This window comes from Sander vitreus, chromosome 10 (assembly GCF_031162955.1).
Source record: "Sander vitreus isolate 19-12246 chromosome 10, sanVit1, whole genome shotgun sequence".
In the NCBI taxonomy this organism is placed as follows: domain Eukaryota; kingdom Metazoa; phylum Chordata; class Actinopteri; order Perciformes; family Percidae; genus Sander; species Sander vitreus.
Genome location: NC_135864.1, coordinates 27,695,304 through 27,756,251, shown reverse-complemented (window position 1 = coordinate 27,756,251; position 60,948 = coordinate 27,695,304). Strand labels below are relative to the sequence as shown.

The following is a 60,948-nucleotide window of genomic DNA, read 5'->3' as shown; positions in this document are numbered from 1 at the left end:
ATTAACTTTTAATGGTGCTTAACCGTAATATTCCAGCTCATACCTGTCCTCTTTCTGTGTGTTAAGGGCAAGAAAAGAAAAAGTTATATGTAGAGCAGTAAGACTTATCCAAAATAAAAGTGTTTCAGAGCTTTATGTTGGGAGTTGTTTTTTTTGTTTTTTTTCAAAAAACAAACTATCAAAATGTACAAGGACCGTCATACGCCAGCAAGTGGCGCAGCTGACTCTTTTCTGTAACTTTAAGGGTAATCTTTTTCTCTTTGAGTAGTGGATAATATATCTATCTATCTAAAACGGATACGCTCTCGTAAAAACCATGGCTCGTGATTGGGCTGCTCTAAAGAGATGTCATGTAGAAGTCTGTGTGTGTGTGTGTGTGTGTGTGTGTGTGTGTGTGTGTGTGTGTGTGTGTGTGTGTGTGTGTGTGTGTGTGTGTGTGTGTGTGTGCGTGCGTGCGTGCGTGCGTGTGGCTCTAGACAGCTCCAGCCAGTCAGACGCCAGCAGAGACGAGCGCTAGCCCTCTTTGCTTTGTAATCTGTCCGGTCCTCTACGGTAGGCTGAACGCTGCACGCGCTGTGTTTCCAGGCAAGCAAGGAATCAGGATCCCGAGAGACACGGAGAGGACCACCGAACTACCGGTGTAAACTCAGAAGATACAGCTAGTGGACTAATTAACTATGGTTAATATCTGGACAACTTGTAACTTACTGTAGCAAACGAGTCCCAAGGAGCCAGCTCACTGAATGACAAATATCGCGTTTTACATCTTGAAGTGGAAGCGCGATATCGGAGCTTTCTTCAAGAAGGGACCCTGGTTTGATATAGGGATGTATCGGTCCTGGGATAGCATGTAGGGGACATTATCATCTTGGAGAAGTAGAGGCTATAGCGCCACTTCTCACTTTAATGCTGACTGCCGAACCCCGGCCGGCTGCTGTGACGCTTTTTGGTTTGGTTGAGTTTAGAGACTCAAACTCGACAATATTACTCTGTGGGCAGACAAACTTTGTCTGTGTTTGGAACATGTTGACAGATCATGCCAAGTTATTTTTTGATCAACTCTGTAACTAATCCAATACGATTGACCCTTATGGTTGCTTTGAAAAAGTGACTGCCAGAGCTGTTCAAATTTACATTACTGGTCAGTGTGACTGCATTTGGAATTGTGATTTTGCTCCTGAAGAGCTGCCATCCTGTTTAAGTGCTGTTCCCATTATTTTGTACAGCAGCTGCAGCTCCACTGCAGCCTATCTGTGCTCAGTGTGTGTATCAGTGTGGGTTATTCACAGTGCTGCTATGTAGACTGACTGGAGCCACGCTCAGACAGCTCGACTGTAACCCCAATTCAAAGGCACAGGCCTGGACTGCTTGCACAGAAAGAAACCTTTACAGCTGAGGAAAGCTTCCTGCAAATCTTGATCCAGAGGGACGACTTGTGAGGAATAGCAGATGTTACACAGCTTTGTGTACTAATATGGATTATTCAGGATGCTGCTCTGCAGACAGAGTGGAGCCACAGAAAATCTGCTGGTGAAGTTAGAGTAACTCACATGGTTGTGCAGCTTAGTGCAGTTAAACAGATTGTGTTACACTGTTGGCAGCTGGAGGTTTGTCAGAAAAAGCTTTGTGTATTACAACAAAACTCATACTGGTAAATATGTGTACATTATGAGTTGGAAAGTTTAACAGACTGGGACCAAAATTTGTATCTGAAAAACAAAAGTCCCCTTTGACTTTTTTTTATTTTTTACAGTAATTAAGAAAATGTTTTCAGCAGGTGAAAGTTTTGAAAGATGACACTCCCAAAGTGGGGACAGTTTTGAAAGCTTTGCTTGACTTGCATTTTGTGTAGTTGAAATTAGATTTGTTTTTAATATATTTTCACTAGCTTTTTAGTTAAACTAGGCTAATTGTCAGAAAATGAAGAACCCTCATCCACTAAGTAATACCTGGAATAGATCCATTAACAAAGAACCGGTACTGATCTCTGTGCCAGGTACTAACAAGAAGTTCAAGAGGAAGTCTCGGGAGCCTAAAAGGCTTTTCAGCGGCCCTGAGCCTGAGAGGATGAAAACCTACCCAGCGAACATGTCGGATGTAGACTCAGTAGATGACACCCAGACAGAGGCATGTAATGTCAATAGCTTGTCTACACTACAGAGACAGCTGATGATGTCACAGGAAGGGATGGCCAGTACTACAGGGATTCTGTCAGAACTACCAGAAGGCAACATAGCTCCAGCTCAGAGTGATGCCATAGACATGAGAATTGGCATTAACGTGCCTGCCATCACTTCCAAACTGTCCCAGTTACCCGCCTCTCAATTTTCTAACTCTGAGATCTCCCATTGGCCCACAGCCATCTCCCAGCCTCTTTCCAACAGACTCAAACTGGGCCTCCGCTCCACATTCCCTCTGTCAACATCAACCAGCAGCAGCCACAGCCATTCACCCAGCCACCAAGCCTTCTCCATGGAGCCCTCTTTGTCAGGCCAAACTGCAGTTCTGACTGTCCCCAGAGCCTCCCAGACCTCCCAGTGTCACGAACACGTGGAGCCCCAGGTCCAGTCACCCAAGGTGAATGTGTGGAGTGTCGTGAAAAATTAAAACGTGTCGTGATAAATATTACCAATGTATCTATGTATAGAAATTAGAGTTGACACGAATCATTGGTTGATTAATTAGTTAATTGACAGAAAATTAGCAACTATTTTGATAATTGATTAATCGTTTAAGCTTAATTTATTTAGTCACAGACATTGACTCCAACTGCAGTTGACAGTTTCTCCAATGGGAGGATTTACTGATTTTTTCAATTGTAAACTGAATACCTTTGGGTTTTGAACTGTTGGTCAGTCAAAACAAGACATTTGAAAAACATCCCCTCTGGGAATCTGCCCACTATTTTCGCACATTTAGTGACACATGGCACATGGATTAATTGAAAAACTTGAGAAATAATTAATAGATTCAACAGTGATAAAAAAAAAGTAGTTACATAGAAGTTTGTTATTGCTGTGATGCAGTGCAGTGAAGTGCAATGTTTTTTTCGAGATAATGTATCTAATGTGTTGTGCTAATTAGGGATGGGCAATACTCGTCAGCGATTATTAATCAATACTTTTCAATGTGAAATGTATTGATACCAAATTAATAGCTTTTGAGTTTCAACATGTCACTGCCCATCCTAATACTAATAGTTCATTCTGTAATAGAAATATAAAGACTGTCTTTGCTGGCTATTAGTACAGGCCTAAGAGTAAATGAGCTTATCTATCTAATTTGGCTTTTTATTTTGATCTATCTATCTATCCATCTATCCATCTATCTATCTATCTATCTTCATATGCTGAATGTCTCATTCTGGTGACGTATTAAAAACATAGCACTCAATATAATGGAAAATCCAAGACTTGTGTATCCATAGTCACTCCAGCATCTGTATTCATGTCTTGAATCCTGGTTCCAGTGAACTGGAATTATCTAACATTGTGTTGGAACCGTCCTCATACTGGTTTCCATTTTGAACTCATTTCAAAACATCTGGTTTAACCAGTTATTTCTACAGGCCAACCTGTGACGTTCTCCTCCCTGTCTGTACACACTCATGTTCCAGTGACTAGAAAGAAATCTTTCTTATGAAAACTCTCAATTTTTTGTAGCTGTTAAGTGAATGTTTGTGTTTTGGAGTTTAGTTTCACTGCTGTGTTTCTGTGTATAATATCAGATATTAGTCCTATTTTACTGTTTACCCATCACTTTCAGCTATGTTGAGTTACTGCTGATGCAAACCTAACCTTTCCTTGTGTTGCTGTTCACATAAGATAAACTGGCTGGTTCCTTTTTTGCGAAGAAGGTATAGGAAAAGCATTGTGTTGTCATAAAGCAACAACCACAGTGAGATGAAAAGAACTGCAGGTGACAGGCTGCACTGTGATTTGTGACTAGCACATATCATCAAGGTAAACAACTTTGCTTTGTGGTGCAGTGGGAAAAATACTTGCACCATGCCAGTGCAGCTTAACTGCTCATGGCTGTTCACAGCATGGCTTGACACAGTTAACCCCCCCCCCCCAGTGGGAAAAAAACTATGATTTTAATAATACTGTGCTGTTGTTTGGTTCAGTGAAATAAAACAAATGTCTTTCTGTGCTCAGGAGTCTCCCAAAAAGCGGATTGTGGTGAGTGCTGATGGACCTGGGCATCTCCCAGAGGTCAAAGCCATCCAGCAGACCAGGAGGCTTCTAGCCAATGCCAGAGAGAGGACCCGTGTCCACACCATCAGTGCTGCATTCGAGGCCCTAAGGAAGCAGGTGAGACTCCACACTAAAAACACACACAACATCAGGATAGCCGCATCAAGAGCAGCAGTATGGAACAGAGCAAATGATAGCTTCTGTTCAGATCAGATACAAAAATAAAAAATAAGGCTGTTATGTTGTTGGCTGATTGCACCAGTTTACTGCTGTGGGCAGTCTAAGCAGTTTTGCAAAAAATCTCAACCAAAACTGATTTGAACAAAAAACTTTGTTGCATTGGGTAACATATGTTTCTTCATTGTGATGAAAACAGCAGAGAGTTTATTCCTTGCAGCTTCTCAAACTAGCAAAGAAGTGTAAATACAATATTGAGCATGCTCAGTGACCTCTGGCTAATCTCTGGATAATCTTAAAGAAAATGCAGTGGTGAAGTGGATACTACATTCGCGGTGGGCAATAACCATTTATAGCTGTCCCAGATTTTGCCATACTGAGGTTCAATCACTCTGACACGTGCACTTTAATATCTGTTTTATGACATGTTTTATGACTCTATTCAAATTGTTATTTCTTTTTTTAAAGATTTTTTTTGGGCCCTTCTAGGCCCCGATGCGACAGGACAGCTGAAGAAATGAAAGGGGATAGAGAGGGGGAATGACATGCAGCAAAGGGCCACAGGTCGGAGCCGAACCTGGGCCCGCTGCGCTGAGGAGCAAACCTCCACATATGGGCGCCCGCTCCACCAATTGAGCTATCCGGGCGCCTTAGTCAAATTGTTTTTGAGGGGCGCTCTGGTAGCTTACCTAGTTTAGCCTGCGCCTCATGTAACCAAGGCTCAGTCCTTACGGCAGCGGCTGGGGTTCCAACCTGCAGCCCTTTGCTGCATGTCACCCTGATTCAATTCAATTCAATTCAATTTTATTTATAGTATCAAATCATAACAAGAGTTATCTTAAGACATGTTACAGATAGAGTATGTCTAGACCTCACTCTATAATTTACAAAGACCCAACAATTCCAGTAATTGCCAGAAGAGGAAACATTTAGTGCGACAGTGGCGAGGAGGAGGTTTCTGCCCTTTTAGGCAGAAACCTCAAGTGGTAAGGAAAGCTTCCTTTTAGGGAGAATCCTCTGACTAAAGTCTACTACTACTAGTCACAATAAAGATAATGGAACTATGACTAGAAATAGTAGTTGTAGTAGTTCATGGCGTAGCAGGGCACTGCAGGGCGTTACAGGGTGTAGCAGGGCACTGCAGGACAGAGCAGGACGTAGCAGGGCACTGCAGGGCATAGCAGGACGTAGCATGGCGTAGCAGGGCACTGCAGGGTGTAGCAGGGCATAGCAGGAGCAGGACCATGGCGACAGCTGCAACCATGATTTAGGTGCCACCCTAATCAAAGGAAAACTGTGGGTCAAAAAACATAAGGACTCCGGAGAATAAGCTCCTCCAGCTAAGTTGCTGGGACATAGATGCACACAGATGGAAAGAGAGAGGAGAGGAGCTCAGTGTGTCAAAGAAAGTCCCCATCTGATGACTAGGAAGAGAAGCAGAGAAGAGAAGGGGGGGATATATCATGTATCCGTAGTTATTATATTACATTCATTTGGCAATCACATCTGTTTAAAGTGACTTATAATCTCCCAGAACTTTACAAACAATATCAGGAGCAGAGCTACTAGCAAGCAGCCTAAACACAAACAGCGGCAGCTGCAGCCCACACATTCGCGAGTGTGCGGTGGAGAGATAGAAAATAACAGAGATGTGGGGGGGGTTGTGTCGTGAGTATGAAGTTAGCACTAACGCTATAGAGTCTGAACAGTTTATCTCAGTGAATAAATGCTACAACTCTTTAGAACCCAAGCCAATTTCCAGTGTCCAGTGAAGTGGGTTAGCCGCAAGGGGGTAAGCTTCGCCTCAGAACTCGAACCTCCTATGGCGCCATTTTGATGCTACAAAACGATCACCTGACATTAGCATTCCATTGACTGCCATTCATTTTGACGTCACTTTGACAGCGAATAACTTTACATCTGAAGCGTTTAAAGACTTTATTTCCATTGTTTATTTCTAAAGAAACACGACAATGTATAAAAACCTTGCACCTCAGTTATGGCTCCGTAGCAGACGTTTTTGTAAAAATAGGCTAACGATTGTGTCATAACCACCCGACTTACTGTCGCATAGTAGAAGAATTACCGTATAGTACAGGAGAAGCTCGCAGGCAGCTAACACACACATTCACGTGATAATGCAAACCGGTTTCACTACCCACCATCTTTAAATAGCCATATTGTGCCTTTTGTCCACAAACATTTGGGCCATGAGTAGTCATTTTGTGCCTTTGTACTAGTAGTGCATTCCATTTGTACTTGGAAGTCGAATTTTCCGAGGTCAAAGTTGGAATCACGCCCCCCCCTCGGAACTTGGACAACTTCACAGTACCCCGAACTAAAAATCCAACATGGCTGCCCCATGCATCAACAGTAGTCAAAGCTGTAGTAACATACAGTTATTAGCACTTCTGTCTTATGTGTGTCTCACTAAATCAGTCGTACACACGGTCCTGTCCATTTTCTGTGGACATGTTGTTACGCTGTTTGTATGCACATAAATCAGCGTAATCTGTTGTTATCAACTGGTATTGCTAACAACGGCTGACCTAGCTAGAGCTAATGAAAACAATGAAAGTCCGATTTGTAAATGGAACGCAATCAACTTCGGGTGTGACGTCAGTCCCAGCTCCGGCATCCAAGTTACGAGTATGCACTATAAAACTACAAAGAGCCCCAAACCACATGGTTTTTCGACCGCCATCTTGGATCTCGCTTGGTTAGACCAACCACATGATCCTGCTACTCCTTTCTTTCTTACTCACACACACACACACACACACACACACACACACACACACACACACACGGTTGTTTTGCCAAAGTTAAATTGCATGTTTCCAATATGAGGAAGTCAAACTTGTCATGGTGGTTATAAAGTTACCAGCCATGGCGTGCTTGCCCGGTCTTCCTGTAACGTTAGCAATTAGTGTGTGTTAGCATGTGGGCATAGCCAGCACCAGTCGGGATCACTTTTCTGGCTGTGTCTCAGTTTTTTTACTTAGTTTTTTTAAGTAACTAAGTTGAGTACTCTATATAACGTGAATTTAATGCAACTACACAAATGTTGAAATGACTGAAAATGCCCATCCCTAATAGTAGTTAATAGATAACTACTATTATAATAAATAAATTAGTGTAAAGCCCAATGCTTACCTGTTCAGGAGGAAATTAGCCAACTCAGCGTCCTTTTGGGCTCTAAACTGTCTGTTGTGTATAATAAGAACGCTGGATGAGAGGTTTAAGCACGCAGCTCATTTTACTTTCAGAAAACCAGAACTCACAATTTCAGACCAAAACAACTGCATACTTAGCATGCGCCGAGGTGTTACCAAACGAACACAGATTAAGGCGTTCTGAACGGACATAATGAAAAGGTAGACACAAAATCCTTCAGGTAATCAGGGCACAAAGTCCTTCAGGTAATCAGGCCATGCCCTTGTGCGCATTGGCCGTGGAGAACACACAGCTGAAGGTGTGGCGAACCGTGGTGTGGAGGCCGGAGGGAGCGGCGATGGTGATGGGGGCACTGGGTGTGACAACAAGGGAGTATCTTCAGGCTGTGCGGCTGATTGAGGTATGGAGTCCTCCTGCTCTTCTCTGGGTGGCATTATGTCCCCATTGCTCTGAGTTGACGTTGCAGGAGGTGCTGGCACCTTCATCTAGGAGGTATGTGGCTGGTCCCAGTCGACGGGCCACTTGCTGTGGAGTGGACCAAAATGACGCCATCTTGTTCTCCACGTGCAGTCGGCGAGCTCTCACCCAGTCTGCCACAGTGATATCTGGTATCTTGACGCTCTTTTTCTTGTCAAATCTGCTTCTGACGCCAGGTGACTGAGGTTTCAACTCCAGTGGTAGGTGTAACTCGCTACCTAGCATGAGTGAGGCTGGAGAGACCTCCGTGGTTGAGTGCTGGGTAGCACGGTAGTGTAGCAGTGTTAGACGTATGGCTTGTTTAAAGGAGCAGCCCTGGCCCTGATGTGCTCTGATGCCATTTTTCAGGGCTTGATGGAAGCGTTCCACCCCGCCGTTTGCCTGTGGGTGATACAGGGCTGTGCGGATGTGTTGAATGCCCCTGTTCTTCAGGTATGAAGTAAACTCCACAGAAATAAACTGGACCATTGTCGGTGGTAATGGTCTGTGGAAGGCCCCAGCAGGAAAAGAGGGACTCCAGAAAGTCCACAATGACCTGGGAGGTGACGGAGCCAGTAGTGGTCAGCTCAGGCCATTTGGAGTAGTTGTAGTGTAAATCATACACCACGACCAAGAACCGCTGATAGTGGATCTCGCCACATATGTCTAACTGCAGATGCTCCCATGGCTTTGAGGGCCAGGCCAGAGGTTGCAGGGGTGGTGGGGGTCGGCGGGCGGTTTTCCCACTCACAAGGCATGCTGGGCATTCTTTAACGAGGGCCTCAATGTCTTTGTCTGTGCCCGGCCACCACATCAGGTCGCGGCATCTCTGTTTAAGCTTCACTATGCCCAGGTGGCCCTCATGTGCCATGGCCAGCACACGGGCACAAAGGGCCCCTGGACTCACAATGCAAAGCCACACGTGTCATTCCAACAAGAGAGCTCCTGCTTGACCCGAGAGAAGGCTAACAGCTCCTCTGGTAACTCCCTTGGCCGTCCCTGACAAATGTAGGTGCAGAGCTGGGAGATGACTGGATCCTGTTCAGAGGCTGCCTTCAGTTCCTGCAGAGTGACCGTGGACTCGAATGTAGCATGTGACATCATCAGAACATCATCAGAATAACCTCACTTTCGATGTGGTTGACGCTGTCGGGCGGGGGCCTGGACAGGAACTGACTGAGAGAGAAGGTCTGCAATGACATTATCCCAGCCCGGGGTGAACTGTAGAGTGTAGTTGTATTGGTGAAGGCAGTCATACCAACGATGCAATCTCAGCGGCTTGTGACCGGTGCCAGTAGAGGAGAGCAGAGCTGTCAAGTCCTGGTGGTCAGTTCTCAACGTAAACTGGCGGCCGTAAAGGTAGAGGTGCCATCTCTCGCAAGCGAGTGCCTCCCACCCCCGAAATGAGTATCCTTGTTCGGTTTGGTTCAGAGTCCGGGAAGCAAATGCAACAGGCCTCTCCACGCTGTTCTGTACTTGTGATAGTACAGCTCCTATTGCCATGGCCGAGGCATCACAGGTGACCAGGGTGTGACTGGATATGTCAAAGTGTGCCAACATTGGAGGTGAGGTAAGTTGAGCTTTGAGAGTTTGCACGGCGCAGTGGCTGGACGACTGGAGTCACCGAGGAGTCAATGCCCTCGCCTTGATGGGCGAAGGCAGACAGACAGCCCAGCCCTTCGAACAGTGATGACCACTTCCGATGCGGTCCGGCAGCGACAGTCATGATGGCAGCCCCCCCTGTGCCAATGCCGTGAACACTAAACACAATTTAATTAGTAACTTATGTAAACAATTAGTAAAAAATACAATATTTGCCTCTGAATTGTAATGCAGTAAAATCACTTTTAAAGACTGCACAGAAGTGAATAGATAGGATAAGGGTGTGGTGGCTGAAAATAGATTAATCTTGTATACTATCCAGCCCCATTAAATTCGCCCCTCGTCGGGCCACATTGAAGACAGAAGGCGGGCAAGATCTTAGTGCCATAGCTGACAGTCACCATGATGGACCCCAACAGGTCAATTTTTGAGTCACCATACCCGTGTAGGACAGCAGTGGGCGCGGCTAGTGGACTGGAAAGGAAAAACTGACGGTATGTATATAATTACCGTTTGAATAATTTCCAATCCCGTAATTGTCTCCATTTGTTGAAAGCCCGACTGAGATAGAATCAGATTTTTGCCCGTCGTTAATTGTTTAATTTCCTTTTTTTCTTCCACTAGTTTGTATCTCTTTAAACTAGTGCTGTCAGTTAAACGCGTTATTAATGGCGTTAACGCAAACCCATTTTAACGCCGTCAATTTTTTTATCGCAAGATTAACGTTCTTTTTGGAAAAACTGACGGTATGTACTGGCATTCAGGAGGGAGACACTTGCGCCTGTGTCTAGCAGCAAGGGAGTACACACTGTGTCTATTTTCACTGTACATGACTTGAACTGCATGGGCCCCGATGTTACATGGCAAATGATGGTGGGTGAACCATGGGGAGTGTGTCCATCCGACCTGGAGGGGGCAGAGCGGCACATTTTTGCAAAGTGTTTTTTTCTTCCACAGTTACGACATGTTTGGCCATTAGCTGGGCAGTTCTGGGCTCTGGTGGCATGAGTGTTTGATCCACAGTTACCGCAGGAAAGCTGCCTTTGACGCTGACGTGGCCCTTGTTGTCTTGTGAGATGCATGACTGGGTCTGGGGCTGTGTCTGGTACATCCAAACCAGTGCTAGATGGCTGCTGCTGTTGCTGCTGCTGCTGCTGCTGCTGCTCCTGCGACGGCGCACTTAGGCATACTGCTTGGCCGTGTTAATTTAAGCTGCACATTCCGCTGCACTTTCAATTTGGAATGCAATGGCAACAGCCTTAGCTAGTGTCAAATCGTCTGATTTGAGTAGCAACGTCTCCCTGATTTTAGACTGTGTAGTGTGTTCAATCAGTTGAGAACATATTTGTCCCGTTGCCGGTTAGTGTCTCCAGTACATGTTGTCCCTCGACTCCCAAACAGTGCCTCAGCAATGCCGTTTTCCGAGCTGTTTATGGCTAGTCCCATAGCTTGAATGTACGTTTCAAAAAACGTATGCCAGCGATTCCACGGTATTGTCGGCTCACCGGGAAGTGCGAGGAAAGGAGGTGAAGGAGGAAGAGAAAATTCAGCCGTCCTTGTCGCCAAATGTTGTGTGGATGAGAGGTTTAAGCACGCAGCTCACTTTACTTTCAGAAAACCAGAACTCACAATTTCAGACCAAAACAACTGCATACTAAGCATGCGCCGAGGCGTTACCAAACGAACACAGATTAAGGCGTTCTGAATGGACATAACCGTCTTCAGCTTTTAAATGCATTTCCAATACCTGTGTTTTGCCAGGTCTCTGGTCATGCAACTCTTTGGAAAGATGCTGAGTTTTTCTTTTAGCTCAGGTAGAATGAATCTCTGTTAATCCAGTTTGTTTGGTTGCTGCTATCATGGCTGCAGCACATTGCGTGTTTGTGTTTCATGTCTGGCAACCCAGGTGCCAAAATGGGCAGTTGACAACACACTCCAAAACAAAGAAAAACATACTGTACATAATACATTGTTGTCAGAAAAGATAGTATTTCAACTTAGGATGTTTCAGTTTTAGTAACGGCTTCGCTGCATCTCCATATTTTAGAGGGCCAAATAACCAATCAGATAATAGTACATTATTTTGTTGTGGCATTTTATGGTTAAGTAAAGTGGCTATTTTCAGTTTGTATTGATTCTAGCGGCCCCTTTGGACAATAGCGGTAGTGTTTTTACCACACATGCTGTCGTAAAGGTCTTTTCTTTACGATGCAGTATTACCCACTCAGTGGGCCCACTGTATTACCGAGTTATCGTTACCGGGAGGTTATATAGTTGCGATGAATGTTTTGCTCAGACAGAAAATCATTCATTTACAATGAGAGAATACGTTAACAGATACATCGTGCAAGTGTTTCATTCGGTAACTTTGACTACTTTGAATGTATCATGAGCTAAACCGGGTTTCACTGTGTCAAGAGCCAGAGCATTAAGAGTTTGTTGTAGCAACCAACGTAATAATGACTTAATATAGCGCATTTAATGAAACCCAAGGACGCTTTACACAAGTACAAGGGGGACAAGGGAAAAGAGTAGTAGTAAGAGTAAGAGTAGTAGGCCAACACAAACATGGACTGAAAATAAATAAAAACCGGGACATAATTTAATATAGGTTACTGACATACAACCACATTGTGCATTAAGTTATTTTATGAATGATATAGACATATTAAATATCTGAGGGCCAATTCGGGGTCGTTTTTGAATAATTTCCAATCCCGTAATTGTCTCCATTTGTTGAAAGCCCGACTGAGATAGAATCAGATTTTTGCCCGTCGTCTTTCTCTTTACCTTTTAGCTTTTAGTTGTTCATTGTTTAATTTCCTTTTTTTCTTTGATGGTCCTATCCTAGTATCAGCCATAACTACAACAGATAACTTCTCAAATAAAATTTAAATACAATATGGCCTATATAAAGAAATCCCGCTACCTTTTACCTGGCTTTTCCGGTGTTAAAAAGAAATCTGTGACCCATCAGAATGTGTTGTTTCTATTCTAGTTAACAGACAGCAAGCCAGTAAACAAACTTTCTCTGCCCATCTCCCTCCATTTCATTCTTTCCCCAGGTGCCATGTTACTCCTATGGGCAGAAGCTATCCAAGCTGGCAATATTACGTATAGCCTGCAACTACATCCTGTCTCTTGCTCAATTGGCTGAACTGGACTACAGTTCAGACCACAGCAGTCTGAGCTTCTCTCAGTGTGTGGAGCAGTGTACCAGGACCCTGCAGGCTGAGGGTAGGAGCAAGAAGAGGAAGGTGAGGCTGCATTCATTCCTTTATATAAAATACATTATCAAGTAGTGGTTGCGGCCCCAACTACAGTAAGAAACAAATTAACCAGGCCTTTATTTCTAATTTCCCTTGCTTTATAATTATACTAGTGCAGTGCCCTTACCAAACGGGCCGATCGCTTGGCCTCCTGTATTGCTGCTTGCAGCTTTCTCCAGAACTATCGTACCCCAAAATAACTCACAGAAGGCCCTCAAAGCACTCAACCATATACTACTGACTGACATAATGTCTACTTCTACTTGATCATATTTTAGTAAGAAGCCTCCCTGTTTTCATTGTCCTGTTTTAATTGGTTGTCAATACAAACTTAACACATTCCCCATGTTTAACTGTCTTGATGAATTACAGTGTCCACAGCACCAAATCCATCAATTACAATGTCCACAGCACCAAATCCCTCAATACAACAAGAGTCATGTCATACTCAGCAACCTAATTCCAATCATTTTTACTTTGCCATCCTTTTGTTTGCAGATAGCTACTGTCAATGAAACTCAGTACTCAGTGCTGTGGAAATGTACATTGTACTAAATGTACCTCTTGAACCGTTATAGTACAGCTAGACTCCCAAAGGAAAAATAACGCTCTGCGTTGTTTGTATCTCTTTAAACTAGTGCTGTCAGTTAAACGCGTTATTAATGGCGTTAACGCAAATCCATTTTAACGCCGTCAATTTTTTTATCGCAAGATTAACGTTCTTTTTGGCCTACAAACTTTGTAGTTTTTTTCACATGCTGTTGCAACAACTAGTAACGTTAGAAAAACTACAACACCACACTGGATCTAGCTAGACCGGAAACAAAACAACAGACACACTTGTTTGGGCTTGCGAGCCGGCCAAAGAGTGGTGCATACCTGCAAACTAGTCGCTTTTCGGCGAAAATCGCCGTTTGGAATGGGAAAATGTCATCCACGTGAATCGTGTAGATCCAAAGAGTTTTTATTTGGGGGGGGGGGAGTCCTGAGACCCGGTGCTAATGCGGCCAGTGCCTTAACGACCGTTATCTACCGGACCGAATAGCAACACGGATTTTGGTGCCTTATTTAGGTGCCACTTAAATGCCTGCGCTTCTCTCTGATGCTCCGAAAACGGACGTTAGAGGGAACTGAAACATTAACGGCACGCTAGTCAACACTATACTTAGCAGCAGCTAACGTTAACCTACTGTTAGCTAGCAGCTGGAGTAAACACGGTTATAATGCTGACAGCTAAACGGTGTAAAGTGCGTCTGTATTTCACTGTAGAGGATTCTTACACCAGACTGTAGCTGCTGTTGTCTGAAAAACACAGACTCAGCCTCGTGGTGCATTCAACGTTATTGTAAAATACCCTTTTCCCATTCAGTAGTTGTTTTCGCCGTTTTGTGCTCCTTTTTTTTTTAGATCAATTTATTGTTTTATATTTTTGAACATACAGAACAGACAAATACAATTGAACAAGGTGCTTGTTTTTTATATGTATATATGTATATATATATATATATATATATTTCGGTTCAGGCACCGTTTTATCATGTTGATTCCGCATTAAAATGAGGAAAAATAATGGGACAAAAAGAAATCAAGGGATATTTAGAATAGAGAAAAATGTGCGATTAATTGCGATTAAATGCGAGTTAACTTATGACATTGATGCGATTAATCGTGATTAAATATTTTAATCGTTTGACAGCACTACTTTAAACCAATCACAACCATTTAAGGTGGCGCTAAGCTATGCCAGCAACGATAACCTTGCAAATAGAAAACAGGCTTTATATCGGCACTGCACAATCGACATTCGTCATTGACAATTGATCTTAGAAGTAAAAGTAACTTTGCATATATAATTAGTTAGCAGGCTAACTAGCTTGCTAACTAGCTTGCTAATTCCACTGGTTACAGAAAATCATTAGAACAATCTGGCGATAACAATGTGCTTTCCTATGCTGTGACTGAGTGTGTGTGTGAATAAAACATTAACTTATTTAATTCTACCCATCTAGCGGACAGTGGCAGGGCTAGAAGGGGGGCACGGGGTTGCACCAGCCCCCCCTGAAATATGATTGGCCCCCCCTTGGTGCCCCCCCACAATCCAATTGTGATTTGTATTGGATCAGAGTACTGTCACTTGGCTGCCTGTTCTGCCAATTTTCCTAGCCCTTGTCACGTGACCAATTAATGTTTCCATGATAACTATCCAAAATTCTGATACCATGGAACCAGCACTGGAATTGACTGGCAGACTGAGCCTATAGAAAATGTGTATTGAATTCAGACATACAATTTGTTTAAAATGAAAACGAGTGAATTTAATAATGAATGTGGGCTAATCTGAAAGCCCCATGCACAAATGCCCCATGAGAGGGGCATTTGTGCATTTTCCTCAAAGACTTTCTTTTCCTTTTAACAATACAAAACTATTTTCAATACACTTGAAAACATGATATATTACTGTTATTACTATTATTATTATTTTTTTCACTACAAAAAGGGATGAGTAAATGTGAGTGTTCAGTTGCACTTTAATATTTTTGACAAGACAATACAGGAGAATGAGCCTAAGGGTCCACTGAACACAGTTGGTGGTTATAAAATAAATAAATTTCAAAGGGAGTGAGCTTAGATGAAAAGGTTTTCATTAATGAGACACAGTCGAAGTGTATAGCTTTCATATCCAGCTTCACACTAATGCAGTCATGTTGCTCTTTTAGACGTAAACTGGCTGAGGGCTTTTTCTCTGCTTGCTGGCTGTTTCTCTCTGTGTGTATGATTGTGTGTGTGTGTGTGTGTGTGTGTGTGTGTGTGTGTGTGTGTGTGTGTGTGTGTGTGTGTGTGTGTGTTCGTGTTCTCAAAGTCCCAGACACCAGATGTTTAGAGTGGAGGGGAAGTGGAGCTGGCGCCATGAAGGGCAGAGGGCAGCAAGAAGGCACGCGAACTGAAACCACACAAATGCACACACACACACACACACACACACACACACACACACACACACACACACACTTGGCACATTCCCCAGCAGTCTTTCCAACACATTCCCCCACTTTGCTTCTCCAGGCCATCTGCTCCAACATACTTTGAAACAAGAAGGGGAAAAAACACAGTCATCAGCCTGTCAGACATCAGCAGCTGGTGGAAAGAGAGAGAGAGAGAGGGGGGGGGGGGGGCATGTGTATGCGGTTTTTGGTGGTGGGGGTGAAATACTTTTTGAGTCTGTGTGCACACAGTTAGCAGGAAGAAATACATTTTTCACTTCTTTGTGATTTTGATGTTTGCACCACCATATGCCTGAGGTCACAAATATCAAAACTGGAACCTGACTGGGCAAAAAAACACAGTTACATGGCAAATCTTTGAGCTCAGCTGCTGAACATGTTTAATCTCAACAATCTACCAATCATATTACTGTAATACTAAGAGTTTCTACTACTTACATTGTAGTTGTAGTAGCAGTGATGGAAGAATATTGTACTTAAAGGACAATTCCGGTGCAAAACGAACCTAGGGGTTAATAACAGATGTGTGCGCACTTGATCGTTCTCTGGGACATGTTTTCATGCTAATCGAATGTGTTTGTAGCTTGACCGCGGATTAGCTTACAACGCTAGTATTCGGGGCACGGGGAAAGTAAAAACAAATCACTATTTTATACCACTAAAAAGGCTCAAAATATCACCACACTTCAACGGTAGCATAATGAGGGTCCCTAAATGTTAACCGAAGCATTGAGAACATTGTAAGTGTACAGAAAGGTTTATTATAAAGATAGTTTAGAAAAACAGTAGCTCCCAAGACGGAGGCCGCCTGTATATGAGAACGCGACTGTCTTTATAATCTTGTGAAGAAGAGTGAAGCCCACAGGCACACAGACAGAGAGCAGCACAACAGCAGCAGCTCCAGCAGCACACCGCCCATTGCAAGTCCTCTGCGCCGCCGTGTTAGATCCACAACTCCCACTCCATTGCCCGCGGCCGGGCAGCCCACGTCCGGGCAGTCCGCTGCCAGCAGCCGCACGTTTGGAAGTCTATCTGTAACTAACAGTATGTGACAGTGTGTGAGTCTAATGATGCCGTACGGGTTGAACAGAGGCTGCACAGTTTGGCCAGCGGGCAGCGGCCGCACACCAGGCTGCCGGATGGTGTTGCTAAGAACTTGCAATGTATAACTATTGTCAGGCCGGCCCTTACGTCCTGACTTTCCCAATTGCCACTCCGCTACTGATTAAGTGTATTATTTACATTGCAATATAAATGAAAACATAACTTAATTTATTAATATCAGGGAACATGCCTGCCACACTCGCAGTTACCCGGTAACTAGACCACCAACTACCGCTGACCTGACGGAGCTCCACGACCGGCAGCATGGTGCTCTGTACCCAGCGCACAGTCATCTTTTCTGGGGTAACTGAACCACTAACTACCGCTTACCTGGAGCAGCACGACCGGCAGCCCGCGATGAAATGTGAAAAGTTTTCACAGCATTACCTGTACAACCTGGAACACTGCATTTACGACCGTGGTTCATTTTCAATATCCTTGAAAAACTTCCAAACTTTCTTCTTTGTAATTCCCCTGAAGTGCAACGCTCGCAGCTAAACTAGTGTCTGAGATCTACATTCAGAACACCAGCTGGTCTCAGACCAGTGGTCTGGTTGTAAATTTTGGGGAGTGACAAAGGTACAGACCAGAGCCAATTAAGGTACAGCCACCGAGTTGACGTCAACTATTAGCTTCGTTGGGATTCGTTCGTTTTTAGCTGCAGTTTCAAATTGTGAGATTTGCATAGGAAAGAGGTGTCAATGGGACTTTGAGGTTCTCTGTATGCCCATTTCACCCACCGAACTGTTGTTATTCAACTATGACAAGGTAAACTCGGTTTTGCATTCTATCACCATATTTAGGTCTTACAAACAGTGTTGTTATTGATAAATAGCGTGGCTACAGCAATGTAGTGACACTCCTCCACAAACACACAGTGTAGAGCCTCCACCTGTGTATGTCTGTGAACCGCAAGCCCAGCTTTAACACAGTTACCCACATAGTTCATAGCTCAAAGGGGCATAAATGTGCCCTAGCGACTGTCAAAGCTCAACTTTTGTGTTTCCCTTAATAGTGTTTTCATCTTGACCTGTGTTGGTGGGATAGTAACACAGATGGAATTTAACATTAAACAGATTGTAACTTTGGTTGACATGCACTTGAACTCAGACTGCTAAAGCCATATTAACTGGATTTTGTCCCCCTTCACGTATTATATCACGTGTTAGGATGAGATGTCTATACTGCAAGTATGGAAAGAAGGAATGGTTAAAGAAAGCAAACTTTTATATTTTATAATATATAATATTTTAAAATTTTATATGGGCACCTGACTATTGTTTTAAGGCAGTTTTAAAGGTTGAAAAGCTAGCGAGATTTGAAAGTAGCATCTCCTCTGGGCTTCGCCTAGTCTATATCCTTGACGTTCCACTTCCGGGATTGATCCGTTGCCGCCGGAACATCCGTCGGATTTCACTCATTTAGGCTGGATATCCGTTGTCTTGGGCTTCCTTTGTGTTGGCATTTTGAACTCTGGGCGATTTATGAGGACTATGGTTAACCTTTTCACAGATCTATGCAGGGTAAATCCAGACAGCTAGCTAGACTATCTGTCCAATCTGAGTTTTCTGTTGCACGCCTAAAACAACTTTTAAACGTTGCCTGTAACGTCTGTTTCAGAGCATCAGAGAGAAGTGCAGGCATATCAGTGGCACCCGAATGAGGCACCGAAATCCGCGTTGCTCTTCCTGCAGCAGCAGGATGTGTTACGAGGAAGTATGGCAAAATAGTAGATAATAGGCACGACGCAAAGCCGAGTGAAGTGAAAATAAATTAATAAATGGTGGCATGCGATTAATACGATTAAAAAAAATTAACGCATTATGCTCGGCCCTTAATCGCATCGCGATTAATGCGTTAATCCTGACAGCCCTAGTGCTAACATAAAGTAATAATTCAATCAATAATATTTCAATAATTCAATCATAGTTTCCCTTTTTGTTTATTAGGAATTAACAGTACAAAGTACTCGTTTTTATATTTTGTTCGGAAAAAAAGATAAGTTACTTTCCATTTGTTATTACAACTATCAAGAAATAATATCTCAACGTGGTGTAAAACTAGTTTATTTTTCATATAAACAATAAATATCACATAGTAATCAAGGGCTCTGCATGTGGCAGTATCATCAGCTGTGGAAACTAAACCTGTTTGAGTCGTGACTCACTCGGATCTTTCACCCGACTCTTTAAATTAACTCATGAGTCGCGAGTCTGTAGTATCATCAACTCGGATCAGTTGAGTCCTACTACAATTCAATCTTTAGCTTTATAACTTACAATTTCGTAAGCAACCACAACTCCACAAGTCAACTCAAGCGACTGAGTGAGCAGAGAGACAGTCCGAGACAGGTTATAGAAACTTCCTGACCCACAGACTCAGAGCCGGAAGCTCATAATCATATTATATTATATGTATATATTGTGTGATTTAGAAATTACCCCCCCCACATCTGAGTTTTGTGTGGCGCATTCGGGAGAGGCGAAGACTGTGATTTTACTAACATTTACTCTGTACCCTGAGAGTTGGGTACCTGGAGGCGCATGGAAGACGGCCAGGGCGAGGCCGCGCACTGCACTTGGGTCGAGGTTCCGTATCTTTTTGGCATCTTATCTTATTAGCGTTTCTTTAAACCAATAATCGTCTTGGGGGGGCACTAAGAGCTGGACGCATCAACGGTGCTTCTGCAAAATAGCCTTGGAAAGAAACTTTTTTTGGTGGAACATGTGCACGTAGGGAGGCGAGCTCTGGAATTAAAATGGCTGTGATGAGAATTTTATTCCAAAAAGATTAATATAATTTGTGTGGCTGGGTTAGCTCAGTTGGTAGAGCAGGCGCACATATACTGTTTGTCTAGTGAAATAATTACTTGTTTTCTTGTTTCTGTTCCCTGTAGATTACGTTAACCACCTCAGAATATACAGCATAGCTTCCAGACCTCTAGTTATCTATAACAATAAATACAGTATCAATAATGTACACAATTATGTGTATACTGTATAATACACTTTGATCATTACCAAATGGTAAATATGTTGCAAATATGCAAATATGTTTACTGTAAATAATACTAATATCATGGATAATCGGATGTACTGTATGAAGTTATACTATCAATACTGAATAACCTGATGAGCTCCAGCGTCACATTACGATGTGAAAACATGTTCTAATTACAGTGGGATGTTAACATTTCATAATTCCTTCAAAACGTCACCAATAGACATTCAAACCAGGAGCTTTAGGAACTTAGATCAAAGTGGCCTTCAGTCAATTTCCCAACTTTCTGTTCAGACAGTTTTTTTTTTTTAAGATTATTTTTTGGGCATTTTTAGGCCTTTATTTGACAGGACAGATGACGACATGAAAGGGGGGAGAACAACATGCAGCAAAGGGCTGCAGGTCGGAATCGAACCCGGGTGTGCTGCGTTAAGGAGTAAACCTCTATAGATGAGCACCCACTCTACCAACTGAGCTATCTGTGCCCCCAACTTTCTGTTCAGACTGTTTTGATGGACTCATTCATCTTTGTGTTTCAGGAGTGAGGCTGATCGCAGTGGACAGGTCCAACACATATGAGGACAAAGCTATGAGGATGCAGAATACTGGGAGGAAGCAGATAAATGGAAAATTGGATGAATTATACATTTTTTTGTCATGATTGCTTTCACCACTTACACACTTAACATCAATACTTAACTGATGTGGATTGTAAAAGTTCTGTAAATCAAGACCCACGAACACCAACTGACAATATATATAATCCCCTTGCAATAACCTCCACTAAACTATGCATACACATTACATTACTGTGCTCCAATTTTGTATTGGAGCGACTGTTACCTTGTCAATACCATGTTTAAGTATATATTTCCTGGCAACATGAAGCTCGTCTGGTCACAGGATCTTGTGTAAAGTTTTAAAACAAACATCAGTTTAATGAGAATAAATCATTTGAACTCAAGCTGCAGACATTCAGAACATTCACTGCAGTTAAAGCCGCTCATTCATTAATAGTAGATGTTTTATAGTTTATAAGCCTGTTATATTTCAAAATATGCCAATTATGTTTCTTCAATACAAATAAAGATATTTGAAAAAATTTTACCTCCACTGTGATTTTTCACAAACAATATGCTGATACGATAGACCTACTACACATTGTATTTCTATCTATGTGCATTAATATTAAATGCCACAATAAACTGTTATGATCAACAAAAATATTAGAGGGCCGCTATAGTAATTTATTATTGCGCCTTTATGAATGTGGGGGGAAAATTGTTGAGAAAATTGAGGGTGAGATATCCTGACTTTTAGTCCATAATATGAATCAAACTCCAAAAGCTGAATCCAGTGGATTGCCCATACAGCTTGATGGCATCTCTTATTAGATCCTCTCTGCCTGATAGTTATGGAGCTAGGACAATTACATATCATCTTGGCAACGAAAATAAAATGTACCATTGAAAACAAGACCTGAACTGAAACAGGAAACATTGGCATTTAAAAACACTTGTATTGGAAAAAGTTGTTTTGGCACTCAAAAAAGTTCCACTGAAAAATAAAACAGGCATTTAAGCCTCTGAACATCCCCACAGGTGATTTTTGTTTTTCTGGCTGATTTGACCACTGCTCAGGTTGAAGGTGGGTCGGAGCTTAGATGAGAATTTATTAGGTCACAAATCTTTTCTACTAATAAGAATGTAAAGCCGTCATTGTCCTGCCCTAACAGGTGCAACAAAGCTCACTTATTCTTGGGAATTTGGATAAAAAAGGTTTTAATTTTGAAAATAAAAAGTTAGTTCAATTACAAAATCTGAAGGTATATCATTATAGACCAAAGTCTTGGCTGTTCAACCTCCTCATTTTGTATTTCTTTCATAAAATAGACGTTTTTCCAGTTATTACTTTGTTTTTGTCAACACCGTCAGAAACAATAAAAAGCAAATTATTTTTTATGTATTTGGTCTAATATGTATTTAGGGTTTTTAAATCATTAACTGGCATTCTTAGTACACATATATGCTGTTAAATGTTGAATATTCACTTTTGTTCATTTTTTATACTATTTCACATGTACTCCTTTAAAAGATCTAACATCATACAATGTTTTCTTTAAGCTGAAGTACAAAAATTGTTTTTTTATTTAACAAACACAATTTTTTATTAAAAGCGACTATTACTTTAATAATTCAACAGCTGAAGAAACATATTGTAAGCATATTAATTTAAAACAAATAAAACTCCCTCTGACGGTGGTGACTTTAGAACTGAGGGTGGTGACACTAATCTGGTGACAGTGGCCTCATAACAACATACAATTCCAAAATTTATACCATGGCTTCTTGCTTAACAACTTTATTTAACTATTGGGTCCAAAAGCTGACAATAACAATCCTGAGCATGCATATCATGTGAAGAGTAGGTTTTTGTCACCACCGTCAGGTTTTCTGTCTGACGGTGGTGATAAAAACCTCCAAACGATCCTCAACGGAAACTAGAATATAATTGTTAATCACAATAAATACGGGCTCACTGCTGTGGTTCGGCACAGCCTCGAGGCCGAACCACAGCCGTGAGGATATCCACGAAAACCTGACGGTGGTGACGTCTGACGTTTGTGACAAAAACCTACTTTTTCACATGATATGCATGAGTTGTTCACATTAGCAATCTTGTTTCCCCTCTACTGCTAGATACTTCAGACCTCTTCTTAAAAAGTATACATTTATGTCATAATCTAATCTAATATTTTTTATACAAAAGAGACGGTGTTGACATGTTATGGTGGTGACAGTAACAGTGTCCAAAAATATGAACAACTTTAAGAGAAAATAGCAACCTTAAGGGAGCTTGAGTGATCTTGAAGCATGCAGTAGAGTTGAAGGTTTGAAAATGGGGTCCTCAGGAATGTAGTTGACCTTGTAGTTGCCTGATTTATTGCTTTTTATAAATATCAGATGATCTGGTGACGAATATGTGGGACACATTTTGAGCAACCACAAAATAATAGTAAATATTGTTAACAACTCACTGTTTGTAGTTTTTAAAACACATTACAATGTACTCTTTCATGTGGTAAAGATATTATTAAATTCAATTATTACTTTTTGTTTTTTTAATCAAGTTGAAATGATTATCTCCTATCCGAGGACAACTGATTTTGTAGGCAATGGGCCAGCATTTAATCATTAAATTAATAAAAATAAACCTATAAAAGAACCTTACATATGTGCAAAGGACCCCCTGATTATTACCTTGATTCTTTTTATTCATGAAAGTGTTATTCATTTCCAACAGAATTAGCACTTTTCTTAGTTTAGATGTTTTTGCCAAAGTTTCAAGAATCAGTGAGTTAAAAAAAGAGGCTCAGGAAGATGTCAATCAATCAGTCTATACACATCACACGGTCCTGGGAAGAGGTTCAGTCAGCCAGATTAACAACACTTGTGTGGGTCTCAGGGACTTTAAAATTATTTTATTTTATTTTGACAGTTTTTTCACTGACACTGACTGTTTTCAGTTTCAACTTTTTCTCACTGTCTTTGTGTGAAGGGGAGGGTCCAAGGAGAGAAAGATTTACATATCTGCCATACCAAGACGGATTGTTGATTGTCCATAGGTCTAAAGATAATTGCCCATGTCTTTCAAACGCCACAACTTCCTCACAGCTGTATCCCTGGTGACATCAGGGTTATCTTAGACTTGACAAAGCTCATCCCGGCTGACTCCTTACGACTGGTAAACTGATCTTTATAAGTAAAATTGGCAAAGTGCCCATTAAGATGTATTTGTGCATCATGCTCCTGCATGTGTGGCAATATGGGTAGTTATTTTAAAATGAAAGAAAAACAAAATATTACCAATTCCGAAATAATGGGAGGAGAGAGGAAACAAGGATATGTGTTTTTAAGAGGGATGAAACATCCTTTCCTCTGAAGCGTCACGTGAATTCATCAGCTGTATCAGCTGCACAGCTTCCAGGAAGGCTGCTCGCATGTATCCTCGCTCATAGCTCCTCCTCGATCCCTCCTCGATCCTTGCTCCTTGGGGCAGGAATAAGAGCTTTGAGATGGCCTTCGCGAAGGAGGGCTACAACTTCCAGTTCAGCAGAGGACTGAAGACGAGGAGCTATCAAATAAGGGAAGTGAAATGCACCTACAGAATGAACAAGTAGAGTCAGGGTGATCTTCAATAATGCCCAATCAGATGCGCTTCTCTCATCCCATTTAAAAGAAGCAACAGGTGAAACAGAGGGTGAGAGGCTGAGTTGCAAAACAATACACCCCAAACATGCTATCAATGGTATATAGTATATTTATTTCAAGGGTAACTACCGTTTTTTTCAGCCTGGACCCTATTTTCCTATGTTTGTGTGTAAGTGAATGATTGGAACAACAATCTTTGAAATTGGACCAGTATTAAGCGTGAACGCTGTAACCGGCAGCCACAGACGGGCTGCAATGTAACCCTATGGGGCAAATGTGCATCGTCAATTTGGTCCATTAAAAGTGTTTTTTTTGCCACTGGAAGATTTAGATTATTATTCTAAGTGTCTGACAACATTATGGGAAGGATCCCACAGAGATAGGCCTTTTTAAAACCTCTTTAACCAGAAAAAGCTCTGCGGTCGCTAACGCTAAACCCACCAGACTCCATTTAAAAAAACGATACTTTTAGCGTGTTTAGAGCCAACATATTTTCACAACGGTAAACGATGTGTTTATTTCAACCAAAACCGCAGTTGTGATGATTGGAAAAGTGGAATGACGACCCAAAATGGCTTTTCATAGTTTTATTTTATTTCTGTCAACTTTGAATTTAGTGTATTTCACAATGTTAAAATTACTGTTTATTTCCTATAAGTCTGGAGTCTGGTGGCTTTAGCGAATGCAATTTCGTGGATGTTTTTGTTTAAAAAAATGATCTTACTCTTTAACAGAAAGGTCGACCTCCTTAGAAATCCTTTCCATTATGTTGTCAGACACTTAGAATATTAATCTGAGGCTGTCAATAGCAAAACAAGGACTTTTTTGAAGGTAAATACAAGCTGCACAATTGCCCTATTACCCTTACCTGGTAACTTGTTTCGCCACTGCCGACTGCTACGATCTTGCTTAGTACTGAACCAATGTCAAAGATTGTTGTTCCCATCAGTCACTTAGACACAAAAACATAGGGAAATAGCTTCCAGGTTGAAAAAATTGTAGTTACCTTTAACATCTTGCATATCTCATGATTGTCTATGTGTGGCAATATAATCATTGCAAGATCACGTTGAGCAAAAACATATAACATTACCACCCATGAGGGTACAAGCGGCCGAAATGGGTTTCCTCAGGAGGGTGGCTGGTGTCTCCCTTAGAGATAGGGTGAGAAGCTCAGTCATCCGTGAGGAGCTCGGAGTAGAGCCGCTTCCTTTGTGTCGAAAGGAGCCAGTTGAGGTGGTTTGGGCAGCTGGGAGGAGGCCTCGGGGAAGACCCAGGACTAGGTGGAGGGATTATATCTCCAACCTGGCCCGGGAACGCCTCGGGATCCCCCAGTCGGAGCTGGTTAATGTGGCTCGGGAAAGGGAAGTTTGGGGTCCTCTGCTGGAGCTGCTGCCCCCGCGACCTGACCCCGGATAAGCGGACGAAGATGGATGGATGGATGGACTCATGACCACAGCTCTACGCTGCGAGCTACTCAGGCTCTTGGTTCTCCCGTTTCAAGTCACATATTAATTAACTACGTCAGCATCCAGATAACATTTTGTCTTGGGTTGGTCTGAAACAACTGGTTACCTGGGTTCAGTTGAAAAAAAAAGAAAAAGAAGTGATTTATCACGTCCACTGAGCAGAATAATTCTATCCGCAAGTTCTGAAGGCATGGAGGTAATGATTTAGAGTCATTCTCCTTCCTTTTGTATGTACTGTATAGTAAAATATACCTCTGTTAGCAAAAAGTGCTTGCAATGCACTTATGTTATTTGAGCTTTGCTCCGAATGGTGTCATTTATCAGATGATTTTATCCAAAGTGATGTCTAGTTCTGAATTCAAACTCTAACACAGCAAAGTAGTATTTCAATTCTTTAAGGAGCTTATTATAATAAGAGAAACACAAATGGCCTGAGTATACTCAGGCCATTTGTGTTTCTCTTTGGGTTCAACAAAGTGCACCGGTCGTGGACAAAATAAAACACTGCCACACTAAGCCCAGGGTAACAAGTTGTTTTAGCTTTTCATGTGGCTCATCGTTAGCAATTCTGTATTTGCCGCAAGGAAAGAAACGTGATAAATACACTCTAGTATTTTCTATTATATTTTCTATTATAAGCCCAGGTTACTGGTTAACAAACGAAACAAACTATTACCTGGATGCTTATGTAGTTAATTAATGCCTTCCTGCAAGCAGAAGAAGCATGAGAGTTCAAGTAGCTCACAGCATAGAGCTGTAGACGCGAAGTGTGTCTTGCTCTAGAGAGATCGAAACCAGCTCAATGCGATCTTGCAATTATTATATTTTTGTTAAATTTACTTTTTTTTAGGTGGCTGTGATGTTTGAAAAGCAGTGGGAGACAAGTCACACAGCACCTGTCAAGGTTTTTAAATGTAAAAACCAGAGTAAACAGGTGGAGAAGATGAGCTCCAGCTAGCAGGCCATCTCTAGCTGAGGCTCTAACAGGTCTCCTGCTGACTTTTCTAGACTAGCCAATCAAAGTTTTTCAAATGTAAATGAGTAAAAACAAAGAAAAAGGTGAAGATGGCTATTAGCTACAACCTATGGCTATAATCCTGACTATGTGGACAAGCAAGATATTCTCTGCATTTATCTCTACATCTGAGGGGGCACCAAGGCAACTTTTCTGCTGGGCATCCTGCTAGCCAGTGTGCAAGCTTCAGACTGTGAGCCGAGTGGCCTCCGTCAGTTTCCAGAGGGATGTCAGGAGCTGTTATGTCCTTTCGCTAAAACTTGGCTGGAAATGCTGTGTACGGTCGAGATCTGTTCCCCCCTACCTAAACCTGAACTAAACCTTAACCCTAACTACAGATGGGGGCGCTAGGCATTTTAATAGGAGGGAAAAACTATTCGATGGGGGAACAGAGTTCGACACAACACCGGCAGCATTCAACCAGGTGACTCAGTGTTCCGAATAAGTTGATTGGTGTTAATTTGGTGTTACATTTCAATGGAATTCTATAGATTTCATGTGACAAATAAAAATTGATTGGATGATTGATCGTAAGAAATCAACCTGCCCCTCTTTGTCTGCCAAAAAAGATCTCTCTCTACTGCGGTACAGCACTATAAAAACGTAGTGTGGAGTAATAGACAATGCGAGACACGCTGATACTCGTGACTTTGTACCTGTTATGGGTAAGTATTAATACTTAACCAGTACTAGACAACTAAATACTAGTTTTGGTATAGGCCGATATGTGATAGTAAAAGTCACAGCAATGTGAACACAGCATTAGCCATCAATAGGTGAAGCTTGTCATTTACCAACACACCTGTCCAGCTTATCCACTGATTTTCCTCACACAACTCAATTTCTTTTAGTTATGTATTCTAATCCTTGTCTGTTCCTGGTCTTTTGGCCGCCTAGCAGGCTCATAATTATAAGGTTGTGCTCCGTCATGGAATATACATTTACAACCTCTTCTGTGTCAAAACTAGCATTGGGATAAGGTCCACGAATTTTAGACTGGGATACCTAATAACCTATGTCGGATTGCAGGGACCCAGGTTCCATTCAGCCCAAGATTATTTGTTCTGGGAGATGGGTCAATCCTAAATGGGATAGATAAGCACATAAGAAGCGGGGTCCAGACTAGTTTAATGATTATGATTATGTGACGTGCACCAACAACACCAAAACAAATTCCTTGTATGTGTTAAAAAACGTACATGGCAATAAAACCCTTTCCAATTCTGATGATTATTTTAAGAGAATGGAAGATTTTATCTTCATTACTTAGCATACAATGTAAGATTCCCACTGTCCTGGGCATATATAGATAAAAAATAATTATGAGGTTGGTAGCTGGGAGTGGTTGGAGGAGAGGGCTCTATATTGTCATTCTTGTACCATCCTAAATACAATAACAAAATAGATAATCCACTAATTGATTTTTACTGTGAAATGGCAAATGCAGTATAGAAACAATCTATAATCGTCTATATGTCTATAAATGGCGTGCTTCTACCATCTTGTCTGATATGGAATAATCTACTTTTAACTGCGGGTGGCATAACACTGGTTGTCTGAGTGATATTTTTGTGTACATGGAAACATAAAAATATCATTTAGATTGGACAGATTGTAAGGGATGGAGATATTTTTTTTCTAGAGCTTAAAACACAGTATGATTTTTAATGATTCTGCATTTTTACAATATCTACAGCTCTACTTCTAAAGCACTTGTGCCAGGATCTAAAAGTGTCCTTGATGGTAAACTCAGAGATGCCGTTATCGGACGAGGTACTGTCTCAGTTATATTCAAGTTACTACGTCTATCCCTTCCTGACAGCCCAATCTCCATCAACAGTGGGAACGTGACATTAGCTCACCCCTCTCTACAGATCAGTGGGATTCCATATTGTAACGTTCAACATCCATGTCCAATTGTGTAAGGTATAAAGTTATACAAATGAAAATCATACATAGGGCTTATATTACACCACATTAGTTAAAAAACATGAAAAAAATTGACCCAAATGCATCGGAACTGTGCTTGCATGGATTTATTGTGGTCCTGTTCATGTATAGAGATTTTGGACTGAGGTAGTAGACGTTGAAAAATTATTCTGAATGTTCATATTCCTAAATGCCCTATTGTGTCTATTGTGTGTACATTGGGAAGCAGATTGGAAAATATACAAGCAAGACCTGTGCATAGTTGCACTAGCTTTTCTCTCTATAAAGAGAACTATACTCATGAATTGGAAAACACGCAAATTAGACTGTTATAACAAATATAACTTATTGGTTATAGGAGTTTCTGTATTTGCTTTCTATGGAGAATGCAGCTTCAACCCTTGCAGACTGATCATGGTCTAGGCACCCTGTGGACTCTTATTAGAGAATATATGAACAATAGAGCAACAACTTGACTGTGTAGTGTTTGTGTTACATGAATGAGTATTTCATGAGTATTTGTACCACCCCTGTCATCAATGTGTACTGTATTTACTGTACTGTTATTATAATGTATGTCTCTAAGGTATCTTGTGATTTATGTTGTTATTCTTTGTTTTGTTTTTCTTTTTATGTCCTTTTTGTTTCGGAAAATATAAAAAAATAAAAAATAAAAAAGCGAGGATGGAAGAATGAAGGGGTGCCGTCAATCCAGGAGTGAGCTTGTGAGATGGCTAGGGTGGCGGCGTTTAATAAAATGTCATTTAAACGGTTTGCCAGATTGGATGTCTACACAGAAAATGGGGAAAGCACCTGAACTTTCTGGAGGGCTCCCAAAAAGCTTTGAGCTAGGGAGACGTGTATGTATGATGGGCTTATGATGTTGTCATTTATACATATGTATATTTGGTTTGTCTATTTTGTTACTATTCAGTTGAATGGTTTTAAATATTATAGTTATTATGTCATCTACAATCTGTCTGTTTGAGTTGGAAATAAAAATTCCTTAGACTCCAGATGCCATTGTTGGTATATGGATGTATTTCACCTCCCCCGAAAATCTAGTTTCTACAGCATTTCCCTAAACATTAATGTACTGGGGTATCCAGCCTGCAAGTCACTCCTTAAAATTAAAAATACCAATTGTGCTTTTGCAGAATAACATTATTACTGAGAATAGAATAAATAATGAGGCGGATGCAAGTTGTTAAATCCTTGTGTCTGATTGGCTTTTCCTGCTCAGAGTATACATGTGTATAACAAAGTGATAACTTTTTATTGCTCTTAAAGGCTGCTTACATTTTGATATCAGTCAGTTTTATATCGGCTCTTTAGAACATTCTGAAGTGGATGAACAGTTATACAGGTCCTGGTCATTGTTAAAAGGTATATTTTTTCACTTGGATTTGGAAGTCTTTTTTCTAACCTAAACACTCTGGATGTCTCTTTACTGACTGCAGATAGATCAGGGTAACTGATATGATGCCTCTTATCTGACTGGGGTGTTTTAACCCCAGTCAGATAAGAGGCATCATATCAGACAAACAAACAAACGTATCTCCCAAAATGTCACATTGATCATGTCATTTTGCACTATGTTGGGGTTCAAAACGAATGTTTTTCAGAGCGTTGTAATTACTGTAAATGATCATTCCTTATTAAAAGAATAAGAAAAGCACAGAATAAACTACAGGTACATAACTAAGTTCAGTCCAATATACTGTCCACTGCTTCTCTTCAGAGTTTTGTTGCTGAATGTTGGATAAAAACACACCTCAACATTATTTCGAGAGTAAAAGGTCTGTTCGGATCTGTATGTGTGTGTCTTGTCAGTCGACCATGCAGATGTCCAGTATACAGAATTTGGCTCTACAGGTGGGGCAGGGGACTCTGCTAGACAACCAGGTCTCGGGTCTTTGCTGATCTTGGCGGCTGGCAAACCATCGCCCAAGACAGGACAGACACCACATTGGTCTGCAGAAACACTGCTGGCACTCTGACTCATTATCTCCTCCTATAAACACACAGCAAGGTAGGAATCAGAATTGGCTTTATTGGCCAGGTATGTGTGCACATACAATTTGTCTCCAGTTTTTGTATTGTTGTTAATGTATTCATACAGAAATAGACAGACTAGAAAATAGAAGAAAGACAAAATAAAGGTAGGGAATAGACAGGACACGGACAGACACACACACACACACACACACACACACACACACACACACACACACACCTTCTGTATGGCAGAGTCTGACCAGCTTGGTGCTTGCTGGAACCTGCATACAGCCTATACAGGGCTCCATTTCCTTTGTAGGAGAGAGAATGTTGTGAATTTGTATTGTGATCATATGGACAGGATTTTAGCAGTTGCATGAAACACACAAATAGTAGTGTACCTGTCCACTGGGGAGTGTGTACGGTTGATTGAGGTCCACCTGGGCTTTAAATGTTTCCAGGAAGAGTTCACTTATGGTTTGGTGGATCACTACATTGGCAGAGTTTCTGATGGGTGCATGGAGTTTCTCTCTGAGCTCTGCATGCTCTGTAGAGTTGAGCCTGGAAGCAGTGGAAAAGTGAGATGGCTTGTTCATGGCACATGCCGTTTAGTCCTGACACACAAACACACACCTGATATCAAAGGGTCTGACAGCAGGGTTGATGCTGTCCACTCGCAGGGTCAATATCTGTGTGGGGGAAGCCGAGTCTGGACTCAGCTGGTGCTGTCTGGACTCTGTCACTGTCACATGACATTCACTCTGTAAGGCCATGTAGACATGATAGGTGGTCACCTAGAGAAGGACAAAGATGGTCAGGCATGTGGATGGATGTTTATTTTTTGCCAATTTAGCATACCTTCAAAATTGGAGCACAGTAAACAAGACACAACCACCCTGATGAAGGCAAGATAGTAAAAAAGGTTTTAGTTTGAATAAACTTGCATTGAAGCCCATACAGGTCTGCACCCCCCTAGGTACTCTTTAAATTAGAAGTTGTTGATATTCACTACTATTTACATTCTATCACCTAAAATGTAGCATGATGCCTGATAGTGTTTGCTAAATGTGTTCCAAAACAATAAGCAATAAAAGGCTGAAAAGCTCTCCCAGTTTACACTCGGTGATAGTGTGACAATCAGTGTTGCCAACTTAGCAACTTTGTCGCTAGATTTAGCAACTTTTCAGACCCCCTTACCGACTTTTCAAAAAAGCGACTAGCGACAAATCTGGCGACTTTCTGTAGAAAAGACAGCGACTTTCGGTAGAAAAGTCGCCAGTATTGTCCAGTGGGCACGCAAGGTATTTCTCTCCTGTGGCAGCCAAAACAGTCTCCTCTATCTCTCCTCTCAGTCTCCGGAGGAGCAGCCTCTCCCCTCTCTCTTCATGTGCAGCAGCAATGCACACAGTGCACAGTAGAAAGAGGACAAGGGACAGGGTGCAGGGGCCGGTGTTGGTAGGAGAGACAGTGGGACGCGACGGGAGAAAGACGCCGCTGAGCTGGCCTAGCCCTGGGCAAGCCAGCCTTCTTTTTCCCTCACTTTGTAGAATAAATTTTTTTACTTCAAAGATAAGCTAAGGAATAATTATAAAAGGTAAAATAAATTCTGTATTGAATTTGTGATTATTTGGCTAAAGATTTCTATTTCTTTCTATCTACCTTGCTGACACTAAGCTGCAAATGATTGCGTAATGATGTAAGAAATATGCGAATGAGCGTATGACGCTACTTTTAGCGACTTTTGGAGCTGGTGCATGAAAGTAGCTATACTTTCATTGGAAAAGAGTTGGCAACACTTAATTTGGGGTGTTCCGTTTCCATCACAGGGCTAATACACATATGGTATGTTTTTTCATTGGCACTTTAGGCTGCACTGAGTCAAACCATACTGTGCTAATTTGCATTTCGACTACCGGTTTAACGTGCCGAGTTGTGCCGAGATATGCCAAGCCATGCCAAGATGGCCAGATGGCAGGCCAAAGTGCGCTCGACCTGCCTCCAAGCAGGTTGCGGTTGACGTCTCGCCGACCAAGGCCAACCTGTGAGCCTGACAACTCCTTCTCCCCAACAAGTGTGTTGCCAAACTCAACTCATATCTGTGCAGGAGACCAGAGAAAAAAAAAGTTTTTTAAAGGTGTGTTAAGCCCGCTTACTTTTGTAGCTTCTAACTAAAATTTAGTTTCTCTCTTGCGTCCCCGTATGTACTTATGCTTTATTTTACTGTTTCATGTTTGCTTTCACCTGTATAGGAGTTGTGTTAAGTTACTGCTGATACATTCCTTGATTTTTGCTGCTTTATATTGAAAGCTTTTAAATAACAAAATATCAGGGGACGTTTGTGAAGAATTTATGGTAAATTAAATGTTTGTCCACGTTTTTCAGCAGCTCCTTTGACCACTAGTCAGCCATGGATCAGCCTGATGCCTTTAAACGTCATTGATTAAAGACAGGCCTGTTACAGTTAAAAACACACCTTCAAGTAGGTAGCCCTGTTGTAATGGAGATGCAAATCCTTGCCATACTGGTGATTAAGTGATACTGATCGGAAAAGATCACATCACCCAGCTAGCTGGCTGTGGCGCAGAGAGCTTTCTGTTGTTTAATACAATTAATTGTCACAGCCTCTCCTCCAGACTCCACTGGGACACACAAGGGATACCAATCCATTCTGCTCACCTATCATTGTTAGAGAGTTCTAACAATTCTCTAACAACACAATTTCTCCCACAGGAGATTGACTTCCTTGATGGCATCTGACAACTACACATATGGTGATATTGACATCTAGTGTTAACAATAAGAACTGCATTTTAATATAGCCAGCCGGCCTAATATAGGTTTTATTTTAAAATAACACACGGGCCATATCAAGATGTCAGCCAGCACATGTTGTCTTAGTTGGGACAACTCTAATTTACACCAAAACACCGTAACCAAAAATGAAAGCTTTTTTTATTCACCTTTAACACCCAGCTGTCAGTAACGATAACTCTGGCTCCAGGCGCCCCTGTAGCAAACTTATCTATGCGTCTGAACTCATCGTTGATGCTGGTTGCCACAAAGCCCCAACTGGAGTAAGGAGGCTGTATGTGGGCCTGCAGGGCCCGGCTGATTGGATGGTTGTGCCAGTGACGGCGGGACCAGTAGATGACGAGTATCCAGCTGGTCAACTGAAGGCATATAGAGAAGAGGAGAAATGCTCTCCAGCTGTCACTCACCTGGTGAAACAACATAATAACACAGCTGTGACCAACATTTTATAACTACTGCCGACAATGTAGCATGGAGAACATCGGAGATGCTCCACACTTCATCAGGAAGTCAAAGATTGTATATTTAATTGCCAAGGCAGAAATCTTAATAAAAAATCTCTGAGTACTGTATCACAAAATACCTAACTTTTGTTTGGACTGGGATGAGATCAAAAATAAAAAAAAGGCACAAAGGAATATCAATAAATAAATAAATATGAATTAATGATTATTTAAGTAGAGTATAACTACAGGCGTTGACAGTTTGTAGTTTTCTTTTGCATCAGAGGGGAGTGACTTAGTTACACTCAATGCATTGCTAAGTTTTTAATTTAAGTCACAACTGACAAAACCTGGTGAAAATATGGCAAGTGACATGTTACTTCAACAGAGGAGGATAAACTACACAATAGTTCTGTGCTTTCTGGAGAGGTTTGATGCCAATTCACAGAAACAGGTTTAGGTGTGATTCAGACCAGTCACTGATGCTATTTCTTCACTCTGCACTGTAGTGTCCAGTATTGTGATGTAGCTGCTGCTCATTCTGAAACTGTGGTTATATTTGTATAAACATTTTCTTTCTTTTCTCTTTTGTTAGCCTGATTTTACGTCTTTTTAAAAAAATTATATAATTATTGTTCACCTGAAGTCCTCACAATAAGCATCTGACTGCACTTGGAGACAAAGTAGTTTTGTACATCCTACTGGGAATTGCCATAACGAACTTCAGAGGGGGGAATGCAGGTTCACAATATCATCAATTACATTATTACAAAATGTACCCACTCTGAATGGGAAATGAAATAGTTGTACTGCATGTGTATAGAGTGACACCAAGTGTGTTTATAAATCTGCAGACTGCAGAGAGAGACAGGCTGACCTGGTGAATGTATCCTAGGTTTTTTTCTGGAGCAGCGATACACATCCCCACGTAGTAACCTGAAGAGATGAACAAAAAACTTGGACACACGCAAAACGCACATGATATTAACAGCAGCACCAAATGCCCCCTTAAGTAACAAATCGCATCCACTACATCCCATGTTACACACCACCTACCGACATCATCCTGCACCATACAGAAACATGAAACCAAATATGTACAATGCAGCCCGTGAGGCCATTCACTGATTTTTTTTCTTGTGTTCTTCAGCACATTGCATTTTTAAAGTTATTTTAACTATGTGGATAAGGTTTTGAGTCTCAGCTTCAATTTACATCCACACTAAGGGCGTTTTCATACATACCTCATTTGGTCCGGACTTTCGGACTTTTCAGTTTGATCTGAACCAAAATTACAGGTGTGAAACCTTCCCCGGACCACGGTCTGGATCAAAAGACCAAATTTTGGTCCGATAAAAAGAGGTGGTCTCGGTCCGGACCAAACTGAACCATGGTCCGGTTCGTTTATAGTGTGAAAGCATTTTTTGGATGGTTCGGACTTTCGGACCAGAGAATACATTAGCAGTGTATTTGTTAAGTGGTACTAAAAGTACAGTGTAGGTTTCCGTTTGTCTCTGAATAAATGCTCCAGAAAGAAAGTTCCCGTGTCTTGCTTCTCAACATCACAACAAAACTAACAGAGCCGCGGCAATGGGGGAGAGCAGCAGACACAGAGAGAGGATACGAGAGGACGGGCCGCGTCTCCAGATACTTATAATTGATTGGTTTAATCAATTATAAGTATCTGGAGACGCGGCTCACGTGTGTGATGACGGCAGGACGTAGTTTTGTCACGTATAGATCTTTAGTGCGCTTGCATAACTGCAGTGTGAAACCACTTACTGGATCAAATGTATACAATGTAACAGAAACATGAACCTTGGTCCGGACTTTCAGGTGTGAAAACGCCCTGAGACTGTGTGGGAAGTGTAGGCCTGTGAATGTCTGACCTACACCTTCCAAAACAGACGGATGCATTTGCTTTTTCCAAAGATATATATGATCAATATTATCTGTTTTTAAAATAAGGTCTGACTGGACGTGGAAACAACGTCACCATCTGATTAGTTTGGCTCAGACCATACCTCGGTTACTGCTGTGCATGTAAACACACCGACTGAGACATTAAGCTGCTAGCAGGACGTGTGTTGAACAAAGTCTGTAAACCGTTGCCAAAATGTAAAATATAACTTAACGAAAACTACACCTTCCAACAAATTAGTTAATGATAAATTATCCAATATAGTAACGTACTGGCTATTGTTGGTAAACTGTGTGCGCTAGCTAACGTTAACTTATTCAGTATTTTTCAGCTCGGTCTCGGTAATATATGACAAATATTGACGTTGTTATTACCCTGTCCTTAATGGGAATTCTATCTGAATGTTCTATTTTACCTAAAGGCAGTGCGGAGTGGACCAGTACGGTAATGCTGGTCCTCCTGACATGGTAGTGGATGAAGCCCACATCCTCACTACCCAGCCAGGACGAAAACAAATTCTGGATGGTTAAACCGGCCGAACGGAACTCGTTGGGCGTAGACACGAAGCAGAGAGAGAACACTATATAAGCCAAAGTAAAAGTTAACTCCGGGCTCTCCATACTTTATCTAGGTCCACTACTACCGTAGGACTATGCTACTTCCTTATAAGTTTCTTCTTCTACACGTCTCCAACATAAGACAAATCTAAAAGGTGTGTGCTGGGTCGCCATCTACTGGGGGCTGGATGACGAGTCTCTTTTTTTAAATAAAAGAACTTTATTGAAGTTTTACAGTAACATTTTAGAAATACAGTACATGTTATATTTATACAAAAGTGCAAACCAGTGCATAAAGTGCAAAGACATGATGTCTGTGCATAGAATCCGTTAGTTCAAAAGTTCAGTTTGTTCCATGGAAAAAAGCTAATGTTATTGTCTATTCTTCTTCTCCTTCGGAGGTCAGCGAGGACCTGCTTAATCACTGTGTCGCTATCTACCACAGTCTGCTGTACGACCTAAAATGCCAGAAACCTTCTTTGGGATAAATGTATTGACGTGTACTTTCATTTTATAGTTTGGTCCAAGCCCCATCCCTAAAACGGAGGGGGCGGAATTTATGCCCAGCCAGCCACCAGGGGGCGATCGAGACATTCTGGGTTCAATACATAGACTGTAAATATATGTAACAGTTTAATACAGTCTATGCATTAACCCCTGGTTCAGCATAGTCCAGCCCCGACAAAACACTGCAAGTTTTTGCTCCAAGGAGCTGGAAATACAGACAGATGTTCAGGATGACCCTGACTATGTCCACGTCGAATTTCAAGTGATTTTACGGTACAATCTCTGATACCATGGGTGATTTTAGATTTGAGCTTGTTGGCATGGACCTGATAGGGAAGCTGACTGTGACTACAGAGGGATAAAGTTACATCTGTGTAATGATTGATTACCTGACCAAATGGGCACTAGCTTACCCTCTTAGAACAAAAACGGCTAAAGAGGTATCTGGCTGCATCCTCAAATTTATTACCAATTTGAGGCTCCCAAGAGGATCCTTACAGACCAGGGGAAGGAGTTTGTAAATCAGGTAAAATAAAACTACTTGCAATATAGCTACCAACAATAATTTGTGGGGGCAAAATAAAATACCATCAGTCACTTGAAAATTCATCGTTTGTAAAGTGAGATAAATGTATTTCAGATCAATACTGATGTCTGCAAGATCCTTGGGCGAAAAAGAAGCCTTTGTGCCCCTTATCATCCTCAAACCAATGGTCTTGTTGAGAAAATGAATGATACCATACAAAGGTAAGCAAAATGGGTGGGAGTTGTGAACCTATAACAAATACAGCCCCTATACCAGAGGGATTAGAGCAGAAATTGGTCATGCACTCAGCATTACAAATCTTCCCAGACTGCATAAGTAGCTGCAGTTAATTATTTATGGAAATTTTTTTACAAAATATATTCATATTCAACCATATACACATATATATATATACATATACATATATATATATATACATATATATATATATATATATATATATATATATATATATATATATATATACTACACACATACATATATATATATATATATATATACACACACATACATATATATATATATATATATATATATATACACACATATACATACATATATATATACATACATATATATATATATATATATATACATACATATATATATATATATATATATATATACATATATATATATATATATATATATATATATATATATATATATACATATATATATATATATATATATATACATATATATACATATATATATATATATATGTGTATGTATAATAGTATATATATATATACACACACTAAAAATATTTATATACATATAAAAATATAATATATAAAAATATAATATATATATATATATATATATATAGAAAATAGATACAAACATTTTCATTCCATATATTCAAACTACATATATACAGTATGCAATTAGATAGATAGATAAATAGATAGATAGATATGTACAACTAAAAATACATTCTTTTCCTATCACATTTCAGAGCTCTGAGAAAACTTGTTGGGCAGAGGCCCGACACATGGGACCAGCATCTAGATGCTGTGATGTTTGGTCTACGGACCAAAAAACAGTCAACCACTAAATTTTCGCCATTCTATGTGATGTTTGGCAGGGAAGCCAGATACCCGTCCCAGGTCCCTGAGGAGTACATAGTATTTTTTGTTGCAAGTGATTGCTTTGACTTTTTGAAATAATTTGTATTGATATACATATCAATATGTTATGCTATTGTATACAATATTATTTTTTAAAAGGTGGACAGCAGCATTGAGAGTGCTGTGGAGAATGACAGCCCTACAGAGGACATTATTAATATTGGTGATGCCCTGCAGGCTGCTCGACACACCATTGCCACAAGCCACATCAAAAACAAATAGACCACAAAATCAAATTTCAAGGTGGGTGACAAAGTGTGGCGGTTGAATGTGAGAAGCCAGCAGCGAAAGGGCGGAAAGTTGGAGCCTGACTTCTAGGGGCCTTTCACAGTCATAACTCTACAGGACAAGAGTGCTGATCTGGAAAGTGAGGGAGGTTGTGTTTTTCCTAAAATCAACACCGACCACCTGAAAATACACGTTGAGGAAAAGGAAAAAATACCACATAAGATCCTGAACTCCACAGGCATAACCTCAATCTTTGCCTCGATCCCTGCCTCCACCTCCACCCCTGCTTCAACCTCAACCTCTGACTCCACATCCATCTCTGCCTCCACTCCCACCCCTACTTCAACCTCCACCTCTGACTCCACATCCATCCCTGCCTCCACTCCCACCCCTACTTCAACCTCCACCTCTGACTCCACATCCATCCCTGCCTCCACACCTACCCCTACTTCAACCTCCACCTCTGACTCCACATCCATCCCTGCCTCCGTCTCTATTCCTACCTTAACCTATGCCTCCACTCCCACCCCTGCCTCAACCTCTACCCCGTCCTCCAGAAGGGCAACCTCCACCTCTGACTCCACATCCATCCCTGCCTCCGCCTCTGATTCCAGCTCTGCTCCTGCTTCAACCTTGAGCTACACTGTATCAGCTACCACTGATAAATGTCTTTCTTTCACTCTACAGTAGTGACACCTGATCAAACAGTTTGTCGATGTGAATTTATAGAAAGGCAATTGTTTTGGCATTATTACAATGTCAATACTTTCAGCTAAGAAGCATTATTTCTTTTATTTACCTATATTTAAAGCTATAGTGCGTAGTTTCTGTCGCCCCCATGAGGAATTCTAAGTAATAACAATACTGTCAGCACGTCCACATGATACCGCCCCCACCCCTCCTCCACCCCTCTTCCACACAGTTGCTAGTAGCTCAAGGCGGACACGGAGGATTAAAAAACATGATAGACTCTTCAGAAGAGGAGAGAATTATCTTTACTCGAGTTTCTGCGCGGGAAAGTCACCAGACGACACAATCTTCTGAACATAGCTATACTGAGAAATACAGAGAGAGTTGTGTGGAGCTGATATTCTTAATTAACTTTGTAGCAACTCATTTGGCAATGGCTTGAATGTAACGGACATACATTAAAGCTTTAGTGAGTAACTTTTTGATATTAATGAATGTGCATTGAAGAAATACTTGTAAGTAATGACATCTATTCATTGCAAATTATGTGATGAATATTGCACAATATTGAATCCATACATTCTTCTTTTCAAAGTTGGGCCCTACAAACTGTTTTATGCAGATATTGCAAGAACAGCCCCAAACATGCAGTTAGAGAGTGAGGTACAGTATATTGGTGTTTACATAGGGAACTGTATACAGTTATAGATGCAGAAAACGGACCCTATTTGATATGTCATTGGTCAAAGAGCACAATCGGCGAACAAGGGAAAAGGCAATTGCTGTGGACATGTTTGCCATGACTGATATTTGGAATAATAAAAGCAAACTGCATAAAGTACAATATGTGGAGATTTTATAGTAGATATAGACTCACATATTAATTTATGCAAGCATCTTTTAGTTAGTCTTTCCAAGTGATGTATAAATATACCCTTTCTACCCATGCTTTCTAATTTTAGCTTGATTGATAGATAGATAGATAGATAGATAACCCAGCTGCCCCTTCTCCTGTTCATCGGCCCTGAGCCAGTGCTGTCCAGAGGCCCCGAGCCCAAGTTGTCCAGTGTTTCCGAGCTGTCCAGTGTTCCTGAGCTGACCTGTGTTCCTGAGCCCAGAGACTTTGCCGTTGCCCGACACCCCAGTGACTTTGCCGGTCCCCGGCGCCCTTGAGACCACCCCAGTGACTTTGCCCTTGTTCTGTCCCCCAGAGACCTTGCCTTTGTTGTCGGTCCGACCGACTCCTGCCCCCCGTGTTTTGTCGGTGGTCTGGCCGACTCCTGCTCCAATTACCCTGTCGGCGGATTTGGCGACTCCTGACCCTGTTGCCTTGTTCCCTTTTACTGATCCTGTTGCCTTGTTGACGGACCCTGGCCCAGCTGTCTTCAGCCCAGCCGACCCGTCTCCTGTCTCCAACCCAGCTGCCCCTTCTCCTGCTCGGTCTGCCGGTCCTCCAGAGGGGTTTCGCCTTCGCGGACGGCCTCCTGAGGGGATTCGCCTTCGTCAGCCTTTGCAATTCTGAGTTAGGGGTGCAGTCCACTTATGTGTTTAAATTCCTGATAAGTTTGTAGGATTATGGTCTGCTCCTCCTGAGTGAAATATGCAGCTCTTGTTTTGTCCATGTTTACGATTGGACATACGGCGTGATCACCGCCCCTTTTATGTGAACGCGTGCATCTCTAGATTGGAAAAACCTGGGTTGACTGAACTAGTTGATAACCAGCGTCGTGACACAGGTTATGCAGGACCGCGGTTGTTAGGGTTAGTGAAGCCGGGTAACTGAAAGAAATCCAGGGCATGTTGATCTTGATTCGTAGGACAGGCCTCTGGGCTCATATATTGTGACATATTGCATGTATACCAACATGTATGGTTTATTTTTCTATGACCTACAGTACAGTCTCCCTGCAGAGACCGAAATGTTTGTTCAGTAAATTGAGATATAGATACAGCATGTGATAGCATTGAGAATGGAAGGGTTGGAAACATCCCTTGAGGCATTACAGATGTAAACAACATAATCTCCAATGGTTTCTCAAATCGAATCTCAACATATAGGAGATGCTAATATTAGACTGATGCACAGAAGCACAGGCTTAAACTACAAGGAAAAGCAGTTGGATTCCCAAAGGTCCTGCCCTATTTCAGAGTAAACATCAACTCTCCAATTGCTTCTCTGATCAACACTTAACATATGGGACATGATAACAGTACATATCGGCTTGATGTCAGATATGACATCAGCATGGATCAGTATGGGAGATATTAAGTTGGATAAATACATATTAACCTTCTGTGTATATCAATAGAGACTGCCGTATTTAACAAGTTCATTCCCACTGGAGCCAAATAAGCTAAAAACGTACTCTCAAGGTACTGCAAGGCACTTTGTATCAGTACATCTGTGTCAGCACCTTTCTTTTAAAGGGGTGATAGAATGCAAAACCGAGTTTACCTTGTCATAGTTGAATAACGACAGTTCGGTGAGTGAAATGGGCATACAGAGAACCTTAAAGTCCCATTGACACCTCTTGACTATGCAAATCTCACAATTTGAAACTGCAGCTGAAAACGGGCGAATCCCAACGAAGCTAATAGTTGACGTCAACTCGGTGACTGTACCTTAATTGACTCTGGCCTGTACCTTTGTTACGCCCCAAAATTTACATACAGACCACTGGTCTGACACCAGCTGGTGTTCTGAAAGTAGGCCGCGCAGATCTCACACGTGTTAGCTGCGAGATGTGCACTTCCAGGGGAATTACAAAGAAGAACGTTTGGAAGTTTTTCAAGGATATTGAAAATGAACCACGGTCGTAAATGCAGTGTTCCAGGCTGTACAGGGAATGGTGACACTTTTCACATTTCATCGAGGGCTGCCGGTCGTGATGCTCCATGTAAGCAGTAGTTAGTTACCCCAGAAAAGATGAGTGTGCGCTCAGTACAGAGCACCATGCTGCCGGTCGTAGAGCTTGCAGTAGTTGGTGGTCTAGTTACCGGGTAACTGCGACACAAGGCCGGGCAGCGGCGTGTCTGTGTGTGCATATTTATACAAGTACAGCCACACTGAACTAATCAATATAGGACTACAATACAACACAGCCGTTACGAGAGCCTTTCCAGGCGGCTCATAACATCCTGGAGAACATAGCCAGACCGGGCGCTCCGTGGATTGTTGTCGGCAGCTAGCAGGCCGAGCTAGCTACAGGCAGGATCGAGACAAGAACTCCGGCAAGACCAGAGGAGGAGGACTGTGCATTTTTGTGCATAATGAATGGAGTACTAACAGCATGATCATTGCCCAGCACTGCTCACCTGACCTGGAAGCCCTGTCGGTAATATACAGGCCATTTTATTTACCACGAAAACAGCACACTGCCGTCTACATAGCCCCTGATGCTAAAGTTAGCACACGTTTGGCTCCATAGTGACATAGTGAACAAACTGTAGCGCGATCACCTGGAGGGGATACATATCGTAGCAGGGGACTTTAACAAGGCGTCCTTAAAGTCTGTACTCCCCAGCTTTTTCCAGCATGTCGATTGTGCTACTAGAGGGAAGAACAAACTAGACCATGTAGCATACTCTTAACATCAAAAAAGCATACAGAACTGCTCCTCTCCCTCACCTGGGCCAGTCAGATAACATCCAACTACTCCTGATCCCAGCATAAATCCTGGTCAGAAGGACTATACAGCCAAGTAGAAGGACTATCAAAACCTGGCCTGACACTGCCCTATCCCAGCTCCAGGACTGCTTCCAATAAGGACATGGTTGTTTGCAATATGTTACAGAACAGAGCCCTTTGTTTATTTTTATGATTTCATCTTCCTACACTAGTTCAATTAGTATTTTGTATGACTTTGAATTGTCATTACTTGAATACTTACATTTTAAAGAAAATAAATAACATCGTTCAACATTGTGCCCATTATTAGCATCAGTGATTAAGTAACTCAGACTTTTAAAAACACATTTTTAAAGGATATCGTCTAATTAATCGTTATCGTCAAAATATCGAGATATTATTTTTTTGTCCATATCGCCCACCCCTAGTGTCTGTCTGTGTGTGCGCGGGCAGGCCGCGCTGTATGCGTGTGTCTGTGCCGCGCAGCGGTGTGTGTGGGCAACAACCGCGCTGTGTGTGTTTTCTGCCTGCAAAAGGGGAAAGAACTCAGCTTTGAAACCTTTAGACAGCAACTCTAATGGTACATGTACTAACTGACCATCCAGTGACCTTAATTAAGGCTTCAGCTGCTGCTTCTCCACTATCCTCTCCCAAGACCTGCCCAATAGCCACGCACGCCACTGACAGCACACTTGCACAACCCTACTCTACACTCCACTCGTCAGAAGCGGGTTGAGTAGGATGTCCCCATTTTTCCATAAGCACATCATGTTTGAGGTACACTCCCTCAGCTAAGTTTTTGATCTCCTCGTCAGTGCAAACTGTCTCTCCTGAAGGATTTAACATGGGATCCTGTTTCTGTGCTGCAATCAATGTGTCTTGATTCCACATGGGCAGCTCACACACCCTACACCATTCGTCAAAGACCGTATTTTACTCAAGGTAGATCCTCTGATCTACACCATTTAGCAAATACCGTATCTGCCAAGTCCACTGGAGGTGGAGCCTCTGATCTACATCATTTTGCAAAGACAGCGTTTGCCAAGTCAACTAGCGGTACAGATTTACAGCCACCCTTTCTTGCCTTATTATTACTCACTGTGTGATGGTTGGGGTCCGGCTGGCTGTGAGTTTCTGTGTTGTTTTCTATTTGCAATTTTCTGTTATGCTCTGTCAGTTTCTGTGTCTGCCCTGCTTCTCTGTGTCTCTCTGTTTTCCCCCCCTCCCATCCTGCCTGTGCCAGGCAGCTGATTGTGCACACCTGTTCGCCATCTCACCATCACTCCTCCCGCCATACACACCTGCCAGCCATCTACTTCAATCACGCTTTAAACCCCGGATATACACTCACCATTTTCGCTTGATCGTTGTTTCAGCCTTCACGGTGCGACAAGGTCCAAGCTCCTCAAGATCACCATTGCATTCCTGCGTTATCCGTTTCTCTGTCCTAATTCCTTTTCTTTGTGTTCTCTCCCTGCAGTCATTACTTCCATCCCTGTGACTGGAGAGTCAACTGGCCTCATCCTCCAGTCCCCTCCTCACGGCTCCCTGCTCCACTCTTCGCCTCGTCCCCACTCCTCGGCCCCCGGCTTCCAGAGCCTTCCTCGAGCTCCTCGCCTGTTGCCTCTCCTTTCTCCCTGAACTCCACAGCTGCTCCCAGCCCCAGCCTGTGCCCGTATCCTGCTCATTGGCGTCCACATCCTCACTGCTCCTCTCCCTACCCTTTTCCCCATCATTCCAAATAAACCTTTTGTTTGAACTGAGTTGTGCGTTTGGGTCCGTTCTGTCACTCCTCGTAACACACCGTTCGTCGACTACAGCCGCTGAACAGGCTATACGTTGTATACAGCCGGGGCCTGCTTGCCTGGTAATGTTAGCAGTTATGGCGTGACCAGTCGGGATCACTTCACTGGCTGTGTCTCAATTGTTTTGCGAGTAACTAACAACGAATGTTGAAATGACTGAAAATGCCCATCCCTAGTAGCTGTGATAAATTAGCCTGAAGCTAATGCTTAATTGTTCAGGAGGAAATTAACCAACTCTGTCCTTTTGGACAGTCCTACTTAACACTGAATATGATTACCTGATACTCAGAGAAAAAAGAATTGTAACAGTTTCAACTTTTGTGTTCATACCACACCTAGTTAACCGTCATTGGCATCTAGTAACATTCAAAAACACTTTAGTGCAAATAGAACATTTGCGACACAAAACATGCTTTGATGATTGAAGGAACAAAGAAAAAGGCCATCAGTGATTACTTAAAACAAAAAGGATTTTTCTCTTGACAAACTCTCCAATACACACTACTCCCTCCCACCCTCATACACTAGATGTTAAAGTACCAGGGCAGTGAAACTGTTGGGGCCAGTTGTATTTTAAACACCTTGAACACTCTACTTCCCAATAAAAATCTTTCCATTCTGCCATGGCTTTTTTGTATGAGGTCGTCATGTCTCGCTCATAAGTCCTGTAATATTTCTGTCTGAATGACAGAGAGGAGGGTTGCCACACACTTTGGATAGGTAAGATGCAGAGTGTAGTAGTAAGCCATCAGATAAAAGCAAACCTTCACTAAGGTCTTCCTTGGAAAATGTGGTGATGGGAGTGGTTCCAGGTTCCGGAGGAGGGACGAACGGAGGAACAAAAAAGTCAAACTAGGCTAGGGAACTGGGGATAGAAAGGCCGTGGACAGCAGGGAAGACGGATCCCCACTGGCGGCCGAACAGGTCGGCGAAGGTAGAGCCCCTCAGGCGGTCGAGCAGAACGTCAAGGACTCTGGAGGTGGCCAGCAGCGAAACCCCTCTAGCGGCGGAGGCAGAATCCCTCTGTTTTGTCGGTGGTCGGCCGGACCACCGACAAAACACGGGGAGCAGGAGTCGGCCGGAACACAGACAAAACACGGAGAGCAGGAGTCTCTGGAAGCGCCGGAAACCGGCAAAGTCACTGGGGTGTCGGGCAAAGGTAAAGACTCTGGGAGGTCAGTCGACGTAGACTCTGGACGACTGGAAGACTCTAGAAGAGCTGTCATCAGAGACTCTGGACGGCTGGAAGTCAGCTGAGACTCTGGTCAGCTCGGGAACACTGGTCAGCTCGGGAACACTGGTCAGCTCTGACTCTGGTCCGCTGGACAGCACGGAGGGCTCCGGTCCGTTGCACAGTACGGAGGGCTCTGGCTCGCTGGGGAGCGGTTGAACCAGTGCATGGCGTCGGGGACCACGACGACCACATCCCCTCTTATGGCCTCCACGGTTCCCAGAAAAAATAACCAGGTGGGTACCGTCATAGGACTGCTGGTGGTATTCATTGACCACGTTGCAGGCTGGTTGCAATCTGGTAGAGAAAGTAGCTGACTGCTAGCAGGCTTGGAGGCAGGAAGGCTGCTTGGTTGCTGAAGCTCAGGAGGACTGACAGGCTTGGAGACTGGAAGGCCAAACTCTCTCTCAGTAGCCTGCCAGCGAACCTGCATGAGGTACCTGGCAAAAATTGGTCTTTCTCATGCAAATCACGAAATAAATTAATCATAATTTCTCCATCAGAGTCCACAGGGTGAAAATGTGGTTCAAAATCAAGAACTGCTGGGTCCATACTTGGTGGGATCATTCTGTTACAGCTTGACGAGGGATAGACAAAGCTTGGACCCAAATGTAGATAAGAAGGAGTTTATTGAACAAAAACTTACAAATCAGAGTGTCCAGGGGTTGGCAGGCAAAGCAAAGAAACACAGGAGACTAGTAGCACAGCACAGCACAGCACAGCACAGCACAGCACAGCACAGCACAGCACAGCACAGCACAGCACAGCACAGCACAGCACAGCACAGCACAGCACAGCACAGCACAGCACAGCACAGCACAGCACGATCCCACACCAGACAAAGACCCCACAGAGACTAAATAAACCAGGTAACGAGGACTAACAAGGGACAGGTGACACTAGGCTGGGCAAACAGGTGAAACACATTAGGGCAATCACAAGGGAGGAAAAACTAAAGACAGGAAGTAGACAAGACAAGGGAGACAAGACAGACTTCAAAATAAAACAGGAAACAGATCATAACAGAAACTCACAATCATGACAGATTGGTAATTTGGAAAAAGCAGCTATGACAAGCAGCGCTTCCCTCCAAAAAGTTTAACTAATCTCAACTTAAAGCGCTCTGCCTAAAAAACGCTAGCTGCAAGGAGTGCTAAAAATGTCAGACGCCAGCACTGGAAAGACTAACGCTCCTTGTGGTGGCTCAAAAAGCCCTTTTTGTGGACAAGCCCATTGATTGTTCAACAATTGTTGTGAACAAACTCTCACCTGAAGGACATGAAGCAATGCCTCACTGGCATTTCCCAACTTCTTCGGTAGTGCAGTTGGTGAAGGAAAGAGGGTGGGAAGTACCCTGAACAGAGCTGTGGCATATTCCACTAGAACAGAACAAATACAAATTTTCTCAAAATTCCCCTTTGTAATCATGGCTATTATGAGATTCATCTTGGTCACAAACATTGTTATTTTGTCACCATGAAGAGTATTATAATTTTGGGTTTATTTATTCAGCATAACATATTGGCAACATACACATCTATCGCACCCATCTAGAAAAATATCTAAAAGACCAAGGCACTGATAGAAAAAAAGGTTTTGAATGCCTTTAACGTGTGTGCTGGCAACGTCTATGAGTAGAGCATGATAAAACGTTCACTTCAATGTGTTTTGGCATCCAGCCATCTTCAGGAAATTACAGAAATGGTATGTGGTGAAACAACTTATACACAACTTGTGATAAAATTAACAGGTGCAAACATTTAACAATTTAAAATCAATCAGTCTGAATCACTGATCACTTATTCCATCCCTTTCAACTGAATTTATAAGGTCAGCAGGTGGCAGCATCCCAAGAAAAAAAAGTGATGAGTTCAACAAGCAGCTTTTCAAGAAAAAGAATATATATCCAGACACACACATAATGTTATATATACAAAAATGATATCCATATATACCAAAATAAAGGTGCCAAGGGCACCCTCACCAACCCTGGAGGTGGCATATAATGTTATTACAGCAAAAAACACAACAAAACTGATGGAAAAAAAACATTGAAGCAAATGTTTTATCATGCTTTACTCCAAGTTGTCAGCTTAATAAAAGCATTTAAATTTTGTGCCTTGAGCTTTTAGATTTGTTCTCAATCTTTTCATGCCCGCCACCAAAGAGCACTGTTGTTTTTGTCATTAGTACTAGTTTCAAAAAGCACTCCAGTTCTATGATTTTTTTCTTATCACACCCATAGAAACAGCTACACAGTATATAAGAGACACAGCAAAATGCCGTACCTGCATCCAGGTTCATCACTTTCTTTGAAACACCGTAAAATTGCACCTTGGCACAGAAGTCTTCCCATCTCTTCTTTACTTCATCTATGAATGTGCTGTTGTCCTTATCCAGGATCCGTCGCAGCTCACTCATCACCTGTAATGCAATAAGTGTTAAAACCTGCAACAATTATTGTTTTTTGATGAGCTAAAAGAACAAATGAATTGCTTTCGTAATGAAGATCCTTAAAACATGGGTAGGCATCGAGGATCTTTGTTGGCCTGTCCTCTTCTTTCATGGTATCACTGTCGATGAAGGCTCTTCTTGCTTCAAACGCGAGGTCAAGGATTTGGGAGACCGCATCTTTGTTGGGTTTTGTTTTCGTGATCATCTCCTGAAGAGTTTTATAATGTTTGGCCTGCATGATCAGACTGTCTTTGTCAGCTAAAATGGAGAACACAAATCAGTAATGGGTATCAAACATGTCAATCTGAATGATAATATAGGTTTCAGTCAGCAAGTGTAACAATTAACCAAATTAGAGATGCACCAATTGGTTAGCAGGTGGCTGGAATTGGCTGTTTTATTGTGTCTGAATGACCTACTGTATATCCTAATGCAATTTGGAAATTAGTAAAGTAATTGAATTAGTTATGTTTTATTGATAACATACAATACATTTCTCCAATAAAGAAAAGGAAAACAATGTTTGTGTGTGCTGTCATTTATAGTTCTTGGAAAGGAAATCTAAATCAGCAGGTCAGACTTGCTTCCTAAGAAATTACAATCACTGCATCTCTACTTTAACATGCAACATATATTGATAAACAAAACCACCTTACTGTAAATCCCCACCAGACACAAAGCAATGTTATGCATGTTATAAATTAAGCAACATATACCCTTTCTGCTTGTTAGAGAGCCAAATGGATGAAATCAAATGAGAAATCACCTGTAACAGCAAAATATATCAAAACAGAATCAGAATTAAACTAAAATGATCAGTGTCTGTATTATATCATGATATCCAAAACTGTCAGAACATTTCCCTCTTCATCCCCAATATCATTGTCAAAATTACACAATTCCAATTTACGTGAGCTGTGGCCATCATCAGAACTGCTCCCAGATGTTTGATGCAAAATAATCATTTATATTTGTGCAGTGGCTGGCGCATTTCTAATGTAGAGTAGATGCTCAACTCACAGCAAAGCATTGCAATGTTGGCAACTTTGCTGAAATTCCTTATCAGCGTAACTTACAAAGAGGATAGAATAAGCTGAAATATCAGCTTGGAATTCCTGACGGTTTGAAGGTTTTGAGGGTAGAAGCAAGCAATGCACGAGGGAAAGGCTCTGCCAGGCTGAGGGCAGAAACTAACAGAGTTTTCTACTTTCACACCACGCTTGGCTACCATTTCTGTTGTTTGCTTATTGATGTGGATTGATTTTTGCTGTGTTGTCTAGTGAAGAAATGGGGGATGAAGAGGAATTTGTACTATTTCAGTATTAGGACAGCATAACCTCTCAGTCCTGGCAGAGCAAAAATCAACTTTCCAGTTAAGGAAAGGAGAGTGTCACGCACACCAGGAAATAGACCCAAAAATGCACGACTCAGGTGATTAAAATATAATGGTTTTATTAGCACACTAATACAATTTACAGGCAACACTGTCCAAAAAACGACAGGCAAATGGCAATCCAAAAACAAGGAAGGGAAAAACACTCAAAAGGCTGCACACAAGGAAAACAGACAATCTTGCACAGGAGTAAAGAAAAGACTGAACTTAAATACACAAGACAGGGGGAGACAATGAGACACAGGTGCAACACATAGGGGCGGGAAGGAGAACAAAGACCAGAAGACAATGGATCTGAAATGAGACGAGACAGTAAGTTTCAAAATAAAACAGGAAATGAAAAACAAAACAGAAACATGAAACAAACTAAAAACAAAAACTTGACACAGGGACGAGACATGACAGAGAGCTGGTGGATTTTATCATCGTAGACTTTAATCTGGATTAAATTCAATGGTAAGCATAGATATATGGTAATACAGCTTTAAAATGAGATGATTTTTTTTTAGTGAACAAAGAATTTTTTTTTTTAAAGTTGACCCTTCACAAATACCTACACACATAACAACTCATTTGGCAATGGCTTGAATGTAACGGACGTTCAATAATATCAAAAAGGTTACTCACTAAAGCTTAAAGTGAAAGCTATTACTTAAGTACAATATTAGTAAAGTAAACTAGTAAACATGGGTCAAGTCAGCCACTGTAAAGGTTGTACACTAACATTACAAGCTAGCAATGGCTAAGAAGCCAGGCTAGAATAAGCTACTCTGTTGCCAACCCTGTGGTGGTGATGCTGCTTGCTCGGCTACTGCAGACAAGTTCCTCCCGGTTCATAATTTACTCCCAGTCCCAGCTTGTTTGAGGTAAATTAATCCAAAATTTTAAAACAAAACATAATATACAGTAATTATTTGTTATTGTGATAAGACACAAACTTAAAATGTATGAACACTAAAAGATTCAAGTCCTGTTACAATAGCTAACTTAGCTCATATGCAGGCCCTCTTCCCTGCTATCAGGAGGAGGAGAGGGCTCGGCCGTCACTATTGAAAACTGTGCATATGAATGATATTAACATTGGTAATCCGCAGGGGAACTAAAGCTTTGTGTTACATTACTGCTATCGACAGCGATGTGCAAGATTATTATCTTAAATATGACACAGAAATGCCACTTTTATATTTGTTACACAATGTTTAGTCATAGCCACCTTAACCACAACGAATAAACTAAGTACCAGTCTTGGCTTCTTGACTTTAGACAGCCGTCTTTAAAAGGACAACAAAAAAGTATTTACTGTCATCTATATTTTTCAGATATTGAGGCTCCCTTTTATCCTATAGATGTGACATAATAGTATTGTCTACATAAACACCTGAAGCATTAATTAATCATTTATTTTTCTCCCATAGTCAGTGTGGATTATTATGTCATCTTCTCCCCTTTCTTTCTTCCCAATCCCTGCAAAAGACCAGCTCCAGGTGTCCACATCATCCACTGTGGCAGCAACAGCATCAAGCTGATCCCTGTGATGGAGGACCAGCTTCACCTTCGACACCCTAACATGGAAATTGTGAAAGTGTTATGGCTACATTTGTTAGCAGCTTAAATTGTATTTTTATGTTCATTATAGTTAGTTAAATAATATATGCAGCAATAACACTGTTACCACCTTTGTTTTTTTTCCAACCCCTTTTTTCTCTACAGCCTCAGGGACTCTCAGGCCCATGTTGGGCATATTACCACTTGTACAGGCCTAATCTGTTGATTTTGTGTAACTGATGATGATGATGTGTTAACTGATGTGTTTACTGTCGTATAGTTTTATAATAAATTATTTATATTTGCACTGCTTTTGATTAAAAGTAGATTATACATTCAAATCTGTCAATTCAAAGAACAAGCAAATCACACAATCCAGCTAAAACAAGCAGAAATACTTATTTTATGTTTAAAAGGTTACAAATTCACAAGTTGTTTTGTATGATTTAAGTATACTTTAAATAAATGAAAATGTGTAATAGTGATTATAGAACAGAAGAATAACCACACAGTATCATAATTTTGCTAAATTTGAATGCCTTCTGTAAAAAGTGATGCCTTCAAAGTAGTGATGACTCTCAAAGTGTTTATTGCACAGAGTCTTGTTAGAAGTCCAGATCTATCTTCTCAGGTTGAGCATCCACTGGTCCAGCCTGTCTGGATCACCTAACATTAATGGGAAACAATACAAATGTGTGTTGGGTAACCTTTCAAAGACTTTCTTTACAAGGAAACTTAAATTACTTCTTTCTTTTCTTTGTTTATTTATTTCGGCCATCTGTAACCCACAACAGTCAATGCACTGATAACAAGCAACATACAAAACATAACATTGTTGCTTTTACTTCCAGAAACAAAACAAAAAAATGTCAGACAAGAAAACAAACAACAACAAAAACAACAACAACAACAATACTAATAATAATAAATATATATATATATATATATATATATATATATATATATATATATATATATATAGGAAACAACAAGACCGAAAAGGTGTAGGCTGAAGCCTAAGCTTATTACACTTACCCTTTTTTACATGAATTATATTATTTCAAATGAAGATGAAAGTTACAGAAACTAAGTATACACTATATAACTCAGTACAACACAAAAAATCCCATACGTTTTATGTACCTTCTGGTATTCACACTTCTGTTTTATATTTGTTAATCACCTTATGTTTAAATAATTTTCTTAATTGGTCGATTGTGTTACACATTTTCATGTCAATTTCTAATTCATTCCACAGTTTAACTCCATACACCGAAACACATCTTTGTTTTATATTTGTTCTGCTATATGGTTTAGTGAAAATACAGCTTCCCCTCAGTTCATATTGACATTCTCTTATTTGAAACAGCCTCTGGATACAGTCTGGTAACATGCTATTATATACTTTGTACATTAGTGATGCTATTGTAAGGTCTACAGGTTCACTAAATTTAAATACCTGTAAGTTTATAAATAACTGATTTGTCGGTTCACGATAATTTGCCCCATTTATGATTCTGATTGCACTCTTTTGAAATAAGAGAATTGGATTCGTGATTGTTTTATATGTTTTCCCCCAAACTTCCACACCATAAGTTACATATGGCAGTATAAGAGACTGATATAATAAATGTAATGGATTTGTATTAAGAATATCTTTGGTTTTGTTCAGAATTTCTATGGACTTTGATATTTTAGTTTTAATATGATTAACATGTGGTTTCCAGCATACTTTGTGATCTATGACAACTCCCAGAAATCTGTTTTCATATACTCTATTTCAATATTATCATATTATGTCTAAAATTCTTGAAATTCCGATGTCCAAATATTATATTGTATTATAATGTATTTAGTTTTATTTATGTTCAGTGACAGCTTGTTAAGATTAAACCATCGTTTTAAAGAGTCTAGTTCAGTTTCCACTGTATCCAAAAGCTGCTCAAGGTTTTTGCCAGAACAAAACCAGTTGGTGTCATCAGCAAACAAAACCAAATTTAATATTTTAGACACATTACAAATGTAATTTATGTACAATAGAAACAATTTTGGAATCAGCACTGATCCTTGTGGGACCCCACATGTAACCCTCAATAAATCCGACTTGTTGTTGCTTAATTTGACATATTTATATCTAGTTTCCAGGTATTAGTGTGCTACTCCCCTAATCCCACATTTTTTCAGTTTGGTCATTAATAGTTTATGGTTAATTGTATCAAAGGCTTTTTTTTAGATCTATGAAAACACCTACAGTGAATTCCTTATTATCCATAGCTGTAGATATTTGTTCTATTAGCTCCATCACTGCCATTGTAGTGGACCGGTTTGATCTAAAGCCATATTGATGTTCACTCAGTAGATTGTGTTTTTCTATGAAATGATCAAATCTATGGATGAAAAACTTCTAATATTTTTGAGAACTGTGGAAGGAGAGAAATTGGTCTATAGTTTGAGAAAGAGTGCTTATCTCCATTTTTATAGATGGGAATGACCTTTGCAATTTTCATTTGATTTGGAAATATGCCTGTTTGTAATGATTGATTAAAGATATGAGTCAGGGGTTTCGCTATACTATGTACAATATTTTTAACTAAAGCCATGTCAATACAATTACTATGAGTGGATTTCTTATTCTTGAACTTATTTACCACATCAATTAACTCTATTTCGTCAATTCTCCTAAAAAAAATGGTTTTGAATTTATTTTAATAATATTTAGGGCCTGAGCGCCGACAACGCCGAAGGCCCTATATTCAACTGAAGGAATTATTATTTTCTGCAAATGAATCGCCTTTTTGAGGGGCTTAACATACTCAAAAACTTACCAAAATTGGCTGTTGCATCAATTATGGTGAAAATGTACGTATTTTAAGGGTTTCGGGAATAGGCGCACAAAAATGGCCCCCTACAAAATTAAACAAATTGAGCCCATGCAGTATGTTTAACGTAGACTCACAAAACGTGGTACACATATGAAGCATGTCAAGATGTACAAAAAACATAATTGTCACGTCATACTTTAACGAACTCCTCCTTGAGATTTCATCCGATCAACTTCAAATTTGGTCTGTGCAATCTTAAGACGTTAAAGATGAAAAGTTATTAAACGAAAAACTTTTCGTCATAGGCAATGGCCGTGGCGAGGCGGTCATTTTGTGCGTTTCGCCATTGAAACAAGTAGTGGGTGTAAATTGAGTGTACATTGTCCAATTGGCTGAAACCTTTCAGGATTCATAAGAGCCTGACAACATCTAAAGGCCGATATTGGCTCAAAGTCATAACGCCCCCTAGTGGCAACAGGAAGTAGGCCTAAAAGTCAAGGTGCTATACTTTAACAAACTCCTCCTAGAGATCTCATCCGGTGGACTTCAAATTTGCTTTGTACCATCTCAACACCTTAAAGATGAAAAGTTATTAAAAGAAAAACTTTTCTTCAAACGGTGTGGGTGTGGCATGGCGGCCATTTTGAGCATTTATTGATGAACAAAGAAGTTGTTGTAACTTTTGTACATTGTCCAATTTGGCCGAAATTTCTCACGATTGACAAGAGTCCAAGCCTGAGGACATTTATAGGCCAAAATTGACTTTTGGTCATAGCGCGGGGGCGCTATGACCAAAAGATTTCCTGTTTCCGCTGGCAACAGGAAATCAGCCTTATATGACAAACATCATCCGATTTACATGAAACTTTTAATGTGTGGTCTACATGTGATACTGAGCCACCCCCTATACTTTAACCACACCCACTTACTCAGGCCACGGCCCCTTTCATAACATTTGAACCGTTTAAGGTAGAATCTTGTGTGAGGTGTTATTGAACTCAGCAGAGTTCCTTCTTCATTATTGATGGTTTGGCCCGCCCCTATGCTTAAACCACGCCCCCTATCATAACTGGTGACCCATTTAAGGTAGAGTCTTGTGTGAGGTATCATTGAACTCAGCAGAGACTTTTATTTTGATTGCTGATGGTTTGACCCACCCCCTATACTGTAGCCACGCCCTTTTTTATAACTTATGACCCATTTGATGTAGACCCTTGTGTGAGGTATCATTGAAATCAGCAGAGAGTTCCTTATTAATTGGTGACGATTTGCAGTGTCTGAGCATCGCAAGGAGCAGCGTCCACCAGTAACCCCGACGCGCGCAGAGGCCTCTATGGTGTCAGGTCTTTGTTTTTTAATCAACTTAGCAATTTTTGAGTTTCTCTGTGTATTTTCCTTTGAGAAATTTTGCAGGGTTGCAAACACGGGAAGATGGTCACTTATATCATTTATAAGCAATTCTCTATTTCCAATTTCATTGGTAAAGATGTTATCAATTAAAGTTGCACTATCAGTTGTTATTCTAGTTGGCTTTAATGCTAAAAGGCTAAAAGGCTTTGGTAACAGACTTCGGTCGTCGATAAAATCTCTGCTGGGTTTGTGCTCCTTTAATTTTAACAAATCTACATTAAAGTCTCCACATACGATGATCATCTTATTATTATGTCTGTTATCATACATGTCAACCATCTTTTCATTAAAGGTTTCAAGACAAGATCCAGGTGTTCTATATATGCAGCTTATTAATATATTCTTTGTTTTCTCTCTCCTATTTCTACAGTAACACATTCCATTATATTTTCCATTTTTGTTGACATTTCCTTTACTTTTTTTACACTTAAATTGTTGTTCACAAATAGTGCAACGCCACCTCGGTTTTTGTTTTCTCTGTTAGTTGAAAATAGCTCATAGCCCTGCCGTTCTACATCCGCTTCTTTCTCAGTTGTAAGCCAAGTCTCTGATACTGTAATTACACTAAACATTGAGAATTGTTTCAAATAGTCTTTCATTTTAAAGAAGTAGCTATACAAGCTTCTACTGTTAAAGTGTATAATTGACAGTGTACCATCCATTATTATTTTGCTTTTAAATTGTTCATCTGTGTAATACTCACAGGTGCGGTTGATGTTATTGTAGAAATATTTATCAGGATCAATATTGTTCTCCATTTCATACAGTTTATGTTCTTTTAGGTCAAATGTTTTTAGATTCAGGTTTTTATAGTTATCATGTGCATGTGAAATACTACTCACATAGTTAGGTGATCCAAATTCACCAAGGGCGTCACCTTCCATGTCATTAAATGGAAAGGAATAATCCTTATCAGGTCTCATCATTGTCGCCATTCAGCAGTGCAGTTAAATCATTTTGCATCATTTCCACAATGTCATAGACTTGTCGTAGTGCAGATCCATTCACAACCCAATATGATGTCGTTGATAACTCTTCCATGTAGCAAATTGTATGTTCTGTGTCCGTTTGTGTCATTGTATGTACGGATCCAGGTCTTTCATTTCCCTCACCATGACCACTTTAGCGATTTCCGGAGGTCTGTTCAGCCGAATCATCACTTTACAATTTCTCGTCCAGGTGGCTTGTATTTTGACGAGGTGGTCAAACACACGGAGAAGCTGCTCAGAAGCTGTGAATGCAAGGTGACAGTGTGCAAGGTAAAGCCAACCTAGATGAGGGTTTCTACATGTTTATCAACTCAGGGCCCATCCTAATTATGACAGGACACTGGTATAAGAAATTCTGAACAAAAGACTTAAGCTGCTATTGCTGCCGACTGCAGCGATCTTGCTTAATACTAGACCAATGTCAAAGATTGTTGTTTCCATCATTCACTTTGACACAAAAACATAGGAAAATAGGGTTAAAAAAACAGTAGTTACCCTTTAATTTATTTGAACTGTTTAATCCTAACAAATCCATGTTCCCATTCATGAAAACTCACCAAACTTTGCACACAAGTCCAGTCCTATGCCAAACTTAATCAATGTGATTTGTGTGCTAACAGTCCTGATGGTGGAGATACAACCGCATCTAAAATTTGAAACTTTAAAAATTCATAACAAATCAACCATACATGCAACAACGTTGCAACTTACGTCAAACTGTAGCCCCAATAGAGCAAAAACTAACCTCTGCTCTCCTTCCACATTTTTGGCTCTATTGACACAAAAGTTTGGAGTTTTCCAGATGTTTTGATATATAAAAAATGAGCCTCAGTGCATTAAAACATTTTACTGCATACAGTAGTGTAAACATATACTGCAATTTCTTCCAAACTAAATTTTTGATGTTTATAAAAAAAAACATTTAGAGGTCACTGTAGATTTAGTGTGAAAATTTCAGAATTTTCAGGACAATGCACATTTGATGAACATGTACAGAAGTACACGTAAAAGTGCCAGATTGTAGCCCAAGGGCTAATTTCCATCTGTAGTCCATTCATCAGGTAGATATTACAATAAAAAGGACAAAAGATACACAGCAGCAACATTTGTTATATCAAACTAGGTAAAACAGGACAAAAGAAAAGAAAAACAGGATAATTCATTTATAAATGTTAAAACAAAGACACAATTCATTAGTATGCTCCATCAAACTAACACGGCACAGCATACAGGTAAAGATGACCACATGCTTGGTTAGCTCCCAGCCAGATCCAAGACCAAACATATACAGCAATAACATATGTTATATAAAACAGGGAGAAACAGAATGATAGAAAAATAAACAAGAGAATTCATTAGTAAGTGTTAAAACGAAGACACAATTCATTAATACGCTGTACTGGGCTAATACAGTACAGCATGCAGTCAGAGGTGATTTCACGTTTGATTAGCTCTGAGCCACACCTTCACCTGACTCTTAAAGGTGGCCAGAGTGGGACATTCCCTTATAGTTGGGGGTACTGTGTTCCATAATGCACTACCTTTAATAGATAGTGCATTATGGCTGAGAGAGGTTTTTCTAAAAGGAACCTCACAGTCCCTGTTTACAACAGCTCTGGTGATCCGAGTCTGTCTGTATTTAATAAACTCTTGCAGTGGTGGTGGCGCCAAGCCATGTAGTACTTTATAAATTAAGCATATTGAGGAAAATTTACAAAAATTATCAAAACTCAGTAAGTTGTATTTTTCTAAAATCTTGCAATGATGATAAGAAAAAGGTTTTTTATCTAGAATTTTGAGTGCCTTTTTGTACAAAAGCTCAACTTGTTTTAGGATAGTAGAACCCAACATAAACCAGCTGGTGATGCAGTAGTTCAGATGTGAAAATATCATCGAGTGAAGGAACATCAGAGCAGCTGCATCTGACAGAGATCCTCTAATTTGCTTAAAATTAAAAAGATTGAATTTAATTCTTTTGGATATCATTTTAACATGATTTTTAAAAGAGAGTTTTGGGGTCTATAATCACGCCCAAATATTTAAACTCATTAACAACTTCCAACTCCTCTGTGCCTAAAAATAGCCCAGATTGAGATGGCGTAGTAGTAGAAGGTTGCTTCGACAAATATAAACAATTGCATTTAAAATAATACATGATCTATTGAGCCATGTTTGTATATGTGTAAGAGCTGTTGAAAGGACACGTGCTGCCTCCTCAGGATTTTTTGCTTCCGTCTTCTTTGTCATTTATTGATCTTTGTGAAAAGGCATTAAGGCATCTCTATGTTGTCTTAACCAAGTACACAAATTCTCTGAATTTTCTAGTGAGAGATACATTTTTGACAGTAGTTTAAAATCCTGTATTTTCATGCATTCCTGCCCCTTGTCTACTCAATGCCCTAAGCCAGTTTTGTCATCACTCAGATAATAGCTCCCTGAGATCAGCATCTGCCTACTGCGTCAAATGTTCTGAGTTTGAGCCCCTGGTTTGCAAGATGATCATACATATATCTAATCAGGAATTGTGCTGTGGACAACTGCCCTGCATGTTTTAAATGTGTCTCTGCATTAACACACCTGACTTAAATCCAATCAGTCCAGTTAAGTAAAGGCATGTTATTAAGTCAACCAGGGTGGACTCAATATAATAAACTACAGGCATCTACTGTATATGTTGTTTAGAAAAAGTGCACACATTCTCAGAATTTACTAGTGATTCATTAAATTTTGACAGTATTTTAAAAACCTGCATTTGCATTACAATTCCATTGACCCGGATTGAATTAATAAAAATAAATTACAGACCTTACTAGACAAAGTACACAAATATTTTTCTTATGATCAATGAATTAATCATAGCTCACTGAGATCAGCACTTTCCTTCATACCCAAAGGTTGGGAGTTCAAGCTCCCAGGGATACAAGGTGACCATCTTATACCTAATCAGCCATTGTGCTTTGGACACCTTCCCTGCATGTTTTAGATGTTTAGCAGCATCAATATACCTGTCTGAAATGATCAGCTCATTACTTTTAGTCCTAGCTTAACATGCCACTGTGTACTCTGGCATTATGCTTTAGGGATTGAAAAGATAGGTTTGTTAGAGGAGCTGTAGCGCAACAAGGTTTATACTGGTTTTCAGTGTGAGAGATCAGGAGTTCAAATCTCTTATGCACCAATAGGCCTGTTCCTTGGGCATACTCAACGGATGAGCAGGAACGTTCTGTGTGGCACTTCTGCTGACAGAATCTTTGTTGCTATTTTTCATCTCTTCTCCATCCACCGCCTTTTTCTTTTCCTGCTCAAAATGCTCAGCCCCGACCATCGCTACGACATTGTATGAGTGCTACTACTGTATATATTAATTAGACTGTGAAAACAAATTGGTCTGAAAATAATCTTTCTTTGCCATCTTTCTTCAAAGTAACTATATGTAACTTTTAAATGTTTCTGAAACTTTGTAATTTTTCATCTGATAATCATAAATGACCTGCAACAGCAAACGACTAACAGTGAAAAGAATGTAATTTTTTATATAGTTTTTAATTAATGCCTTTGCCTGGGTCCGATTTTTCCCAGGAAGACACAAAATGATTAACGGCAGGCAGACCCGCTCTACAGTAACACATTCTAATGGACACTGGAAAAGCCTGTGTTTGAGTATCCAGCCAGGTAAAAGGTAGCAGGAGATTTTTTTTACAGACCCCAGATTTGCCCTCATGTATGTAATATATGTATGTTTTTCATAAAATAACTTTACAATGCGAGACGTTGTTGTTCGTCAGTAGCCTACATTAAATAACGTCCCCCTTTTAGCATCCCCTTTTTATTTATTTTCAGTCTGTGTTTGTGTTGGCCTACTATTTTCTTTTTGTCCCCCTGGACTTCTGTAAAGCATCCTTTGGTTTAATGAAATGTGCTATATAAATCCAAGTTATTATTATTACGACTATGTTGTTTTTTTAAATATGATTTATTTATTAAGTTTTCAACAAAAAGAACAGACACAGACTCTTATATACATCTGAGTGAGTAAGCTACAACAGACCATTGAATGAGGTGAGGTAAGCACTAATAACAGAAAGTGTTGTTACTTAAAACAAGAGGATAAAGTTTGTCAATACCCATACAAAATCCCAAACCTGGAAACACATAATACCATTGGGGAAAAAATTAAATATAAAAAATAAAAAAATAAATAAAAATAAAAAATAAAACAGAACGCGAGA

At 40.8% G+C, this 60,948-nt stretch overlaps 2 protein-coding genes across 6 annotated transcripts; one reads left to right on the top strand and one right to left on the bottom strand.

Annotated features, from left to right (window-relative positions):
• The first annotated feature begins 350 nt into the window (after positions 1-350).
• atoh8 (atonal bHLH transcription factor 8) lies at positions 351-21,079 on the top strand. Of its 3 annotated transcripts, XR_013502627.1 has the most exons (5): positions 351-2,577; positions 4,158-4,313; positions 12,674-12,865; positions 15,738-15,809; positions 20,523-21,079. XR_013502627.1 is itself a non-coding variant. In XM_078261056.1 (4 exons), the coding sequence occupies exons 1-4, from the start codon at positions 1,921-1,923 to the stop codon at positions 20,526-20,528; spliced, it is 1,011 nt and encodes a 336-aa protein (XP_078117182.1). In that variant the 5' UTR covers positions 353-1,920; the 3' UTR covers positions 20,529-21,079. The 3 variants fall into 3 exon arrangements, 2 of the variants coding, with proteins under 2 accessions (XP_078117183.1, XP_078117182.1); XM_078261056.1 differs by lacking the exon at positions 15,738-15,809 and having other exon boundaries at positions 353-2,577; XM_078261057.1 differs by lacking the exons at positions 12,674-12,865; positions 15,738-15,809.
• Positions 21,080-29,630: 8,551 nt separating this feature from the next.
• tmem129 (transmembrane protein 129, E3 ubiquitin protein ligase) lies at positions 29,631-36,472 on the bottom strand. Of its 3 annotated transcripts, none has more exons than XM_078261044.1 (7): positions 36,196-36,472; positions 34,737-34,795; positions 33,566-33,823; positions 31,239-31,399; positions 31,007-31,166; positions 30,844-30,916; positions 29,631-30,621 (listed from the first exon to the last, which is right to left on the bottom strand). In XM_078261044.1, exons 1-7 carry the CDS (start codon positions 36,398-36,400, stop codon positions 30,437-30,439), a joined length of 1,101 nt encoding a protein of 366 aa, XP_078117170.1. In that variant the 5' UTR covers positions 36,401-36,472; the 3' UTR covers positions 29,631-30,436. The 3 variants fall into 3 exon arrangements, with proteins under 3 accessions (XP_078117170.1, XP_078117171.1, XP_078117172.1); XM_078261045.1 differs by having other exon boundaries at positions 33,566-33,775; XM_078261046.1 differs by lacking the exon at positions 36,196-36,472 and adding an exon at positions 35,104-36,174.
• Positions 36,473-60,948: the final 24,476 nt, after the last annotated feature.

What these genes read in the sequence shown, in the direction of transcription:
- atoh8 (XM_078261056.1), top strand. Translation starts at nt 1,921, where the DNA reads ATGAAGAACCCTCATCCACTAAGTAATACCTGGAATAGATCCATTAAC. An exon ending in CCCAGGTCCAGTCACCCAAG is followed by an intron (nt 2,578 to 4,157) that starts GTGAATGTGTGG and finishes TTCTGTGCTCAG; the next exon opens with GAGTCTCCCAAAAAGCGGAT. An exon ending in TCGAGGCCCTAAGGAAGCAG is followed by an intron (nt 4,314 to 12,673) that starts GTGAGACTCCAC and finishes TTCTTTCCCCAG; the next exon opens with GTGCCATGTTACTCCTATGG.
- tmem129 (XM_078261044.1), bottom strand. Translation starts at nt 36,400, where the DNA reads ATGGAGAGCCCGGAGTTAACTTTTACTTTGGCTTATATAGTGTTCTCT. An exon ending in CCACTCCGCACTGCCTTTAG is followed by an intron (nt 34,796 to 36,195) that starts GTAAAATAGAAC and finishes TCATCTCTTCAG; the next exon opens with GTTACTACGTGGGGATGTGT. An exon ending in ACCTAGGATACATTCACCAG is followed by an intron (nt 33,824 to 34,736) that starts GTCAGCCTGTCT and finishes TTGTTTCACCAG; the next exon opens with GTGAGTGACAGCTGGAGAGC.